Source organism: Psammomys obesus, unplaced genomic scaffold, assembly GCF_907164565.1.
Source record: "Psammomys obesus unplaced genomic scaffold, mPsaObe1.curated_primary_1811, whole genome shotgun sequence".
NCBI lineage: Eukaryota > Metazoa > Chordata > Mammalia > Rodentia > Muridae > Psammomys > Psammomys obesus.
In genome coordinates, this window is record NW_026596040.1 from 456,798 (window position 1) to 519,112 (window position 62,315).

At 46.9% G+C, this 62,315-nt stretch overlaps 2 protein-coding genes across 3 annotated transcripts; one reads left to right on the forward strand and one right to left on the reverse strand.

Annotated features, from left to right (window-relative positions):
* Positions 1-23,141: 23,141 nt before the first annotated feature.
* On the forward strand, positions 23,142-36,881 carry Dele1 (DAP3 binding cell death enhancer 1). Of its 2 annotated transcripts, none has more exons than XM_055622824.1 (13): positions 23,142-23,289; positions 23,943-24,057; positions 24,141-24,258; positions 26,589-26,736; positions 27,704-27,862; positions 28,112-28,200; positions 28,301-28,397; positions 30,566-30,708; positions 32,110-32,268; positions 32,352-32,444; positions 34,480-34,639; positions 35,337-35,564; positions 36,118-36,881. In XM_055622824.1, the coding sequence occupies exons 1-12, from the start codon at positions 23,241-23,243 to the stop codon at positions 35,561-35,563; spliced, it is 1,557 nt and encodes a 518-aa protein (XP_055478799.1). In that variant the 5' UTR covers positions 23,142-23,240; the 3' UTR covers position 35,564; positions 36,118-36,881. The 2 variants fall into 2 exon arrangements, with proteins under 2 accessions (XP_055478799.1, XP_055478800.1); XM_055622825.1 differs by having other exon boundaries at positions 23,142-23,271.
* Positions 36,882-42,084: 5,203 nt separating this feature from the next.
* On the reverse strand, positions 42,085-57,138 carry Pcdh12 (protocadherin 12). Its single transcript, XM_055622446.1, has 4 exons — positions 54,037-57,138; positions 50,571-50,668; positions 48,301-48,452; positions 42,085-44,150 (listed from the first exon to the last, which is right to left on the reverse strand). The coding sequence occupies exons 1-4, from the start codon at positions 56,893-56,895 to the stop codon at positions 43,741-43,743; spliced, it is 3,519 nt and encodes a 1,172-aa protein (XP_055478421.1). The 5' UTR covers positions 56,896-57,138; the 3' UTR covers positions 42,085-43,740.
* Positions 57,139-62,315: the final 5,177 nt, after the last annotated feature.

A 62,315-nucleotide genomic window follows, 5' to 3' on the forward strand; every position in this document is an offset into this window, starting at 1 on the left:
TGTGTGTGTGTGTGTGTGTGTGTGTGTGTGTGTGTGTGTGTGTGTGTCTATGAGTGAGTGTGTGTGCGTGAGAGTGTGTGTATGATGTGTGTATGTGAGTGTATATAATGAGTGCTGTGTATATGTATGTGAGTGTGTGTGTGTGTATGAGAGAGTGTGTGTGGTGTGTGTGTGGTGGGAGAGATCAGTTCAAATCATGCCTCTGCCATTTTATAACCGCTTGGGTGACCTTGGACAACTTATTTCTTTCAACTCTCAGTTGCCCCATCTGGAAAACAGAAATGATAACATCTCGCACTTTATAGACTTGTTGTGAGAAATTAAGTGAAATAACATTCTAAAGTACTTACCAATGTTTGGCATATGGTAAGTGTCAATAAATTACTATTATTGCTATTATGATTATCCTCAAGTGTCCTCGGTTCTTTATTACCCCCAGGCTTTGACACAGTTTGTTCCATCTGCCTGGATCACACCCTGCTTCCTGTATTCATTCACACTTGTCTTTCAAGTAACACCTGAGATGCATTTCTCTGAAAAACCTTTTCCGGCCTCCAGATCAGCAGCTCTCTAGCACATGTTTTTGAAAAGCACCATGTGAGGCCCTTTACGGTGGTGGCTCAGGGGATGACGCTCTGGCCACACAAGCCTAGCAACCTGAAGCCAATGTCTGGAAATGAAATTAACATGGAAGGAAAGAGCTGAGGTCACAAAGTTGTCCTCTAGCTCCCACACGCTCACTGCGACACATGTTTACTTCCATACCCAACCACACTTGCTGTTCGAATGAGAATGGCCCTCAAGTGTTCAAGTATTTGAGTACTTGGTCATTGAACTGATTGGAAAGGATTGGAAGGTGTCACCGGGTGACACACCTCCTTCAACGAGGAGGTGGGCTTTGGGATTTCAAAAGCTCAGGCCATTCCCACTCAACTGTCTCTGTCTAGCTCTCTGTCTCTGTCTCTGTCTCTCTGCCTCTTGCTTGTGAATCAGTTGTGAATCAGCTGCTGCTCCAAGACCATGTCTGGCTGCCATGCTTCCCATCATGACAGTCGTGGGCTCTAACCCTCTGAATCTGTGCGCTCCAAAGCAAATGCTTTCTTTTATGAGCTGCCTTGGTCATGATGTTTTCTCCTGGCAATAGAAAGGTAACTAACACACACACACACACACACACATCTGTATACAAATAAATACAATTATTATTATTTAGAAAAGAATTTTTCTGTATGCACACACACGTGCGTGCAAGCTCACACATGCATGAGTACACACTCGTGTGATAAAAATGCAGCTGCTCAGACTTGATAAAGTGCTGTAGTCAGGTGATAACATTTGGAGAAATGGAAATTGAATGAGACACTATTTACAACTTTTTTTGTAAGTCTAAAATTATTCCAAAATAAAAAAGGTTATTTTAAAATTAAGATTGTGTGCTAAACCACAGTGACATGTCATTTCATAGTACCAAAAAAGAAAAAAGGAAGGAAGGAGAAAAGGGAAAAAAAAGCAATCTTAAAAAATAACAAGTGAGGATGTGAAGAAATTGGAAACTGTGCATGTTAAATGGTGTGGTTTCTACCAGAACGCAGCATGGTAGTCCCTTAAAATTTTTCAAATGGGGTTCAGCCCCAGCTGCAAAACCTTAGACCCACAATTTGCCCCTCCTACAAGACGTGCAGGGGTAAAAGATGGAGCAGAATCTGAGGGAATGGCCAGCCAATGACTGGCCCCGCTTGAGACCCACGCCATGAGAGGAAACCCACTCTGGACACTGTTAGTGATTACATGCTGGACTTGCAGACAGGAGCCTAGCATAACTGTCATCAGAGAGGCTTCACCCAGCAGCTGATGGAAACTGATGCAGAGACCCACAGCCAAATATTAAGTGGAGTCTGGGGGATGTTGTGAAAGGGGGGGGGGGAAGGATTGAAGGAGCCAGAAGGGTCAAAGACACCACAAGAAAACCTACAGAATCAACTAACCTGGACTTTCCATTCTTTTTAGAAAATAAGTTCTTTTTTTTCCCTAAATAATAGTAGTTTTATTTATTTATTTGTGTGAATATGTGTGTGCATGTGTGTATGTTAATTATTACCAATTCTATTACCAAGACAAAACACCATGACCAAGGCAACTTATAAAAGAAAGACTTGCCAACCAGAGAGCATGAATGGAATGGACCCGGGCCCTCTGCACAAGCAAACAGTTGTGCAGCTGGGTCTTTGTGTGGGACACCTAAAGTGGGAGCAGGGCCGTCTCTGACTACATCACCTGCCTTTGGATCCCTTTCCCCTAACTGGGCTGCCTTGTCGAGCCTCAATAGAAGAAGATGCGCCTAGTCTTACTGCCACTTGACATGCTGCTGCAGCCTGTTGACATCCATCTGAGGCTTGGTGGATGAAAGGGGAGGGGTGGGGAGAGGGAGCGGGAGGAGAGGAGTGAGGGGAAGCTATGATCTGATGTAAAGTAAATAAATAACTTGAATACTTAATACATAGATATATAGAGATGGATGGATGGGTGGATGGATGGGTGGGTGGGTGGGTGGGTGGATGGATAGGTGAATGGATGGATAGGGTTAGCAAGTTGGTTCAGCTGGTAAAGCCACATAGAGAGCTGAGTTTGATCCCTGGAACCCTTGTAAAGGTGAATGGAGAGAACCAAATCCACAGAATTGTCCTGTGACCCCCATACATGCACTATGGCACATATGTGTCTGTCACACACACACCCACACACAATAAGTGAATAAGTTTCTTAAAGTTAAAACAGTCAACTTTAAGTTATAACTTAGGTGTTTGGTTTTTCAATCATTCCTTGGCTCTGTCTTCAGATCTTTCGATTCAGTGCAGAAATGAAAAAGTTGATCCCAAAATCCATGTGGTATTGCAGGTGCCTTGGAAAGCCAAACAGTTTTGAAAAAGAATGAAGTCGGAGGACTCACACTTAATGATTTCAAAGCTACAGTTACCAAAATAGTCTGATACTGGATTAAGGGTAAATATATCTATCAAGATAATCGAATTGGATCCATGTATGTTGGCTCAGGCCTTTAGCCCCAGCACTTGAGAAGCAGAGACAGGCAGATCTCTGTGAATTTGAGGGCATCCTGGTCTACATAGTAAGTTAAACAAACAAAACCCAAAAGATAGTGGACTTGAGGGCTCAGGAAAATACTCATACAACTGTGGTAAACAGGTTTTTAGCAAAAATTCTAAGACCAAGTTGACTCTCTTGGAAAAAGGACATTAGGATGGGACTGGGAACAGAGGAGGAAGGGGGTTGGGATCAGGCTGTAAAGTGATTAAATAAATAAATAAATAAATAAGATGGCTCTCTTATAGTTCTGGGACAACTGGGTATCTACACACTAAAATAAGTAGGAGGTTGAACCTAGTAGCAACGCCATGACCTTAGCACCTGGTAGGCTGAAGTAGGAAGGTCTCAATTGAAGGGCAGCCCAGGCTGTATGTCAGGACCTTACTTCAAAACAAACGAATGAACACATAACACCACCCCCAGAAATTGTTGCCCCTATTGTGATGGTTAATTTTGATAATCAGTTTGATTGTATATAGGGTCACCTAAAAGACACACTCCTGGTTGTGGGTGAGGGTGTCTTTGGAGGCTTAATGGAAAGACCCAGCCTGGATGTGGGCAGCGCCATTCCCCTGGCTAGAGTCTCAGGCTGCTGAAATGGAGGGAGAGTCGAGCCGCAGGATTCATCTCTCAGATTCCTAACTGCACCCAATATATGACCGGCCATCTCACAGTCCTGCCATAGTGCCCTGCCTGCTAAAACAGACCCCCGAGCCCAAATAAGCCCCGCCTTAAGGAGCTTTTGTCCAGTGTTTTGCCACAGTCTTTGTCTCAGGAAGTAACTAATGCATACCACCTTACATGGTAGACAAAACTTAATTCACTATAAAGCTTCCTGGTAGCTGGACACACTGGAGAGGGTGTGGATAGTTTCTCCACCTACATGCTGAGACCTATCTATCTCTTCCATACAGCTGTCTGTATGTATCCTTTAAAGTATTGAGTCATGGAGAGGTAAACATCACATGTCCAAATGGTATTCCTGGCCAAGTATTTGGTGTCTATCAGAGCCTGGAAATAGACTTGAGAGCACGTTTCTCAAAGTATGAACACATTTGTGTAAGAAGGCATATCTTAAACTGGGTATGGTGGGCCACCATATATCTTTTGAGAGAGAGAGGAATATCTTCCTATCAGGGATTCCCAGATGGTCCATAAATGTCCTTACTTGCACCAGACAGTTGGAGTATTGCTGAATTGGTAGGTGTCTTAGTTGGGGTTTCTATTGCTACAAAACACCATGACCAAAAAGCAAGTTGGGGAGAAAAGGGTTTATTCGGTTTACACTTCCACATTGCTGTTCAGATCTCCAAAGGAAGACAAGACAGGAACTCAGACAGGGCAAAAACCTTGAGACAGGAGCTGATACAGAGGCCATAGAGGAGTGCTGCCTACTAGCTTGCTCCCTATGGCTTGCTCAGCCTGCTTTCTTATAGAACCCGGGACCACTAGCCCAGGGATTTGTGGCACTACCCACAATGATCTGGGACCTGTAGGTATAAGGTTATTATGTAATTCAAATGCTGGTTTCTGTACTGAGAATCTCCTGTCTCAATGTTGTGTAAACACTGCTCCCAATTGTTCCCTGATTTGTCAATAAAGTGGCTTACAGCTAGTTGCTGAGCAGGGGAGAGAATAGTGCTAGACTTCCTGCTAGCTAGAGGAGGAGTTAGAAAGAGGAAGTAGAGGATTCCGCCACGGGAGAGTTCCAGGAGACACCAGGAAAGAAGGAGGTGGAACAGGGAAAGCTACAAAGTGCCAAGCATTTCTGGGATGTACACTGGGAGGAAAACAAATTAGCTTAGAAGGTTAAGAGTAGATTAGTAACTGCTCAGTTCTTGTGCTGTGAAGCTTATTAAAATAATATAAAAGAGTCTCAATTATTGGTGTGATAGCTTGGCTAAGAGAGAAACAAACACTGTTTTATAAAAATAACTGTAACAGGGACCTCCCCAACTGATTACTAATTGAGAAAATGCCTTACAACTAGATCTTATGAAGGGATTTTCTCAGTAGAGTCGCTTTCTTCTCTGATAACTCCTGATCAATGCCTGTGTTAGTTTCCTGTTGCTGTGTAAAAGCAAATCAACAAAAATGTTAAGTTGTTATGGATCTAAATATAAGAGCAAGAAGTATAAAGCCTTTTTGAGTAAAAAATGAGTGTAAACTTTCATGATCTTAAATTTAGCAAGGTCTTTCTTTTCCTTTTTTTTTTTTCTTCTTTCCTTCTTTCCTTTCCTTTGAGAAAGATTCTCACCCACCCAGGTTGGCCTCCTATCTATTTCCATAGACATTTGCATTGCCTAGCTGGCAGTGGTTTTTTAAAATATGATGTCAAAACTATAAGCAACAAGGCCAATGGGCCCAGAGAGAAAAGAGCTATCTGTCAAGTATGATGAGCTGAGTTAGATCTCCATGACCTATGTGGTGGAAGAAAAGAACTGACTCCCACAGATTGTCCTCTGAGCTTCACATTAGAGCTGTGGCAGAAAATGTCCCTCAACCAACCAAACCAAAACAAAAACCATAACTATAAGCAACAAGATGGGAGTGGCAGTGTACACCTGTGGTCTCAGTGCTTGGGATGCTAAGGCTGTTGGCCTTAGCTTATAGTGAGACTGCTTATAAATAAATAAATAAATAAATAAATAAATAGATAGATAGATAGATAGATAGATAGATAGATAGATAAATAGATAAATAGATAAATAGATAAATAGATAAATAGATAAATAGATAAATAAATAAGCAAGCACATATATAAGCAACAAAGGAAATAGACTACATCAAAATTAAAAACTTTTGTGTAAATAAACATCATCCAAAAAGTATTTCAAAAGTCTTTTACTTTAATTGCAAATCATATGTCATCCAATAAACTTCTAGTATTCAGAATATATTAAGAAACATTCTGGGCTGGAGAGATGGCTCAGCGGTTAGGAGCACTATCTGCTCTTCCAGATGGACCCGAGTTTAATTCCCAGCACCCACACGGCGGCTCACAACTGCCTGTAATGCCAGTTCCAGGGACCTGACATATCCTCACACAGGCAAAATGCCAATGCACATAAAAAAAAAAATTTAAAAGAAACATTCTATTGCAACAAGACAACTTATTTCTTAAAGCAAGCAAAGGATTTGACACCTTAAGTTACTGCTGGGAAGAGATCCCGTACCAAGGCAGCTTATAAATTGAAGCATTTGTTTGGGGGCCTGCTTACAACTGTGGAGCACGGGGCCATGATCAGCGTGGCTGGGAGCATGGCAGCAGGCAGAGTGCCGGAGAAGGAGCTGAGAGCGCGCAGCTTTTCCACACTCACGAGGCAGAAAGCCAGCAAGACTGGTGTGGCCTTTTGAAGAAAGCCTAGTCCCAGTGACACACCTCCCAACGCCTCCTAATTCTTTCTAAACAGTCCACCAACTGGGAACCAAAAGTTCACATATATGAGCCTACGGGGACCGTTCTTATTCAAGCCAGTACAGTATTTCTCCAAAAGAGACATACCAATGACCAGTAGGTACATGAAAAGATGCTCACCATCACTGGTCAGTATTGAGATGCATATCAAAGACACATGAAATACCGCCTCACTTCCATGATGATGGTGATGGTGTTGGCAATCACAAGTGTTGGCAAGAATTTAAATGCTGGTTATTTGTGCATCCCTATGGAAACCAAAGTAGAGCTGCCTCTATGGTTTGGTAGTTTTATTAAAAAGTTAACACAGTGTGGTAATGTACACTTGTAATCCTGATACTTGGGAAGTGGAGGCAGGACAGAGGAGTTCAAGAGTTCAAGGTCAGCCTGGGCTACTGGAGACCCTGTCTACAGACAAACAGCCCCAAAAGCTTTTTTAAAATTTTTTTTTCTTATTACTTATTACAATTTATTCACTTTGTATCCCAGCTTTAGCTTCCTCCCTCTTCTCCTCCCATGCCCCTCCCCCAAAAGTTAAATAAAGACTTACCATGTAACCCAGCAATTACATTGATAAAGCATTCTTCCGCTCAACGAAATGAGCCAGTTCCAGCCAAGATAAGAGCTTATAAATGCAGGTTTATTGTGTGCAGCTCTCGACGGGTTCATCGGTCCCAATGTCTACATTATATAGGGCTGCAAAGTTCAGGGTAGAGGGTGAGGTATGCCAGCCATGCCCTGTACATGAAAGGGCTGGGGGATGTTAGGAGAACCTGGAGGCCAGGTCTGCTTTAATTAAAAAGGCACCTCAGCTTCTTGTCCCAGGTCTGAATCCCAACAATTACTGGGTGTGGACCCAAGAAAACATCTAATCAAATAAATTGTTACAGAAGTTAATCTGCAAATAATACACCTAGTGAGATTCATGTAAGGGTGTTCATAGCAGTAATATTTTCACAGTAGCCAAGGGTGGGACCTATCCAAATGTCCATCAGTGGATGAGTGGCTAAAATAATTCAACAATCAAAAGAAGTGAACTATTAGTTAACCATACAGATAAGCCTAAAAAAAAAAAAAAAAAAAAAAAGCCAGACGTAAAGTTTCACATACTGTTTCATTTTATGTGCATGAAATGTTCAGGATCCAAAAATCCTTGGAAAGAGGCAACAGGTTAGAGGCTGCCAGGAGAGAGAACCAGAGTGTCTGGTTCCGGGGGATAGAACATCTTTGATGGCTGGTAAAAGTGTTTTAGAACTAGATAGAGGTGTGATCACACACCAGTGGAAAAACACTAAAGGGCGCTGGAGTGTGTGCACACTGGTTTGTTTGTTTTTTCTTTCCTTAGCTACATTTTATCTATTTTTTAAAAGCAGATTACTTGGATCCCACTTTCAACTTCATTTTATTTAAGTTATTGATACTGAGTGCAAGAATGTACAGGCCCCCAAGTGTCACCGCCCCTGTGCAGATGGATGTCGGCCCCAATCCCTGGGTTCTGGGATCCAAATCAGGTTGCCATGCTTGCTCAAGAAACAGCTTCACCTGCTTAGTCATGTTGAGCCCTGTTTTCAGAGATACCAGTTTTCACTTGATGCATATGACACAAGCTCCAGGCTCTGATTTTTTTTGACAAGGAGCTCAAGCACTTTTGAAAGGTGGCCCGGGGAGAAGCCTCATTAAACTACACGAAGCATCCTACATATATGGTGGGCATGAGGGCCCACACTGTAGCCCCAGCATTCAGGAGGAAGAACTGCAAGACTGAGCCTAGTCTGGGCTAAGTAGCAAAACCTTGCCACAAGCAAACAAACCACCAACCAACCTCCTACCTCCATGAATGCATGCTTGAGCTTCTCTTTTGCTAATGTCAGGACTGTAAACTGTCATGTAGTTCTTTCCCTTAGTACCGGCTGATTTTATGTCAGCCTATCACAGACTGAAGTCACTTGGGAAGAGGGAGCCTTGATTAGAAAATGCTCTCATCAGCTGGGCCAGGAAACAAGCCTACAGAGCATATTCTTAATTAGTAATTAAGATGGGAGGGTCCGGCCCATTGCGGGCAATGCCTCCAAGAAAGAAGGCTGAAGAAAGGCATGTCTTTAATCCGAGCATTTGGGAGGCAGAGACAGGGAGATGTCTATGAGTTTGAGGAGAGCCTGGTCTGCATAGTGGGTTCCAGGATAGCCAAATCTACATAGTGAGACCCTGCCTCAAAATAAATAAATAAATAGATAGATAGATAGATAGATAGATAGATAGATAAATAGATAAATAAATAAATAAATAAATAAATAAATAAATAAATAAATAAATAAATAAATAAATAAATAAATAAATAATCCTGGTTGACATACTTCAGTTAGCCAGAATACTTAGTTAGCCAGAGGCAAAACCACAGAAGCCAAAAAGCAAGGTTAGTACATTTAGGACTTTCCCAAAACTATGGACTTTGATGGATTAGGTCTTGCTTTTCACTTTGGCAGGTTGTGCTGTCTACATCCTGAGTTTCATGGCCTGAATGGTACTTCCATTATGGCATTAGTTGTGTTAAGGTCTGGGGGCCCACTGCAGAATTGAATGGCTGAACTAAGTTAAGAAGAATGAATCAGAGTAAAGTGAGAGATATCCTAAAGGGTCAAGAGCCCAAGTATCCACGGTGTTGGTGATGGGTTCAAGCTTTTATCATGTCTCTCATACTTTCACTGATGGGGGGGGGGGGGTTAACAGTGTGTTAACTATAGCAATGATGCTGTAGTCTCCTAAAAGTCAATTTGGAATTTGTCACTGTAACTATCTTAAGTGGAAGGCCTTCAAGAAATAATTAGGTCATGAGAGTTCTGACCGTGGGTTTATCACTTTTCCTCTTTCTGGTCCTGCCTTTCTGTTTGCTGTGCTTGCAAAATCCTTCTTCCATGCCATAGTGCAGCAGGAAGGCCCTTGTCCCATGTAGCTCCTTGATCTTATATTCTCTAGCCTCCAATACCAAGAGCAGAACACGCTTCTGTTGCCTGTGGCCCACTCTGTGGCATTGTGTTATAACAACATAAAGCAGACAGACGCTTGGGGAAAGAGGCCTTTCTCACTACCCCCAATGGAGGCTATACTTGGGGAGGCACATCCTGGAGCTTATGGCAAGCCTGGCCAGAGCAGTCTTGGCTCTGAGACCCTCAAAAGGCTTATACTCAGAGGTACACAGTTCTGTTGGCATCTCCTGGCTAAAAGACAATGGCAAGATTTTCCTGGCCTCCCTGGTTGATTTCAGTGCCTTTTGGCTGGGTGAGCCTCTTGCTCTTGGCCACTTCCACAGCACCTTTAGAGCACACGGTCAGCAGAATGGCTTCTCTCACCATCAATGAGCTGGGCCTGGGCCAACCCACTGTCGCCTGAGCTGGCTTCTGAAGTCTCAGCCACTCTGCAGGAAGCATGATGCAGCCAGACGGATTTAGGTGAGACATCCAGGGGTCTACTGGAACCCAGACCTGGTCTTCTTTTTTTGAGCCAACACAAATGGAATTTTCACCTAGACCCCCCCCCCCGGAGTTAACCAATTTTCCTGTTCCTCTGTTCCTCCCCTGTCTTCTTGGGGGGAAAGGGGGGGAGGGATCAGAGTAAGGTTTTCTAATTCTCTGAGTTTGTAACTGTCGCTTTCTCTAAATCAGCAAACACCTTCTACCCCCATACATACAAACACACAAAAATAGGCAATCAATGCTTCCAAGGAAAGGACCTTTTATTAATGTTTGTCAGTGACTAATTATGTGGCTTCAAATCATCGCTCAACATGAAAAGTCACTTCCATTGAGTGCCTACCTACACTAGACAGGATTGGTCAGAGCTGAAACTGCATTATCTCCCTCAGTGCACACACAACTTACCAGGTAAGTTATGTCTAAACAACTTTATTGTGAAGTGTAACAGATTCCGACAATGCCGAAAAGGTGCATAAGAGCAGCTATCCCCATACTATCCTATGGTTATCTGTTACACATGTCTGTTATGGTCATTCTCTCTTTATGTGTGATCTTGGGATCAAACTAGGGTCTTACTCATGCTAGGCAAGCACTCTACCACGGAGCTATAGATCCAGTATCCCTTGTTTTTCTATTTTTTGATTTGTATGTGATGTGTATGCTCTATTTCAACAATCTCAAGGACAAATTATGGATTGGATGAGTAGGCTTTAGTGTCCCAATGAAGTCATGTTTCAGCCTAGGTGGCTTTTGGGCAAAGTGAAGAGGAGCAGTCTTTCATATAATCTATTTTTTTCACTGTACACATTTTCAGTGTTCACTTCCTGTGCAGCTCTAAGCCCATGCCCGAGTATTGTGCTGTTTACCATTCAAAGCAGTTCCAGAAAACAGCATGCGTGGGTGAAGGTTGTGGATGTGTGCAAAGGCTCAACAAGCATAAATCAAATCAGTCTCAGATATGCACCTACATGAGCCCAGCCAGGAGAGGGTCCCCCCCAGAACACGTAGAAGGTTGGGTTGGGTGAGCTATTCATAGGGAAGGAATGTCAATACCCAGAAGAGGGTTCTGGCCTCCTGAAATGACACAGCTGCTGTACTCTCAGCAGCTACGAGAGCATGAGAGTCACAGTGGATTGGCTCCGTTAGCATCGATGACAGAGAGAGGAGGCTTCACTGGGCTCTGCCCCCTGCAGGGAGAGCACATAAGCAGGTACTGGTTGCTGGGGGAGAGGGACTTTTCTTTAGCAGGGTAGCTGCCTGTAAGCTGACAGTGTGCCTATGGGTAAAGCAACACCCTTGCTCCCAATTAAACTCACTGGTTCGCCAAACTAGACTTGGCTAAAATTGTTTCTTCAACCTGTGGTTTGTTTCCTATCTGGGATGAATAGACATTTGTTCATTCTTCTCAGAAAAAGGTCACACAACATGGGAAACTCCATTCTGCTCAGAACTGACCTTCACAGATATAGATAAGGACATTGATAAGTCTTAAGGACTGTGGTCTATGGAAACTGTGGTTCTTAACATTCAAATACGCCTATCCCATAATCTGCAGGGCTTTTTTTTTTGAGGGGGAGGGGTAGGGTGAGACAGGGTTTCACTATGTAGCCTTGGCTGTCCTGGAACTCTCTAGGTAGAGCAGGCTGGCTTCAAACTCAGAGATCTGCCTGCCTTTGCTTCTCAAGTGCTGGCCCTATAGGGGGCTCTTAATGTCTCAGAGTATCCTCTGATAGCCTGGGTGTCTGTAAGAGGTGTCTGTAAGTGCACCTGCCTGTCTGGGAGGCCAGTATGGATTCTATAAGGGATCCAATAAGATGACTTCAGGAGTTCTCCCAAGTCTGAGCCTATTTTCCAAGTTCAATGACAACTGTTCTCAATTTTCCATCATTTTGAACCATTAATTCCTAGTCTTTTCTTCTGCCTCTTGGGGGGAAAAGGTTCTGATCTTTGTCAGGCAAATAGTTTAAAATGGAATCCTGGAGGAGGAGATGGGATGGGGAACTGGTTGGTAGAGATGTAGGTTTGGATGGGGCCGAGTTGGACATGCCCTAATCTGTTTCTGCATCGGTTTCCTTTTCTGTAAAACATACTGGTATCGAGAAGGATGTAGTAATTATTCCTATTTTATATGTAGGAAACCCAAAGCTCTAAAAAGTTAATTTGTTCAAGAATTCCCTCTGGAAAGTCAAGATTCGGCCTGACTCCAGGGTTGGAGTTTGTAATTACTGATAAATCACTATCGGGGTGGAAGGGTACAGGATGGACCGGGAGATGTGGCGTCATATTAATACTGATGTCCACTGTCGGATGCTTCCTAGTACTCAAGGTGTCAAAAGGAAAGCGTATGTTAGCAGGAAAGGAACGGAATGTAGTGCTGAGGGTGAGCAGGGAAGCAGGAGCAGAATCAGCCAGTCTGCCCCGCCTCCTTCCTCCCTTCTTCACTCTACCTCTTTCCCTGCCTGTGGAAGGCTCGAAGCGGCAGAATCGCCGCGTTAACGCAGGCCTGCAGCGCCTGCCCCTCGCCGCCGAGTACGCCCAACACCCCCTCCGCAGGACGCCACCGCATCTCCCTGCCCCCAGCAGCAAGGCTTGCAACAGGGAGGAGGGCTGCAGCGGCTGCCACGGTTTATGCTTCTCCAGAGCTTCGAAGCAAGATTTCCCCAAAAAGCCATATTAAATAAATAAAAGGAAATTCAGCAGATGGGAACATGAATCAATGAAAACTCCCATATGAGTGAGAAGATTTATGTCAAAAAACAAAACATCAACATCTGGGAGCTGCCGCGCCTCATCTTGGTTGTTCGTTTGGAATGGATTCTTGGCGTCGTTTTCCCCCTCTTTCTGGCTGTGAGAGAAGGCAGGGGGAAAAAAATAAAAAAGAATGAAACCCATTTTAAAATAGTCGTTTTAAATCAGGAACGAAAGCCCGCTTTTCTCCCTCAAGGCAGGAGGGGATGTGATGCAGGCAGCGGAGCTGTGGGCTGGCTGCGGGAGCCTGGAACCGAGAGCCCCCTGCCGGGCGCCGCGGGGCGCCCCTGCCACCCGACACGGACAGCTCGCGGCTGTAGCCGGGACAGCCGCGGCGACCGCGCGTGCACACGCCCGAGCGCCCTCCGCACTGCGGCCTCGTCCCACGCGGGTGGGAGCCCAGGCCGGTGATCCGGTGGCAGCTTCTTCGGCGGTCAGCCCCGCCGAGCTCCCCGACCTGAGGGGAGCCAGGGCTGCCACAGAGAAGCGTGAAGTCGAGATGTTCGCCTGTCCGCATTTAGCTCTTTGGCTGCACCACACAGGGTTTTGGAGGGAAGGTGCTGGGTCCGGGATTCAAATCATAGCTGCTACAGCCCGCTGATCGCCTTTGAGCAGATTTACTTTCTGGAGGCAGCGTGGGAATAACAGTACTTATTCCCAGGCTCCCAGAGGATTGTGGGTGGTAAATGACAAAAGCACACAAGGTGCTTAGCACAGTGTACATATACACAAAATTGAATAAATGTGAGCTATTATCATTAGGACAGAGGCTCGCGTCTCTCACTGTGGCTCTGCAGAATGCATTCTCCCAGCTCTGCAGCCTTGTAGAAGCTTTGACACACCCTGTTACTCAACTCCAGTTGCACTAACCTTGTTTTTTGCCCAACAGTCGAGTTTCCTTCTGCCTGCGCCCTTCTGTGGAAGGTTCTTTCATCTTCCGCTTTGACACAATCAACCCTTCACATCATCCAGGACTCTACTGCTTTGCTTCCTCCCTCCCCAAAATGTGCTTTCTCTATTAGAGCCTTGGCTTCTGGTTCCTTGCAAGGTTCCTAGATGAAATGTATCCTTAGCTTGTTTTTGTGGCTAATGTCCATCAATTTTTCAGTTTGCTCCATAAGGTCAGTAGTGCGACCTAATGTGGTCCGTGAAGTTTTCGTGGCCCCCAGGCCAACCCCATGACAGAAACTTCTTCAAGTGCAGTAAATGACCGGAAGGTGAACCATCAAAACCAATGAAATTCTGAGGACAAGTCCCTCCCCATCTCCTGCCCAACACCCTCCTGTGGCCCTCCTCTGCCTCCTGCATTTTTCTACCTGAGACAGGGTCTCACTCTGTAAACCAGACTGGCCTTGAACTTAGATCTGTCTGTCTCTGCCTCCAGTGCTGGGATTAAAGGCACACATCACCACTCCCGGCTTTTTCTTGTATTGTTTTATGTACACACGAATTTTGCCTGCGTTTGTATATCATGTGGGAACCTAGTGCTGTGCAGGACAGAAATGTATGTCAGATACCCTGACGTTAGGAATCACTATGTGGGAGCCTGGAACCAACCCAGGTCCTCTTACTTGCTGCGCCATCTCTCCAGCCCCTGTATTCTTGTTCTTTTGAACTGTTTCATCAATTCCTTACAACAGTAGACTCATATCCCTATTATCAAATATGCCAGGTCCTGTGCTGGGCACCAAGAACACAGACACATACAGTTTTATCTTTGACCTGATGGAGTTCAGGCCAAAGGTGGAGACGGACATGTGAACAGAGGGAGGGAGCAGGCAGCAGAGTGAGGAGGACGGGAGGGGAGGGATGCTAACACGTACTGGGCCCTGTCTTCAGGAGGTGAAGGTGGACCCAGCTGAGTGCTTTCTCTGCGTTATCATAGTAAAGCTCAGGGCCAGCACCAACGCCTATCATTATCCCTGCTGCACAGACGAAGGAGAAAGGAGTTAACTTGCCCAGGGCCACAAAGATAGCGATGGCAGCAGACGGATTGAAATGGGCGGGTTCTGACTCAGAGCCAGAGCTGTGAACTACTTAGCCATGCTGCCTGGGAGCAAACAGCTGTGAGGCTGGCCTCCCTGCCCCACCCCCAGCTCTGTGCTGGTGGGCGTGGGAGCTGCCGTTCCAGCGGCAGGAGGGCCACCACCCAGGAGCAGGCAGGGAGAGAAGACCTGTTGGAACTGAGGAAGCCAAACTCCCTGCCCTACACACAGAGCCTGATGAGAAATGCTTGCAAGGGTGCAGAGGGACCTACAGGGGCTCAGCAGAATCAGGAGCACCTCCGGCTTCTAGCTGCCAGCACTTGAGGAAGGCCCCAGTCTGAGCCTGGCACGAAGCCCCAAGCATGCCGCTTTCACCTCTCTCACCTCCTGGAAGCACTGCAGAGCTTGCTACATCTCTTGCCCCAGCTTTTCTGAAGGCTGGATTCCCATGCTCTGCGTTGCTCTTCAATGGCAGCCACACCTAGATCCTCAGTTAGTAGTGACAGCTTTGGGAGCTGGGAGGGGAACCGTGCTTGAGGGTCTTCTTTTCTGAGGTCTGGCTGAGGCCAGATGAGATTACCTCCCCAGCCCTCGGAAACCTGCATCCTCCCCAGTATCTGAAATGTCATTATTTTTTAAACTATATTTACTGAGTGTACGTGCAGGAGATGCATGTACGTTTGCATGCCGTAACACACACATGAAGGTCAGAGGGTAGCTTGCAGGGGTAGTTTCTCTGTTTCTACCATGTGGGTCTCTGAGGTAGAGATTTTTGTCAGGTTTGTGACCAAGTGCTTTTATCTGCTGAGCCATCTCACTAGTCTCTTTGTTACTTACTTTAGATTAATTGATTGTATTTTCTGTAGATGAGTATCTTGCCCCTCTGTATGTCTATGCAGCAGTGTTAAAAATGGTTGTGAGCCACCATGTGGGTGCTGGGGATTGAACCTGGGTCCTCTGCAGGAAGATGTGGTCTTCACCGCTGAGCCATCCCTCCAGCCCTCCTCCCCTAGAGTCCCAAGTAGCCAGGCTAGCCTTGAACCTATTGTGTAGCCGAGGACCACCTGCATCCACCTCGAAAATTGCCGGCATCACAGGTGTGCCACACCTCACGCAGGTTTCTCAGCGCTGAGGAATGAACCCAGCGCTTTGTGCATGCTTCCAAGCATGCTACCAATTGAGGCGCCTCCCCAGCCTTATGCACCTGGAGAACTTCAGCAGGTGTATCTGAACTAGGACCTCAGATGGCCAAAATCTCAGGGGAAGCTGGACGAGACACACATCCAAGTGCCTGAGGCAAGAGTGTAATTTTTGAAGGACCTGGTGATCAGCTGGGTGTGGGAGTGTCTGACACCTTTCGGGTGTCTGTACAGATCACAAGAAATCCAAAAGGCAGGCTGGGGAGGAGCTCATTCTGTTGGCTCCGGAATCCACGTTTCTGGTCTTTCTTGGGCTCCAGCTATATTCTGCTTTTGGGATTCATCAGATATCCATGCCCACCCCTCCAGATTCTGACGCAACTTTTACAGATGCTAGCTTCCGTGACGCTTCAGTATTAACAATGACAGTGCAAACTAACACGCGGAAGACAAATGAAAGTAGAGCCAACCTGGAGTTCAAGGTCGCTTTCCTAGATGCTAGAAGAAACACGGACAGAAATAAGGAAGTGGCAGGGTGAGCCTTTGTAGGTAAAACTGAAGGAGTAATGTGCTCAACCCACTCAGACACTGTGGGTCCAAATGTACCCTGGTGGCCAATAAGGCAGGTCTTGATGACCCTGGTGTCCAGTGCAGTATAAAGACAGAGATGGAAGTGGCCAACAAGGCCAAAATCCAGGGATTCATACAGAAACAAGAGGCAACATTCGTGCTGAGAAATTTGGTAGTGGAGACAAAGAAACAGACTGATAATTGAAGAAGCAGGAGGATCAATTAATGACTTGGCTGAGATAGGAAAGGCTTGTGTATATTTCATAGGCGGAAAGCAAAAACTTAGTGAAGAAATGCATGCTTTGATATGAAGATCAGGGTAATTACAGTGACAAGGTTGTAGAAGAGACGGGGAATGAAAGAATGGGATTGGGAACAAATAATTTCTCTTAGAAAAAAAGCTCAAACTTCTTCAACTGAGCCTGGGTTCTTGTCCTTTCCCCTAAGTCACAACCACGCCCTAGAGCTATTTGTATGGTGTATGACTAAACCCAAGTATGTTCACAGTGGCTCTCAAGTTCCCTCCAACTCCTCCATCATCATATGTAGTCATCATTCATTGACTGTGTCTTCTGAGACGGGCACTATTTCATCAGTCCCATGATACAGATGAGAGAACTGAAGGAAACAATAATTAACCTGACCAAGACAACCAGGCGGTCAGTGGGAGCACGGTACTGAATGTCACACAACCCCTGCTCTTCTGCCCAGCTTCCTGACCCTTCAAAGAGTTGAAAACGGCCGCCTCCAGGAAGCCAGCCTGGAGGGTGGAGGGCATGCAGCAGAGGTCTACTGCTTTTTGATATAACCCTTTAGTACTATTTGACTTTTTACTATAGCGAAAACTCTTTTAACGACCTTCTCTGCCCTCTTCTACATTACCTTTTCGTTGGTAATGAAAAGATAATTTCAATTTCATATATCTTCTTGTCTGAGAGGTCAGTGCCATGCTCCCTGCTCCTTGCCAGCAGGTTCTTCCTCAGCACACTTCACACCCAAGTATAAATTGCTTGACCACCGACCAACCCCATGTCCAGATTCCTACCAGGCGGCAGGTTTCCTGCAAAATGTTCTTTTAAAATAAATGAAGCAAAACAAAATATTTTTAAAGAGTTTGCATTAAAAAAGAAAATCCTGTAAAAAAACAAAACTGATACCCATGTTGAAGGGAATGACTTAGCCTTCAGTGACAAATGTGAAGTTCCTGGCTGAGAAGGGACAGGGTGACAATGAGGACTTGACCTCTTTCCTAGATCCAATCTATCCCACACAGCAGTTACTTAAACACACACATACTCCCCACAGTCTTTACCATCTTTTTTATTTTTATTTTTTTTGAGATAGGGTCTCATGCATCCTAAGCTGACCTCCAATTTGCTACATTTCTGAGGATAAATGGCCTTGAATTTCTGATCCTAACTCCACTTGCCCCGTGCTGAGCTTACAGAAATGTGCCATTAGGCCGAGTTTATGAAGTCCTGGGGAACTGGGCACAATCCATGCATTCTCAGCCAGCACTTTCCCAATTGAGCTACATTCCTAGCCCCAGCTCTATCTCCCGCCCCACATTCATTTGAAAGAAGTCAATCTGTGGAGACTGGAGAAATAGTTTAGTAAGAGTTTGATGCCCAAGCATGAGGACCTGAGTTCAAATATCTAGCACCTATGTAAAAAGCTGTGCATGCCCAGGTGGTAGTGGCACACACCTTTAATCCCAGAGCTCTGGATGCAGAAGCAGGCAAATCTCTTAAGTTCAAGGCCCACCTGGTCTACAGAGGAAGTTCTAGGACAGTGAAGGCTACACAGAGAATCCCTATCTTGAAACAACAACAAAAAGCTATGCATAACTATGCACACCTATAACAACCCCAACATGAGGGAATGGTGACAGAGACAAGCAGATCCTAGGAGCTCGCTGGCTAGCCAGCCTACCCTAATGGGAAGCTTCTGGTTGAGTGAAAGACCCTGTCTTAAAGGAGTAAGGTAGAAAGTGATAAAGAAAGATAGTCAATGTCCTTCTATGGCATACACACAGAAGACAGAGGAGGAAGAAAAGGAAGAGGAGGAAGAGGAAGAGAAAGAAGAAGAAAAATAAAGAAGTTGTTACTGTCATCCTATATGGGGCTCCTGCACAGCCTCTCCTGTAGAATCTTTCCGTTTCTAAAGAACCACACCACATTCATGGTCTGGTGTCTTCCCTTCCACAGTAACTTGATTAAACTAACAGAGTGCAGAAGAGACAGTACAGGTTCCAGGCCTAGTTTTTGAGACACCTTACAAGTTCTACTTTTGTATACTCTGAACCATTATGTAAGAAGTTCACATGCACACCAGAAAAGGGCCCCAGATCTCATTATAGATGGTTGTGAGCCACCATGTGGTTTCTGGGAATTGAACTCAGGACCTTTGGAAGAACAGCTAGTGCTCTTAACCTCTGAGCCACCTCTCCAGGCCATTGTATGTATTTTAATTGCCCGCTGGCTTTGTCTGCACTACTACATTGCTTCCTCAGGGACCATATTCTTCTGTTTTTATAAATTTTCTTTATTCTTGGGAATTTCATACATGTATACAATGAAATATGACCATGTACATATACTCCCCACTTCCCTCTCCAACCTTTCCTGTATCTCCCCAACACATCTCCTTCTCAACTTCAAGTCTTCTTTTTCCTTTGTTAGCCTACAAAGTTAAATTAGCGCTGGCCATGTGTGTATGGATTCGGGACTATTCCCTGGAGCATGGAAAACTCACCAGTGGCCACATCCTCAAAAATAAAACAATTTTCCCTCTCGAAGAAGATATCAGCTGCTAACAGTTCCTCAAATAAGGAGGGGGGCCAGGAGAGCATGTCTCTCAACTATATCAGCATTTTAGCTGGATTTATCTCATGCAGGTGACCCCAGCTGTGGAGTTCCTGAATGTGACAGTCATGTCATGCCTGAAGAGAGCATTTCACATCCTCTGGCTCTTATATAGTCTACCTCCTCTTCTGACATCTTCCCTCATCCTTGTGGGTTGGAAGACCATCATTTAAAGCTGAGTATTCAGTCACTTCTCAACTTTGACCAGTTATGTATCTCTGTGTTTACTGCTGCCCATCTGCACAAACAAGCTGCTTTGACCTGTTTTGCTGTTAAGACAGGGTCTCCTAGGCTGCCCTCTAACTCATGACAATCCTCCTGCCTCAGACTCTTAGCCTCCTGAGTGCTGGGAGTATAAGCATGTGCCATCATAGCGGGCCACATCCATTTTTTTAAGTTGATAAATAACTCTAGGTATCCTCCAGCACTGAATAAACTCTCATAAACTTGATTAGTACAAATTAAAAATGTCTACAAAAATAAAGGCAACAACAAATGTCTACAGTACTCCCTGTTATAGGAACAGAGTGGCTTGTATACACATCACAAGAAGTGATTTACTAAGTACCTAGACAATAGGTTCTTAATGACAACAGCTGGTCTTTGTGGAAAGATCGAATCAACTTGACTTTGGGCCATAATCCAAAAAAGACACAGTGTGAGAGCAGCAGAAGAAAATGGCTGATGGCTTCAAGTCTTGACAATTTTAGTAAGAGCAAAAGTCAATGTCATTCCAACAGTGTTACTGTGGGTTGCACTGAACAAGTGAATGGATGTGAAGATTCCAGCTTCCTCCACAATACTCACTCAATTAGTCTCTTGATGTTCCCAAGATTCTGGGGGGAAATAATGGTCCTTCTTTCCCCCTGGAGCATGAGAAACCCACCAGAGGCCACATCCTCAAAAATGCAATTTTCCCTCTCACAGCAGATATCAACTGCCAACAGTTCCTCAAATAAAGGGTGGTTCCTGGAGAGCCCCTCTCTGAACTTTATCAGAATTTTAGCTGGCTTGATGAGGTGCAGACCACAGCTGCTGAGTTCATGAATGTGATAGCCATGTCATGTCCTGAAGCCACTTCTTTCCTCCTTCTGGACAGTGTCTTACTAGTTATCTGACTGGCCAGGAACTCACAATCCATCTACTTCAGTCAACCAAGACTTACAATTGCTGGCATACGCCAACACCCCTGGCTGTAAAGCCATTTTGTGTATGGAGGCAGACACCTTATTCTCTGTTCAAACCTCTTCAACTAACTTCAGACAGGCCAGTATGTGCTCAATCCAATAATTAGGGTCTGGTGTTTGTGGCTGTGTGCAGTTAACAGATATTGTATCAACATATTTTGTGGGCTGATGGTCTGGGTTAAGTCCCATGTCGGACATAAAATGGGAAGCTGCCACCCCTGCCCCAAGGGAGAGAACCAAAGAGACTACACTTGCATAGATGAGATAATTAAATAACAGGACAACATATAATTACTGCTAAACTGTGTAGTAAAAATTAAGGACTACAGGGATTGGGAAAAGCAGAGAGGTGGTGAGAGCTCAGGAGTCTTCACGGCAGACCTGAGATCAGGCTGAGCCTTGAGGAAGAAAGCCAACTAAAGGCAGCTGAGAGGAAGAAGAGCCCGGAAGACCCAGAAGGAGCAGAGCCAAGCCAGCACTTGTTTTATTTCAGGCAGCACATGGACTATGAAAGGTGGCTGTCCCAACTCCTCAGGCAAGAACATTTCTGAATAGCTCCCCATGTTCAGGCTCCTGGACTTTCATGTGGTTTCTCTTGCTTGCAATGCCCTTTCTCCTCCTAATAAACTTACTCAAGTTTAAAAGCCCCAACTCAAATGTAAACAACATGTCTGAATCCTTCCATGCTATATTCCCCACCCACTGCTCATGCTTTTATTAAAATACTATTTATAGTTCCCTGCTTAACCTCCTCCACCACCATAATTAATACTGACTTATTTCTCGGACACTGTGTTCATTCCTTCGTAAACAGTTATGTTGTTTTGACTCTCACAACTGCACAAGGTATCCTTTTCCCTAGTTTACAGATAACAGACTTAGTGTGCTTTCGAACCTGCAACAGTAACAAAGCCAGGAAATCAGAAAGCTAGTATTCAAAGTGGCATTTGTGGGACCGGGGCCCATTTGCTTTTTGTTGGTGCTGGAGACTGAACTTGGCCTTGTGCAGGATAAGCCTGGCCTCTGACTCTGAGACCCCTACAGACCTTGTTCTCTCTTTTTGAGACAGGATCTCACTTTATAGCTCAGAATGGCCTGGACTCATTATGTCTTGAATCTGTGATCCTCCTATCCCAGCCCCCAACTACTGGAATTAGTGTCAAGATTCTACTTTTTTGAGACAAGATCTCATGTAGCCCAGGCTGGCCTAGAACCATGTAGCTGAGGACGTCCCTGAACTACTGATCCTCCTGCTCCACTTCTAAAGGGTATGCCGCTATACCCCACTTCAGCCTACTCTTAATGTACTGGAGCCATGAATTTTTGGAGGCCACAAATGCTGTCTATCAATCTGTCTTCTCAGATCCTAGAATGGTGGCTGACATATGGCTTGAGGTTGTTTAACAGATAAACACAACTTTCACTCCACATGCCTGGGTCTAAGAGTAGGTACAACCAGTACTCTTTTACCCCAGACACTTCCACCCACCTAAAAGTCACATATTGTGGGGAAGGAGAGAGGAAGTCTGAACACCTCACTTTTTCTCCCCAAAGGACTCCAGAGTGATCAAAGTGGGACCAGTTTACAAAAACTAGCATTGGCTGCAACTGGACTGGAGCGGTCACACTGAAGAGGGCCGTGAATCTTTAGGTATTTTGAAAGGAACAACCAACCACTCGAAGGTCTCAGCCTGGGGGTACAGGAATGGGAATAAATAGTCAAGGTTGCTCTAGTTGATCCTATCCTTGCAGGGGCCCAGACAACAGAATGTCAGCAGTTGAGGGCACAGGGAAACAGCGCTACACTGTTAACTTTAGCAGCCCGCAGTCTCCTAACTTTTTTTTTTTTTTTCTTCCCCTGACTTCTAATTTTTTAGGAACTTTGATTCAGGCCAAACTAGGATTCCTGGCTTACAGGCCAAAAAGATTTCAGGACTAGCCAAGGTGATGAAGATCTGGAGATTTTATTAGAAATAACTTTAACATAGGCCTAAGCATGAGGCTCAGAAGGCAATACCAACGTGGAAATATGGACTCCTCAAGGGAGAGTAGCAATTGTCTTCGTATTAGCCATATACCTCTTTGGTGGTTAATCTTAAAATGTCCCTGAGAACCATTCCACTTCTCTCTCTCTCTTTTGTTAAATCAACTTTATGAGTGGTTCATTGAATGGAACTGTAATCTGATAAAGTAAAAACCAGGTGCCACTAGGTTTGCACAAGGTAAGTTTGTCCTCTATCTGTAAACTGGGTTTCTAGTGAAATTTCTAGAGAAACAATAGCTTATGGCTGAGAAGAGAGAAAACGGTCTTAAACAGCTGCTAACTGTGCTGGAATTCTTGCCCGGCCGCTGGCGAGGATTTTCTCTGCCTTTCATTCCTGCCTCGTGGAGAGTGTAAGTGTAAAGAGAAACAAAGCCAGCGCTATAACCTGGGGGCAAAAACCTGCCCTGGGTACTTTAGGCCACTAATCGGTCACCATCCGGGATCCCCGTACCGTCGTGTCTCCGCTTTGGCGACACCGGACAACACCTTGTCCCCGCATCCGCATTACGTCCTTGTAATTCTCACCTCGCCAGCGCCAGGCCCGCCCCACCCGCCACTTCCTCCCTAGAGCGCCATCCTTCCGGCAGGACTCATTGCTGATTGGCTGGCTGGGGACTCGGCCGCTGGGGACTGCGCCGCGGCCGCTGCGGCGCTTGTCCCGTCCTTTGGCCTGGACCTGGCGGCTGCGAGCTCTCTATGGTGCTGGCAACGACATGTGGCGCCTGACAGGGCTCCTGGGGCGAGGTAGGGGTCGTCAGCAAGGCAAGTTCCAGCAGGCGATTGACTCGGAAGTGCAGTGAGCCGTGATCTGTGGGACCATCGCCGTAGCGGCAGTGGGTGGTGTCAGACCCGTGGAAGGAGGGACATAGATAGGGGCGAGGCTCAGTTTGAGGCATCCGGCGCCTTTGGAATTTGAGATGAGGTTAGAACAAAGTGGGGGGAGCTCTGGAAGGGGAGGAGTCAATGAAAGAGCGCCAGTGGGAAGCGGGTAATGTAGAGGCACGTGCTTTGTACTGTGAGAATGTTTGCCTACAGATGTGACCTTCTAGAACAGGAGTTACCACTTGCGTCAGAACTCTGCGAGAAGTTTTTCCAAATAAACATGTTTCATCCTTAGAGGTCTTGCTTTATTAGTTCTGGGATGGTGTTACCCCGGGATGCCCTACGTGGCCAAAGATTTCTGTTTGTACCCTGATTTCAGAACCACTGCCAGGGCTTGGCGCCCAGGCTTAATGGTGGAAGGCTTGTCTAGAATGTTAGAGGTCCTGGGTTCCGTCTCCAGCAAACACTGCACAAACAGATGTCAGTGAATCCTGGGCTCCCGGGATAAGGCTCCCTCACAGACTGAAGACTATGGAGGCCATCTCTATGCAATCCAGCCCTTTTGGGATGACTGACCCTTTTTATTCCCACAGCTCTTCCCCGCCTGCTGGGACCTGGCTTCCGAGGGCTAACACCCAGGCCCACCACTTCAGATGGGCCTCAGACAACCACCACCCTGCTGCTGTTCCCTAGGCCTAACCTTGACAGGTGAGAGACTGAAGTTCTGTCACATGTGGCCTCCTGCTCCCATTTTGTACAGAAATGTAATAGATTCTAATTGTGTCATCTAGGTCAGGCTCCCAAAGTCCAAAGAGGAGCAGGGACCCAAAGTGCCATGGATGGAAAGATGTCTTTCACAGGATGTCTGCTCATGTCTCCCCAAACACTCTGCAGGATGCCATCTCCTGGGTAAGGCTCCAGTCCTGTACCTTCCTAGTCCAGAATGATCTTTCATGGGACAACACCCTAATGTAGAAACAAGAGCAAGAGTGTATCCACATGTGAGGCCTGTGACCTGAGCATGTTCACAGAAATATTGCCATCCCTCCAGCCTCTGCCGTGCATTTGTTCTTCTCCATTTGTTCTTCTCCATTCGATAGACATTTATTTAACACTTCTGAGTTAAGTACTAAGGACACAACAGAGAACAAGAAAGATGCAATTCTTGCCTACATGGAATTTAGCATAAACAATAATAAATTGCTGATAGATAGCATGACTTCCCAACGTGAACTGTATGCTCACATTATCTTGTTTAATTTTTACAAAAATCTTGCGAGGAGAATTTAACCCTCAGTTCATATACAAGGACACTTGGGTTAGTAATGTACCTGATCTCACATGGCCCTTAAGTAGAACCTGATTTTACTGGCCTGACATTCAAACTTTTCCACATGGTTGCTTCACCTAGTTATCTTGTAGAATAACCTAATGCATAATAGCTGCTCAGTAAATATTTGTTGAACTTGATCTCTAAGGTCAGGGGTACATCATAAACATTAGATCTCATGCCAGGTGATAGTGGTGCACACCTTTAATCCCAGGCAGAGGCAGGTGGATCTCTGAGATCGAGGTCACCCTGGTCTGCACAGTGAGTTCCATGACAAGCAGGGCTACACAGAGAAGCCCTGTCTCAAAAAACAAAACAGAACAAAGCAAACATTAGGTCTCATAGGGCAGAATCTGGATGCATAGGCAGTGTTCCGTGTAGAGATTCTAGCTCTAAGGTATTCTGAGGGAAACGGACGCGCATTATCACTCTCAGCTCTACTACATTCCATCCTCGTACTTCATGCTGTGTACTTTGGACAAGTGACTTGACCCCTCTGAGCCTCACTTTTTTTTTTTTAATTAATTTTATATGCATTGGTGTTTTGTCTGAATGTATATCTGTGTGAGGGTGTCAGATTCCCTGGAACTGGAGTTGCAAATAGTCGTGAGCTTCCATGTGGGTTCTGGGAATTGAACCTGGGTCCTCTGGAAGAGCTGTTCTTAACCACTGAGCTATCCAGACACACACACACACACCTTTTTGTAACCTGCAATTTGGTGTCATCAGCAGAGCCGAATGGAATATCTCTTTGATACAGACATGGCTATCTGGGTTTCTGTGGACCAGAGGCAGATTATACCATAGAGAAGGGAATATTTTTCCATTTTGTCAAAGATCTGAACCCTAGATCAATTCCACATCAATTTCTTTAGAGAACTGGCGTAGATCCCAGAGGTGCCATCTCTAGGTGTGTCACCACCACACACATGGAAAGTCCTGCACACAAACTGTCTCCAACACTGTGTGTACTTCACCTTGCTTCCTAATGATGGTATCTTCCTCCTGGTTGCAGCTCCCTCATCCGCTACATAGGGAAGCTTTTTAGTACTCTTCCCTCTCAAGCTCTGTGTAGCCTTCTGGTTTGGTTTCTTCTTGATGTTTAGCATAATTGTTAGGTTATTGTATTTGTTTCTCTGTATGTTTGGGTTTTGCCTTTTTCTTTCTTTTTTTTTGAGACAAGGTTTCTCTGTGTAGCTTTGGCTGTACTGAACTCAATTTGTAGACCAGACTGGCCTCGAACTCAGAGACATGCCTGCCTCTGCCTCTGGGAGTGCTGTGATTACAGGAGTGTGCCGCTGTGCCCGGCTTGGTTTTGTCTTTTTCAACCAAAGATAGAAATGTCATGAGGGCACAGGCACTGTCTGTCTTACTTGCTATGGTGCATAGTTCCTGTGGCAGCAAAGAAGTATTGGAGCGTCTCCAGCACAGCACAGGAAGATAGGGATGAGCAACTCAGCTGTTCTGAGTCAGCTTTTCAAACTTCCACTTGTACATGTGTGTTCGTGGCCTTATTGGGGACTCACCTTGTCCCTGTATTTTAGGCTAAGCTCCAACTTACCACAGTACCTCTAGGTCTGCCTAGACCCCTGTAGTCTGTCCCTTACTAGCACATGCATTCAGCATCCATTTTTCTTTAGGTACCTACTCTCACTTAACACTACCCTGGGCTCCAGGGATACCAGAATGTGCGTGGTCCATGGTCCCTGCCTCTGTTATTCTTACAGACTAAGCAGGAGTGACAAACCCTAAGTGAATAATTGAAAAGGACCACAGAACAACAAAGGCCAGGCTCAAGTGCTGTGAAGGTACACAGTGTGGAGCTGCCCAGGTCGTCAGGGAAGGCAACCAAGCAGATGATGATTGACTGGTGGGTGCTGTGTTCCTGATGTACCATTTTCTTTCCCAGGGCACTCTGGCCGTGCTGGCCCTGCACCTGGCGAGGCAGATCCACTTCCACGCATCCCCCGTAGCAGGACCTCAGCCAGCTGAACGCAGCTCTTGGCACAGTTCCCTGTACCGCTTCCTCTCCTCTTCCTGGTGGCACCCACACTCCTGTGAGTTCTGGACCCTCAAGGGGCAACTGGGGCAGGGTGGGAGTTTCTCTGGGCCAGGAAGTATCTCTGGCCACACCTCAGGAAAAGAGCCATCACAGCAGCTCTTTGCCTTTCCTTTCTGAAGTCAGAGGAAGAGGAGTGTGGGGAAGTGCCGTCCACAATGGGCGTGGGCCATGCCTGCCCCTCAGTGCTCATCAGTGTCCTTCTATCACCTCCCAGAGAGGAAGCCCTAAGGCCCAGGCTACTTTACACCATGGGTGTGGCTTCCTTCCCAATCCTCAACTAATTAGGTTCAGTCCTGCAGTCTGAACCTGTGAGGGAGGTGTCTCAGGAGTTTCACAATTTTTCCTCATCAGTAACTGAATCTGTTGAGTGTGCATTTTGCACGTAGCCTGCTCTAGAGTAAGAGTTCTGAGCCCACAACTACTGCTTACTAATTATTCTTGTGTCCCCGAAGAAATCAGTTTTAATATCCCCACACCTCAGTTTCTTCATCTGTAAAATGGAGTAATAATAAATGGTACAACAGGGGTTCCTTGGGAAGACCAAATAAGTTACTATGTGTCAAGGACTTATCACATAGTATGCACATAGTATTATTGGCTAGAGTATTGGTTCTTGCCCTCTGATAACAGATTGTCAGTGTTAGCATCAGGTAGGGAGCTGGCTGCTAGGCTACAACAGTGAATGAGGTAGGCATTTTCCGCCACTGCAAGAATTCAAGTGATTTGTGCTTAGGAGAAGTATGGATAAGATGGGTCAGCATAAGGATGGGTGGGTCTCTGTAGAGGAAGGCCAGCCATGTAGGAGTGGATAGGGAGGTCTCAGGAGTCACAATTTTTCCTCTGGCCTCCCAGATCTCAGAGAGGACTGACTGGGCCAACTGCCCTTGCCTCCCCTTCCCCCCCCCCCTCCCCCCCCCCCAAGAACTGATTCCTTCTCATCTGACCTTGCTGGCTCTCTCCAGCGCTTCGGAGGCATGTTCTTCCCAGGCCTGACTGCCCAGCTCCCAGGAACGCTGGCCTCAGGGAACCGAGGCTGGGCCAGGAAGCACCCCCAGCTCTGCCCCAGTGCTTTCCTGCAGACAGCTCCCTGAGAGCTGACCTTCTGAACCTATCTGAAAAAGGTGAGACCTCACTTAATACCTACAGAGCGGGGTGGGGCTGTGGGATGGATGAACCTAACACCCACAGAAGGGGGAAGGGCTGCCAGGTGGACCTCTGTTGCTCTGTGTGCCCAGGTAACCAGCTGTCATTCCTGTGAGGCCTCTTGCTTTCTGGGGTGACTGAGAGTTACAGGACACAAACAGGGCAGACGAGGAGAGAAAAGAAGGGAGAAATCGCACCCTTCTCTCCATGACTGCTTTTCCTTGCAGAGCCCAGCGACTTTGGCTTTCTGCATGACATTGGGCACTTCACATCCCAGGCAAAGGCAGATGAGGCCCACCCCACTGGAGAAAAAAATGTACGGTTCAGGTTTGGTACCTTGGATGTGCACCCCACTCGGGGGTGGGTAGAGATCCAAGTGAACCATACCCTGATGTTGCTTCCTGTTTCCTCTCCAGGAACAAGACAAGCCCAAGGCTCTTCCCCTAGAGGAGGCTGTGACTTACATCCAGCAACTCTTTCAGCTCAGTGTTGCCATCGCTTTCAACTTCCTGGGTACCTGGTTCCCTGCCTCAAGGCAGGAGAATGAGTAACATGGAAAGGACATGGGCTGGGTTGAATACAGTCAGAATGGAGAACAGTTTAAATGAGAGGTTTATCTTCTCTCTAGTTCGTAGACTAGATGTGGCATAGTGCTTCAGTGGGGAGCCATCCTTACTTAGATAGGTTCAGCCAATTCTTTACTTTATTTTATTTTTTGAGACAGGGTTTCTCTGTGTAACAGGCCTGGCTGTCCTCGAACTCAGAGATCTGCCTGCCTCTGCCTCCTGAGTGCTGGGATTAAAGGCATGTACTGCCACCACCACCTGACTCATTCAGCCAATCTTAAAACTAGCTCTCGTCTTGGGTTCTGAATTAGTTATTCCAGCTCCTGCCCTCTTGTATATACTCTTGGCAGCTGAGAGGAAGGAGATAGTAAGCTAGAGCACCACTCCTTTCCTCTAAGGGCATGACCTTGAAGTTTCCCTCCATGGAGGTACATAAGCCACAGGACTTATAGGCTATCTGTTATAGAGGAGCGTGAAAAATGTCTTCAGTCGAATGGCATGTGCTTCCTTAAAAATCCTGTCCTGTGAAGGCAGAAGAAAAGTGAGGGCAAAGGTCCTGAGGCAGCGCTGAGCTTTACTTGCTAAGGGACAAAGGAGAGATGAGCCTGCCTGCACCTTAGGGCTCACAGAAAGGAAGAGGGATGAAGTCGGAAGCAGGCAGGCTACAGGTCCAGTAAAGTTTTCTGAGCCCAAGAAGAGAGAAGGGATTTTGTGAGACAGGAAGCCACTGGAGCAGGAAGGATGGTCATGTGATCTGACATACTTTTCCAAAGCTCTGTGTGCCTATTTACAGGCCAGCATGGGCTGAGGGGGCCAAGAAGGGAGGCGGGAGACAGGGCAAGAAGACTTGCTTAGAACTAAGCACGAGGAGATGAGGGCTTAACCATTTATGCAGGAAGCAGAGACCAGAGGAATAGAGGAAACCAGGTTACTATTGAGCAGGTGGGGACTTCTGTTCCTTGTGTCTTCTTCCCAAGAATAGAGGACTCTGTGACTGAAGTCTGGACAGTGACTTCAGGAGGCAGGGAAGTGAGTTTAACTCTGCTTGCTGAGTGGAATGTGGCTTTTTCCTGGCTGGCTTTTTATGACTTTGAGGGACAGGTTCTTCTCAGAACCCTCTTACCCATTCCTCCATTCATATATTCATTTATTCAGCAATTGCTGAGCCCTGTGGCAGAGCACAAAGGCAGCACAAGCTATAATCATATTTTGCATTTATGTAGAATTTTCATCCCATACAAAATTACTTCTCTGTTCTTGTTCTGCCTGCCTCGAGGATTTTACAGTATAATTGAGGAGACAGGGCTTATTCTTTTGTAACAGCTGCGTCTATAGACAAAGGTTTGGTATATTAGGAAAGTGCTAAAAAGAGTTTAAACCCAAGTGTGATCTGAAGGTTCTAGAGCAGGAATGATGGGAGGCCTGGTGATTGGCACCGAACACAGGGTCTCAGGCAGGACACAATTTGAGCAAAGATGAAAACTGGCAAAGTTGAGTCCCGCCTCAGAGTTAACATGTCAGTCAAGTGTTGGGCCATCTTCTGCTAAGGCTTCTTATTGCCCCATAAGACTAGCTGAGCAGGATCACCTGTGGGATTCAAGCCTGCCATGGAAGTCCTCTCTGGCTACTATAAGCTCAAGAATCTCTGGGTCTCTTGACCTGCTGAGCCTAGGTGGGGGGCGAGCCCCCCCCCAGAATCAACAAAGCTTCAGAGATCCAGGGCCAGCGCTGCCAGTGTTTCAAGGTCGCTGCGGTCAGAATACTTAAGGGTTCTTTCCTCTCTGAGAATCTTCTCAATCTGATTAAGATTCACACTCCCGACAAAGACTCATTTATGGGTACACAGGCAATGTGATTGATAGCCCAGGGGAGGGGTTGTTCCCAAAGGGCAACTCAACTATTGGCCAGATAAGCAAGCAGAGCCATGACATGTCTGGCACCAAGCCCCTGATCCTACCCACATTTCTCTCTGGTTTGTGAGCCAGCTGGGGAAGTCAATGTTGCACACTTGAAGAAAAGGTAGATTCTGGGAGAAGATGAGCAGCCCTGAGGGTCTGGTTGAGGCTGTACAAGGTCACAGTAGGAACTGTGTTTGTGCTTCATGCTTTCCTACAGGGACAGAGAATATAAAGACAGGAGCCTACACAGCAGCCTTCTCCTACTTCCAGAAAGCTGCAGACCGTGGCTACAGCAAAGCACAGTACAATGTGGGCCTGTGTCTTGAGCATGGCAGAGGCACCCCCAGGGACCTCAGCAAGGTACTGTTCTATCCCCAGACCCAGTGAGCTCAAATAATGAGCAGTAAGCAAAAGAGGTTAATAGTTCCACCTCTCTCCCTGACTGTTGGAGCCTAGCTGTGATTCCAAAGTAAAATATAGTAACTTAAAGAAATGTACTCAGGAAGTGGGGCACGGTGCCACACGCCTATAATCCCAGCACTCAGGGAGGCAGAGACAGGAGCATCTCTGTGAGTTCAAGGCTAGCCTGGTCTACAAAGCAAGTCCAGGAAAGCCAAGGCTACACAGAGAAGCCTTGTCTCGAAAACCAAAAAACAACAACAAAAAGAAATGTTCTCAGAACTCAAGGAGGGCAGGCACTCTGCCTTTCTTTGCACTCTCAGAGCCTAGATTGTGCCTTGATAAATAAACTAATAGTGAAATAGAAAGATAGGTGTGCAAGGGTGTCATATGCAAAATATTTTGTTGAAAGCTGGGTGTGGTGGTGCATTCCTGTAATCCCAGCCTGGGGAGGCAGAGGCAGGTGGATCTCTGTCAGTTCAAGTCCAGCCTGGTCTACAGAGTGAGCTCCAGGACAGCCAAGGCTACACAGAGAAACCCTGACTCGAAAAACCAAAAAAAAAAAAAAACGGAGTTTTTGTTGTTGTTGTTGAGCTGTATGTGAAGGGAAAGGGGAAAATCAGTTTAATGTTCTTAAATGTCTGTGGGAACTTAATAATATATCAGATCTACATCAACAGGGAAAGATATTCTTAGTGTAGTTATGTCTCTTTCACTGTACTAGTGTATATTCATACATAAATGTATAGGGCTGGAGAGATGGCTCAACAGTTAAACAGACTAGCTGCTTTTTCGAAGACCCAGGTTCAATTTCCAGTACCCATATGATGGCTCACATGCATCTCTAACTGTAGTTCTGGGAAATCTGACGTCCTCTTTGGCCTCCACAGGCACTGCACAAACATGCACACACATACATGAAGGTAAAACACCCATGGGCACAAAATAAAATAAGGAGTGTATAGACATAGACACAAACATACATGTGTAAATTTATGCAAAGAATGATCTTAATTGAACATGGTAACACACACTTTTAATTCCATCACTCTGGAGGCCAAGGCAGGGGGATTTCCACACAGTCCAATCTGGGCTGAATAGGTGGTAACAGGCTGCAGGAACTCTAGATCTAGACCTGTTCTCAAAAAGACAATAGATCAGAATACCAACAAAAAATCCTAGTGCTTTTTAGGAGGCAGGCCAATTTCTATTTTGGGTTTCTGTTTTTAATTTTTGACTTAACAGCATTTTACCTGACTAACCTGATTAATGATTATGTACTTATTTGAATGAATTTTTAAAATTTCATTCAAAAAAATTGTCAGGTTGCCTGCAGACTGATTATTTCTCCTGTTGCCCCAGGCAATCCTCTTTTACCACCTGGCTGCCACCCAGGGCCACAGGCTGGCTCAGTACCGCTATGCCCGGTGCCTGTTACAAAGTTCAGGCTCTTTGTCCGACCCCGAGCGGCAGAGGGCGGTGTCTATGCTGAAGCAGGCTGCAGACTCTGGCTTAACAGAGGTGAGTGCCACTGGTGGGTCTGTCCTAAGTGAGGTACACAGAGCCTGAGTGACCAAGTCTTTCTTTTCCTTCCTCCCTGACAGGCCCAAGCCTTCCTTGGAGTGCTTTTTACCAAGGAGCCGTACCTGGATGAGCAGAGAGCTGTTAAATACCTTTGGCTGGCAGCCAGCAATGGGGTACGAATGAGATCTCTGGTCCGCGCATATTGGGGATCAAGTCTGATAAGAAAAGGGATTTGGGAACTCGTTCTAAGCTCTGGGCTCATGATATGTTTTCCAGGAGCCTTGAAATGATAATGCTATCAATAATGGTATTCAATAATGCCACAGTTTTCACCGCCCCACTGTATGACCTTGGACAGGGCCACTGGGGTGCTGAGCTTTAAAGACTGCTCAGGTGAAGATGGGAATCCTTTCTTGCAGATATTGTGAAGTTTGGCTTCACAGCAGGGCTCCTCTCTACCAGCCTCCCGGCCTGTTGCTACATATTCACCATATCACTTCTTGATTCCCTGTAAAATAAGCATAAAATGCCACCCCCCCTCCAAGACAGGGTTTCTCTGTAGAGCCTTGACTGTCCTGGACTCACTTTATAGACCAGGCTGGCCTCAAGCTGGTCTATACAGCTTGATATTGGTCTGCCCCTGCCTCCCCAAGTACTGGGATTACAGGCGTGTGCCACTGTGCCCAGCAAAATACCTACCTTAATATCTGCTACTTCACAGGGTTGGTGGGCGAATCAACCAAGATGGCAGGTATGAGAGCTCTCTGTAAGCGGTTCCCATGACTAGCCATCGTGGTGGGGATGTCAGAGACATACAGAGAAAGGAATACCTGGTTATCTGACCTGGTGTTGCCATTCAGGTGGCAGTTTGTTCAACAGGGAATGGTTTCCATGGGATGCTGAGGAGGAATGCCAGGGGAATGATTACTTGGATCTCAGGAGCGCTGAGTGTGAACAGTTGTTCTGGGTGTAGACAATCTCAGAGCTTTTTAATCACTGAAATGCCAAGGTGGTCTGTGGTTCCTCGGATTGCTCAGCTTATTGGATGAGTATGTGTGTTTACTTGTTCCTGGAAGGTCAGGAGTCCTGGATTGGAGCAGGCAGTGTGCCCTGCCTGCATAGGACACCACTGCTTCTCTCTGTTCTCTGACCGGCAGGCTGACAGCATTATTGAATCAGAATACTTAGCCTTAGCCACTCTGTGCTGCCCATAGTATTTGTTGTACCTGACAGAAGAGGACAGCTAGCCCAGCCAGTGACCACACTGTGACTGTTCTTCCTCCAGAGTGGGCCTGGTGTCCATATGCCAGGTACACCTTGAACCACCTGGCCTGCTAGGGTCAGACTAGCATGCCAAAAGGAGACAGGTACAAAGGGATATCTGTCGCTCCTTATGGAGCACTGTGTTGGGACACAGCCCTTCCACTCTTCAACCTTCCAGAAACTGGGTCACTAAGGGCTTATACTGAGTAGTGTTGTGGGGGTTAGGGCTTACATATTGCCTGTGGCCTTGTTCTGCCCTGGCCTACAGCTCCAAATCTACTGTATTTATTATAGACTTTGGCCTGCATGTCACAAATGTGGGATCAGAGCATGCAGCAGAAACCTGTGGAACACAGAGGAGAAATGGAACCATGGTTGGGAATCTGCAAAACTTTTTTTTTTTTTTTTTTTTTTTTAAAAAGGGGGGGATTAATTATGTTACGAGCTCTCTAGCGAGTGAGGAGAGCTCAGTGGTGTGAATAACCAGAGGGGAATATGATGCTAGTGGCACTGACCTTAGCACTTTGATACAGGGACAACCTCAGCAGGTGGTTTCCCTATTATCCTGTCCTGTAAGTGAGGAAGCTGAGGCACACAGGTTGGAAGCCAGAAAGGCTAGCTGTGTAAGTCAGGCTCCTAATGCCTACTTCTTTGATCTCAAAGAGGAGCACCATGTCTGAGGAGAGAGAGCCAGGGCCTCTTGCTTGTGCTCTGGTTTTTGTTTTGCTGTCCTTTCAGGTGAAGTCAGGGAAGCAGGCTGGCAGGGTGGAGTCTCCCTGGGCAGAGGAACCTAATGCCCTAGGCAAGACTGAGCCTCTGGCATTTCATGGTTGAGGAGCTTGGAATGTGGCAGGCTGCACAGATGAGGACCAGTGTGTCTGCCTGACTCCACCTCCCTCCTGGCCCAGCGTCCCAGCTCTTCAATTTGTCTGTCTTCTCTTTTAGGACTCTCAGAGCAGGTTCCACTTGGGAATTTGCTATGAGAAGGGTCTTGGTGTACAGAGGAATCTGGGAGAGGCTGTGAAGTGCTACCAGCAGTCAGCAGCTATGGGGAATGAACCTGCCCAGGAAAGGCTTCGGACCCTCTTTAATGTGGAGGCAGCAGGTAATGCAAGTCAAGGCCATGTTCATTCCAAGCTCAGTGCCCTGGGACAAACAAGGGCAGTAGCCCAGGTCTCCTTGTCCTGGCCCCAGTGGTAGTTAGAAGCCCAGCTTTCAGAGTGAAGTAAACTTGTGTTGTGACCTCTGCTGACACTAAACTGGGACTCCATGCTTTCCAGACGTTTCTTCTCTAACAGTCAGAGCAACAGTAGAACAGTAGAACTCCTTAGCTTATTTAAGCACTAAATTTCAGCAGTAAAGGTCTTAACATAACTAGTCATGGTGGTGCATGTCACAGCATTTGGGATGCCAAAGCATACATTCCCAGATGGCTTGGGTAACATAGCAAGACACTGCCTTAAAAATAAAAAATAAATAAAAAAAGCAAAGCAGAGTCTAGCACGTGGTAAGTATTCAATAGACCTACCTTTCTAGGGCTATGAGAGTCCCACTGACTGAGCTGGGCCCGTTAGCAGTGCCAGAGGAATCAGAACCTTTAAGAAGTCAATGCCCCACAGTCATGCTGGGGCACACCTTTAATCCCAGCACTCGAGGCTGAGGCAGGTGCATCTCTGAATTCAAGGCCAGTATAGTCTATATAGTAGGTTACAGGACAGACAGGACTGTGTAGAGAGAGCCTATCACAAAGCCCCTGCTCTGAGAACTGCTTGAGTAAGCATTGCTGTCACTTCTTTTTGTAGCCCCAGGGCCCAGCCACCTGGCCACAACAGGACTGAAGTCTTTCTCCAGCCCTTCCCTCTGTAGCCTGAACCCCCTGTTGGCAGGTGCCTCAGGCCTCCCTCATGCTTCAAGCACTGGGAGTCTTGGCCTCCTCTGCAGAAGTGGCCATCTTGGAGTCAACCATGGAGCCCCTGGCAGGCCTGTACCATCCTTGGAAAGGAGTCTCGTGAGACTGGGTTTCGGCTAAGGTGAGATAAAATTCAGCCCTGGCAGTGCCATGCGGGCTAGGAAGAGGGTAGGCTGGAGGTTGGTGGCAAAGATTGGGTATTGTAGCAGTTCTGGTTAGTGCTCAGGTGCATGACTTTGGCCTTTTCTTCACTTTAACCCTGGCAGAAATATTCCTTCAGAGACCCCCTTGTTTGTCACCTTCACCTTGTTTTTGAACAAATAACTAACCTTCTCTGTACCTGTGCCTCAGTTTCCTCACCATTAGACCATACCATAGTTTGCCAAAAACCTTTGACATGTGCATGCCTTCGGAACTTTACAGGGTTTTTCGTGGCATGAAATTGATGCTTTGCTTTAGTGATTTGTTTAATATATAATGCCAAATATAATAGCAGATCCAGAAGCGTGGCAAAAGTGCAGAGGTGTTCCCTGAGTGTCTGAAGCTCGGGGAATTCTGAGTTGCCCCAGCATTCTCACCTTGTTCATCTCCAATAGGCTCATGATCGTTTTCATATCTGATATGGGGGAGGGGTTGCCTGAATGCTTGCATATGTCTGCTCGGGTTTTTTTCAGTCCTCCATATTAATGATGGAGCCTGAGAGTTCTCGGAAATACCACAACTTGAGTCCCAAAGAAGAGGCCAGTTCACTATTCACCTTCCGGGAAGCCATCAGTACCTCTCCAGCACCATAAAGAAGAGGAGTGCGTGTAAAGACCCAGCTCTGGCTTTGCCACTGGTCTGCCTGTGCCACCTGGAAGCAGTGACGTGGTTTCCCAACATTGTTTCCTCAGTTGTAGACCAAGGGCTGTAGTGTGTGCCCCCTGCCTTAAAGGAATGAGGTGCAACCTTTCCACTGCAGAAAAGACTTTACCCTTGCTTGGGTTCCTGAAGGCAGAGTAGTGCCTGCAGTTCCATGGCCTTAAAGAGTCACCAGCCTGCTAGGCATGGTGGCACACCCCTTTAATCCCAGTACTCAGAAGGCAAAGGCAGGCAGATTTCTGTGAGTTCAAGGCCAGCCTGGTCTACAAAATGAGTTCCAGGGTTGCCAAGGCCATTACCCAGAGAAACCCTGTCTTGAACCCTAACCACCACTGCCAGAAATAAAGAATCACCAGGCCAGGATGGGGATCAAAGCTGACATCATGACTCCAGCCCAGACTTCTGGTCTACCAGTTCATACTGCAGTGTTATTTGAAAACATTATCATCACCCTGCAGATGTGGAGATATCAGTAGAGATTAGGCATGTGGAGAGTGGAGGCCATGAGTCCATTTTGGGAAAGGTCAGCTAGGAATACAGAAGTGCTTAATAAAACAGATGGTGGATTATCTCTCAATCTTGCCTTTGTAAGTGTGTTGGGGGAAGCCAGGGAGATGGGGGCGGGCTGGAAGCTGAGGCTCCATCCTCCTCTCTAAACTCTCCATTAACCAATTGAAAGGGTCTTAAAAGCTCTCCAAGAGAGAGACTTAGAAAAAAAAAATTACTTTCTGAGTCAACACTAATGACTCCAATTACTGAATTTGTGAATAGCTGTTCCCTGGCTTCTGGAAATTAGCCCAAGTTCAATAGCAGAAATGTGGTTGTGGGTAGGGGGTGGGAGGAACTGAGGATCAGCTCCACTTCTCCCACTCCCCCGCAACTATTTCCTTGCCTGGCCAGCATGGTCAGTTCAAAGATGGGAGGCTTTGGGAGGGAAGACAATTCACATTTTCTTCAGCCCACCCCTACTTCTCCCAACTTCTGTGAGGTCTTAGCTATAGTGTTCTAGTACCTTCCTTCCCCTGAAGACCCCGTGCCTCCCCCGTTCCCTGCTTTCTTCTCAGATTTGCCCTATACTCCATCCTCACCCCCACTGGACGCTTTACATGCCACCTTCCACAGACTATGTTCCTTAGACATGGGCATTTAGAGCAGTGTCCCATGCAAGGTGAAGCCCTGCAGGACACTAACCTCTATGGCAAAATTTAAATACATACATACATATATACATACATACATACATACATACATACATACATACATACATACATACGAAATGTTTCTGTAGTCAAATAAGTTTGGGAAGCATTGCCCTAGCTGGCCCCTTTTTATTGATTCACAATATACATCAGAATAGTCAGTTCTAAGAAGCCCAGAGAAGTGTCACCACCAGCGTTCCAAGGAGTCTCACTGAGGTCATTTGGGTCCCCAGAGCCATGCTTGCTTCCCCAACCATGTATGCCAGCAGTGGATCCCGGTGAACTGCAGTGATAGTGCAAGGAACCTCTCCAGCTCGGTCTGCTCTGGGTACCCAAGTTGGGGGCGGGTATTTCTCACCCCTCCGGTCTCAGAAGAGCCTCTGCCTGGGGAGAGGACAGTAGAAGTCGTAAGAGATGTTGTCAGGGGTTCCAAAGCCGTGGCTGTGCAGTCATTGTAGCCTCCATGCAATCACTGCAGTCTCCGTACAGCCCCAGGGGACAGGCAGCATGGGCAGGCCTGAACTGCTGTGCTGCCATTAAAATTCTATTAATGACTCATCAGTGCCCTGAGGGAGGGAAAATGTGAGACGAGGACAGGGAGGTGGCCCCACAGCAAGGCTAGCTAGGTTTGGGTACTGGGGGATGCAGGGTTCCAGGCCAGGCCATGGAACCAGTCCCTTAGCTGTGAGACCTTTGAGCAGAGCTGTACTGATGCTCCATTCAGGAAGCCGTGATACCATTCAGATCATTAGATCTGATTGTTAATACAGTGATTGCAGGACATGGAGATGCTTGGCAAATGCTTATTCAACAAATGGTGATTTTGTGCACCCTATGTACTCCGTGCCCAGCAACAAGCCCACACATAGTAGGTGTTTTAAAGAATTGTTTGGTGGATGGATGAATGATTCTCTATGCCTTTCTCCTCTATGCCTTTCTTCTCTCTGATCATTATGCTACTTCTGACACTTAGAAATTATTTAAGACCTAGCAGTTTAAGAACACTGAATGTTCTTTGAGAGGTCCCGGGTTCAGTTCCCAGCACCCACATGGCAGCTCACAAATGTAACTCCAAGATCTGGCACCCTCACAAAGACATACATACAGGCAAAACACCAGTACACATAAAAAAATTGTTTAAGAAATGCAAAATATTGCCAAGTGTGGTGGTTTATGTCAGTAATCTTAACACTCAAGAGGCTGAGGCAAGAGGATTATTTTGAGTTCAAGGCCTTCAATGAGAGACTCTGACTCAAGCAAGTTTATTTATTTTCTTAATTTTTTATTTTTATTATTAGTTACATTCTATTAACTCTGTGTCCCAGCTGTATCCTGCTCCCTCATTCCCTCCCAATCCCACTTTCCCTCCCTCATCTCCTCCCTGCCCCTTTCCAAGTCCACTGCTTGGGGAGGACCTCCTCCCCTTTCATCTGACCCTGTTTTATCAGGTATCTTCAGGACTGGCTGCAAAGTCCTCCTCTGTGGCCTAGTGGGCTGTTCCTCCCTTGGGGGGTGGGGAGGTCAAAGAGCCTGCCATTGAGTTCATGTCAGAAATAGTCCCTGTTCTCCTTACTAGGGAAAACCAATTAGTTACTAAGCTACCACAGGCTACATCCGAGCAGGGGTTCTAGGTTTATATCCATACATTGTCCTTGGTGGAGTATCAGTCTCAGAAAGGACCCCTGTACCCAGATATATTTGGTCCTTATGGAGCTCCTATCCTCTCCACGTCATACTAACTCCCCCTTCTTTCATATGATTCCCTGCACTCTGCCAAAGGTTTGGTTATGACTCTTAGTATCTGCTTTTATACACTGCTAGGTAGAGTCTTTTAGATGCCCTCTATGGTAGGCTCCTGTCCTGTTGTTTTCTCCTACGTCCAATGCCCATCCTATTTGTCTTTTTAAGTGAGGATTGATCATCTTACCCCAGGTCTTCTTTCTTGTTTATCTTCTTTAGGTGTATAGATTTCATTATGTTTATCATATCTTATAGGTCTATATAAGTGAGTGTATACCATGTGTGTCAAGCAAGCAAGTTTATTGAGTGATGTTTATATATGCTTTCATAGTATATATACACCATTCTTGGGAGGAACTAGACAACCCTGACCTACTTGGCAGGTAAATAAGATGTACCAAGTCGATCCTCTGCTAAGTCTCCCTCCTCCCCAATCCTATCACTTTTGGGAATTTGGTTCCCTCCAGAGTCCCGAGGGTAATGTTGCTGTCTCATTCTTGTTTCAGCCAGAGGAGAGGTAGGGTCAGTGCGCTGCCAAGCTGACAGTGGGTGACAGGCGAGAAGGCTGCCTGTCAATCTGAGCTGCCCCCAGGCTGAGTGAACACTGCATGACACTCTCGGTGCTGGAGAACGGTTGACTATTGATTTAAAAAAAAATAATGTCCCTCTGTGCTTTCCAAATTAAGACGACATTTAACTGAGTGCTGGCTGGCTCGCCTGCTCTCCCTGTCTCTCAGGGGACAGAACCCATCTTGGTGGAAACTGTTTCAAGTATGTCCAAAGCCTCAGCTTTGACATCTTGGCTGATGTCAAGAAATTTCTGTAACCTTCCTGTTCAGCACACCCAGTTCTGTCACCATATGTACTGCCTTGCTCTGAGCCTATTGCAGGGGAAAATGCTGGTGTCAGCGTACTAGGAAGGGACATGTGATGCAGGGTGCAGCACCAGCTCTCACATTACACCCCCACTCTGAGGAGACAGCATTGCCCAGAAGTTCACTGAGTTCTGTAGGGAAGGATGAGGACAGATTTAGAGGCCGCAGTGGTCCTTAATCTTAGTGGAGTGAGAGTCACTTTGAAAATCCAGTGAAAGCACTGTTCCAGCCCAAAGGAAAATGCGTCCCATCCCTGCTCAGCATGCAGTTTAGCCACTCAGATCTGGAGGCTCAAATGCCATAGGTTAAGAACCTGTGATGGAAGCCAGATATGGTGGTTCACATGTCTGATAACACCACTCACGATGCTGATGGAGGAGAATTGCCAGGTGTTCAAGTCCATGGCTACACAGTAAGTTCCAAGTTGGCTTAGGTTACACTATGAGACTATCTTAATAATAATAATAATAATAATAAAATAATAATAATAATAATAATGTCAAATGAGTAGCTCAGCAAGGTAAGATGCTTGGCCCTAAGCCTGAAAACCTGATTTGGATGCTTGGATTGGTTCTTGGATTGGTAGTAGGGGAGAATTGACCTCTACAAGTTGTCCTCTGACCGTCACATGCCCGTGGTGTGTGTTCTACCTACCCACACCCACTAGAAATAATAAAAATTAAAGATGTAAGTGGCCAGACATGGTGATCAATGTCCTTAATCCCTGCATTCAGGCAGCAGAGTAAGGCAGATTTGGTGAGATCAAGGCCACTCTGGTCTACCAGGCCAACCAGGGCTACACAGTAAGAACCTGTTTGATTTTTTGTTTTTGTTGTTGGTGGTGGTGGTGGTTTGGTTTGGTTTTTCTAAATAGGGTCTCTCTGTGTAGCCCTGGCTATACTGGAACTCACTCTACAGACCCGGCTGGCCTCAAACTCACAGAGATCTGTCTGCTTCTGCCTCTCAAGTGCTGGCTGGAATTAAAGGAGTACATGACTGCCGCTTGATGAGACCCTGTTTCAAAGAAAGAAAGGAAGGAAGGAAGGAAGGAAGGAAGGAAGGAAGGAAGGAAGGAAGGAAGGAAGGAAGGAAGGAAGAAAGGAAGGAAGAAAGGAAAACCCACTGTGATGTAGAATATCATGTTAGATTCCAAATCCCTGACCCCATATCCTAGCTCTGCAACAAACTTGCTGTGTGGCCTTGTGCAGGTCACCCATTGTTTCATCTTTCCATATCCTTGGCTATGGATAAAGTGAGAGCTGAGCTCTTTTACACCGGTAATCCCAGTACCTGGGAGGTGGACTCAGGTGGGTCAAGAACTCAAGGTTATACTGAACTCTCATGAAGAGATGAAACAGTGAAACGTTCAGGCTTCATGTCTACAATGGTTCAGTGTCTCGGAGCCATGCTGTATGAACTTTTACAGGTCACATGTTTCCTTGGGGATCTTGTATCTTCTGCTCAGATAAAAATGTTTAAGAACAAAGTTTTGTCTGGTATGGAGGGATTCAAAGCCTGGAGTTTTAGGACTAGAGTGATGCAATGGTTTAGTGTTTGGTTTTCTTTCTTTCTTTCTTTCTTTTTTCAGGACAGGGTTTCTCTGGTAGTCCTGGCTGTCTTGGAACTCACTCTGTAGACCAGGCTGGCCTCGAACTCAGAGATCTGCCTGCTCTATTTCCTGAGTGCTGGGATTAAGGGCATGCGCCACCACCCCGTAGCTTGATTTAGTGTTTCCATGAACTGAGTCTCATCTATGGTTCCAGCATTCCTAAGTCATCCGCCACTCCATCTCTCCTCAACCTGCAAATCCACTAATAACTTTTGGGATCGGCATGGTCTACTTTTGTGCTATAGTCTTCAAATTTTGACTTTAGACAGCAGAACTAGAACCCCCACCCATCACCACCACCACCACCACCAGTTTCTACCTGGAGCACCAACATAAGTGGAAGGAAACTCTGAAGCATTTGTTTACCCATTTATTCATTCATATATCTACTCAACAAGTATTTCAAGTGTCATCTGTGCCAGGCATCTGGCTGGACAAGCTGGAGCTCCTTCTTGCTTGGTTTTCATTGCCTCTCTTAGTGGCCTGGAACCCAACAGCTCTGTGAGCCAGACTGACAACCACAGGTCTTGTAAGATCACCCTGACCTGGAGTGAGATGATCAGAGACCCAGACCTTGCCTTTGAAATGCTTAACATCTTCAGGTCTCATATGTAAGATGGAATAACCACTACATTCTAAGTGTGACAGGCATCAGCCCTTGATGGGACTATGGCTGGCCCAGCTACCAGTGAGAGTCAAGACCACTGAGCTCCTGAAGGTGACAGGTGAAGCAGACGATATCGTCTGCCTTCAGTGTCCAGAACAACCTCCATACTACCCTAAACTAGCCATGATTGCTTGGAAATTTCCAGGAACAAAAAGCCTTGGGAAAATGTTAGCTTTTTCTTCACTCTTCCCACCCCTGGATGGATGGCTGCTGTCAGTCCTAGTTCACAAGTCATCCTCTGGGGCATCGATTCTTAGACTCCAGCCTGCCAATAGAGAAAGACTTCCCCAGCTGGGGCTTCAGGTAAGATGACTTCTGCATCGGAAGCCTGGAAGAGGACTGGATTGGCACTGGGCAGATGCAAGCTCCTTTTACCCTGTGCTTGTAAGCATGGGCTCGTATGGACCTGAGTGCCTTCTATCTGCAAGCCTTCATCTCAGGGACTTTTCCTTTTCTGTTCCTTGGTTGGCAATCTAGTGCCATGGTTGATGGCACAGGCTTTGGTGTTGGGCCAGGCTTAGCACCAATCCTGGGTCTCTATTTCCTGATCAGTCTTGGGGAATACACTCAACTTTTCCAAGCTTTGTTTCTATGAAATGGGTAAAATAATATCACCAACTTAGCATGGGGGAAAAAAATCAAATTAAAGCCTAGTGCCTGGCTCATATAAATACCCTATTTACAGTCTTGCTTTACTTAGTCCTGATTTTCCATCTGAGAAGCATACTGTCGGATAACATATAGTGGAGTGGGGTCAAGGACACACACGCCCATTGTTTGCGTACCTGTCACTGTGAACCAGGTGTGACCCACTCCTACCTTGACCCAACAGGAGTTTCAGGCCAGGAGCTAGATGACAAACAGCCCTCGCTCTGATACTCTGTCCTCCCTCCTGTCGATTGAAAACAGAATGAGCTGCAGTTTTCCTTTTATTAGTAGGTCAGAGAGCATTGCCCGGCTCCCCCAGGAACCAGCCCCTACCTTCAGTCTCCAGTGAGGCTCTCCCTCTGCTCATGATACTACGCCATCTGTTCCTCCCGAGGGCCACCTCTTTACACTCTGTGTTTTACCACAAACTCCTGGGAGAAAAACAAGCCGTCCCTGTCTTCCATAAAGCTCAGCTACCCAGTCCACTACTAAGTCTGCTCCAGTCAGTTGCTTGTTTAGTCCTGGGCTCCTGCCTCCTCTGTGGGAATAGCACAGCATCAGTCACCCTAAAGTTAGGGGCCAGTGAAATCTACAATTTTAGAAACCAGCTCATTCCCTGAGATCCTCAAGGCCTGAGTGCCCTAACATTTCCCAGGGGACCCAGTCCCTGGATCGAAAGGCATCCCAGCCAAGCGTGTTCATAGATTCCTGCCACAGCCAAATCTGTCCTCAGCTGCCTTCTTTCTACCCAACTGTGCTTCAGAGCCCGAGGCTGCACTGGCGGCCAGGTCTAGGCTGAGGGTCCTGCCGCACACCGAGAGCCGCCTCAAAGCAGCGGATGCAGCTTCCACTGGCACCGTGTGCTGCTCCAACAACATCTCCAGCAGCGAGCTCATCTCTGAGACAAACGTGCTGGCCAGGCGTGTGCCTGTTGGGCTTAGCTCCGGTCCAGGTCCCGCAGTCTTGCCGAATGTCTGGAATGTTCTCGGTTCCTCTGAAGCTGCAGCATCAGGGGAAGACAAGTTGTCTCGGTAATTGGTGGTGAGGGGCAAGGACAGTCTCGCCATCCAGGCTGGGTCAGGAGGACTCAGCTTGTCCAGGGCTAGACCTGCAGAGGAAGGAGGGACACGGTGAGGATCTGCAGGGAAGGGCAGGGAAGCAGGGTGGGGTGGGGCTGTAAGCAGACCAAGAGCAGTGGACAAAGAAGGAAAGGGAAACGGCAAGGGACACACTACGGTGAGAGGGGGACCGGACGGAAGAGGCCTGGGCAAGGGACAGGCAAGTTCCCTGGGCAGGAAAGCTGCTGACCAAAGCAGCTGGAAGAGCTAAGTTAGGAGGAGCATGAGGACAGACAGAATTAGCCTGGTAGGGAGGAACACATCAGCATCCTAGCACCTGGGAAACTGAGGCAAGAGAGTCACAGCAAATTTGAGGCCAGCCTCATCTATGCTTTAAGTTCCAGGACAGCCAGGGCTGCATAATGAGAAGCTATCTCAAAAACAAACAAACAAAAAAGGAAAGAAATAATAATGACCACTTAGTAACTGCTCACGTGCCAAGAAATTGCGTATCTATCTCATTTCACCTACTCAGGCATGTGAGGTCAAGGGTCTTAGCTCCTTTTTAAGGATGATGAAACTGACCCTCAAAGAAGTCTTGTCCATGAGGTAACCTAGACCTAGGTCTGGTGACTTTGAAGTCCCTGGTAGTTCCCAACACTACCTACTCTCTGACATGCTATTCTTGCTCCTGGAGGCTCCTGGCATCCGCCTCTGGGATTCCCAGGGCTGTCAGGGCCTGCACTGTCACTATGAGGCCCCTGTCACCTCCCCCCTCACACTGTAACTCTTGCAAAGGCAGGAAATCCTGGTCTAGTGTTCAGCTGAAAAGGGGCTGCTTGCCTGAGGATTGTCCTGAGAAAGGGACAGGGCGGTGGCAGCGTCAGCAACAGCCAGGTGTTTGAGGCTTTAAAAAAAATTGTTCCCTAGATTCTCATGCCACCTCAACATTTCTTTTCTCATTTCTCCAACAGAAAATTCTGTCTCAAAATAATAATTCTAAAGGTTGGATGTGCTGACAAATGCCTGCTTTCCCAGCACTCAGGAGGCTGAGACAGGAAGATTGCTGGGAGTTCCAGAATTAGAATAGACTACACACAGAGTACTAGGCCTGCTAGGACTACATAAGACTCTTTCTCAAATAAGAACAAACAAACATGAATTGTTCCCAAAGCAAAGGCCAAACAAGAGAGAGAGAGAGCCAAATCTCTGTTAAGAAATAGAGAGAGATGAGTTTACTGTGCAACCTCCATTATGAATTCCGGGAGTTCATGTCAAGTAGTAAAATATTCATCAGTGTGTGTGTGTGTGTGTGTGTGTGTGTGTGTGTGTGTGTGTGTGTATGTGTGTGTGGGCTACCATAGTCAACATTGGATGTCTCATTCCATTTTCTTTCTTTTTCCTTCTTTCTTTCTCTCTCTCTCTTTCTTTCTTTCCTTTTTTGAAGTGAGTTCTTGCTTTGTAGCCCAGGTTGGCCTGGAACTCTTTATGTAGACCAAGCAAGTCTCAGACTCACAGGCATCACCTGCCTCTACTTTCTGAGAACTGGAATTAAAGGCATGCGCCACTAAACCTGACTTACAACTTATTTTTTGAGACAGATTCTCTCACTAAACCTAAAGCTCACAGTTCAGCTGGGCTGGCTGGTCAACAAACTTCAGGGATCCTCCGGTCTCTGCCTCCCAGGCACTGAGATTACAGAAGCACACTGTCACACCTGGCTTTTACATGGGTTTCAGGGATCCAAACTTAGGTCCTCAAACTTATGGTAAGCATGTCACCCACTGAGTCATATCAGCCCCATTATGCTCACATCTTCACATAGTTTTTGTTTTGTTTTTAAATCTAATCACCAAGTCCCCAGTCCTAAGTATATCCATCCAGTTCTTGTATAGCAAAGTCTTTCCCAACCCCTTTTCCTTCTTCCAGAGTCACTTTGCCAAGTGCCTTCTGGGCTGTGGAGAGGCAGGACAGGTCAAGGATTGAGTGAGCCCATGGGTTCCAGCCACAGCTGGTCAGTGGTAGAATTCAGTGATAGCTGACCACCGTCTGCATGTGGGTGCTGAGCCCGTGAAGTGGAGCTGGTGTGACTAAGGACTCCATATTTCATTTTATTTAATTTCACTTCATTTAAACTTAAATAGCCATCAGTGGCCAGTGGCTATCATACTGAACAGCAGAGCTCTGAAATTTAGAGCCATATTGCCTATGTTAATAGCTATTAGCCGCATGACCCTGGGCAAATTATTAAACACTCCTGACCCTCAGCTTTTTTTTTTTTCCTTTATGAAATGGGGATTACGAATAGCCCCTTTCTCTTCATATTTTCTCCAGAGAAATTTACAATAGGTGACTTGCACTTAAAAAGCACTCTGTCAATGCTAGTTATGGTCTTTAGCCCCCATTCCAGGGTAAAACCTGGAATGCTTTGCATCCAGATGGAACATGAGAGAAGTAAATCAGCTGCAGAAAGAGGATGGATGCCCAGGGAGAGAGTGGGTCCCCTAAAGGAGGTAAACCAGATGCCACTCAGCGTGCTTGGCTGGCAGAATCTAGAATGAAAATTCATATTATGTGTTTTTTGTTTGTCTTTTGTTTTGTTTTTAAGGCAGGGTTTTTCTATGTAGCCCTAGCTATCCTGGAACTCACTCTGTAGGCCAGGCTTGCCTCAAACTAACAGATCCATCTGCCTCTCTGCCTCCCAAGCGCTGGGATTAAAGGTCTGCGCTAAAAGTATTTGTTAAAAGTAATTGCTTTGCTTTCCTCTTCTTCCTCGTCTTTCCCTCCTCCTTCCCTTTCTTCCTTCTCCTCCTCCTGTTCTGCTTTTTACAGGATTTTATGCAGTCCAGACTAGACCAGAATTCATGCTGTGACTGAGGAGGATCTGAGCTTCTGACCCTCCTGCCTCCACTCCCAAATTCCGGGATTACAGGAATGTATCAACAGGCCCATTTAATACGGTTCTCGGGAATGAACCCAGGAACACTCTACCAAACCAAAACTAATTGTTTTCTATATATAAAAAAAAATTCTTTAGCTTCAATTAACACACCAAGGAGTTTTCTCTTTTCTGGAGGGAAAGGTTATTTAAATACACCAAAGGCAACGGTGTAGTTATGTCGATGCTGCCGAGGTTTGGGCACCCCAGCCAGGAGGAAGAGACGCTGGCAGCCTGCTTACTTCCCGAGCGGTGTTCACCTGTATATCGCACCTGACATCACCTACTCCCGGAGGACTTCGTGCAGGCTTTCCCGGTGCCTGGCACACTGATCAACAACAAAGTGATCTCTTACTCAGTAATGACACTAAGTCAAGCCTAGTGCTATGTTAGTCCTTTTTTTAATTTTAAAAAGATTTATTTATTCTATATGTATATGTATATGTGTGTATATATATATATATATATATATATATATATGAGTGTTTTGACTGCATATCTGTCTGTGTACCATATGTGTACCTAGTACCTGTGAAGTTCAGAAGAAGGTGTCAGATCCCCTGGAACTAGAGTTCCAGGTGGTTGTGAGCTGCCATGTGGGTGCTAGGAAATGAACCCAGGTCCTCTGGAAGAAGAGCCAGGGTTCTTAGTCACTAAACTATCTCTCCAGTCTGTTTATTATTCTTATCAATGATTTTTTTTTTTTAAAGTTGAACCTGGAGGCTGGAGAGATGGCTCAGTGGTTAAGAGTACTGGCTGCTTTTCCAGAGGACCTGGGTTCAATTCCCAGCACCTACATGGCAGCTTATCACTTTCTGGAACTCCAGTTCCAAGAGATTCAACACCCTCACACAGACGAATGTGCAGACAGAACACCAATAGACATAAAATAAAATAAATACATATTAAAAAAATAAATCCTAGTAATTAAACAAAGGAAAGCTAGGCATAGTGGCTCTTGCCTACAATCCCAGCACTTGGGGAGTTGAGGCAGGAGAATTTTGAAGAAGAATTCAAGGTCAGCCTGGGCTACATATTGACATAGTGAAACCCGTAAATAACCAAACCATCTTAAATAGCTAACCTAAACATACCACCACATAACTAAATACACAAACAGAAATAACCACTTTCTTCAGGGGAACTGAAACACTGGCCACACCCGTCTTCGCAGTAGATGGCAGCAGAACTCTGGAGCCCGGGTGCACTGGAAGATGACGGACACAGAGACAGCACAGGGAGGACCCCGGGGCATCCCTTACCTGTATGGGGGTCCAACAAGCTACACAGCTCTTCTTCTAGAAGTCGCTTCACAGACAGGTCCTCCTCGGGGATCAAGGGCCCTTCTTCCAAGTCAGGTTCTGCTTGGCCACCAGGCCTGACGCCTAGGCCGTCTGTGTCTGGGATGGCAGCCCTGAGGGAAAAAAAACCCAACCAGGTTTCAAGTGAGGAATCCCCACATACCTGTCTTCACAGCAGCGTTGTCATCTCTACAGGGAACAGGTGCAGAGCTTGGCTTACTGTGTCAGGGTGAACTGTGTCTCACATTCTCAGCCTTCCTGTGACTCTTTCCTCTACTACGAGATGGGAGAGTATGTAGTGACTGTCACAGGGTTTTATAAAATGAGACTCCGGAGGTGAAAGATTTAGCACAGTGCCCGGCAACAGGGTAAATAGGAGGCATCCAGAAGAGATAGGAAGCCATTGGGAATGTTGCTCACTATTGGACCCTCACAACTTGGATGGGTGTGGTACCGGGTGGCTTGCAGTAAAGTTCTTCAGTCAACTTTGTGATCCACACAGCACCAGCCAGGCAGGGCTTTTTTGCCGTCCCTCCTCCTTGTTCTCCTGTTGTGTGCTCAGAACATGGGGTGGCACACACTGGGTGTTGGGTAAACACTATGGAATGAGTGACTGTGGCTTTCTTCCTTAAGCCACACCCCAGAGCAAAGGATGTGAGGACACAACTGGACAGGGCATCCTTAAACCGCTCGTACCTACACCCCAGCTTCCAGGCTTAACCTGGGGGCCGCATGTCTCACTGATGCCCAGGACCTCTCACAGTCATTCAGGATAGACCCTATTTCTACAGGGCAGAAGTCTTCCAGAGGGTCTCTAAGGCCCACGAGTCCTAACTGGTTTGTCCTCATTTTCTACTGTGACTGTTTCTGCTGCTATTAAGATCGGCAGAAGGCAGCAAGCCGCGAGTATCAGTGACAACTACCCTAAGCCAGGCCTTGCCCTGTGCAAGGCGCTCATTGGTACACAGGCGCTCACTCACTGGAACCTCTCAGGCCCACGTAGAGGAGTCATTCCCATTTCACCGATGAGAAGATTTCTGCAGCTTGTCTAAGGATCCCGTGGTCTAATCAATTAAGCAAGAATTCAAATCCAGACCCGTGACTCTGGAATGTGAGTACTGTCACGGCTCCGGTAAGCATGCCAAAGAGGGAGGGCCTTTAAAGCTGCCCCTCTGACCTCCTATCCCTGGGCTCCCACCCCCAGGCAAGTGGATAGCAATCTAGAACTTCTTTCCCAAAGTAGGTCATAGAAATTAGAACTTTCCTCCAAAGCCAACCAGAAAGCCTAAAAACACGACCTGAACCTCCCCCTCACTTTTTGCGTAAGAGTCGGCAATAAAAAAACTCTCTGACTTGGCTAGCTTGATCACAGGTTCTAAGTCCCTCATTCCAAAAAGCACCTAGCCCATACTTGGAAGCAAGGAATGCTTGGTGAAACAGTCAAAAAGCTATGCAGGTAGGCCTTGATGGGAGCCCCCCCATCTAAATTTCAATTTGCTCATATCCTTTTTATCCACTTATATTTTCACAGGTATTCCTGCAACACTGAACCCAACCTTAAAAATGGGTCTTTGAATCTTCAACTAAAGGCTTTTATGTTGTATAAAACTATGATTTAAAAAAATATATATATTATTTAGATGAGATAAATGCCTCAATGGCTAAGGGTACTAGCCACCAAACCCAATGACTAGAGTTCAATCCTTAGGACCTATAAGATGGAAAGAGAAAGCAGACACCCACGTGTTTTCCTCTGTCCTCCACATGTAAACGCCCACCCACTCATATGCAAAATAAACAAATGTAAAATAATTTTTAAAAAATGTTTTGGCTTTCCACCTCTTCATTGGCCTATTGCCATTTTATTTCCACAGACCCAAATGTTGAGCCTGCAGAAAGAAAATGTTTTTCCATGTACCGTGAAGAACAGGATTTGATATCCCCTTCAGGTTTCTCCAGGACTGTCCTGAGGGCCACACCCTCACATCTACCTCCTTATGTAAGTGTGTTTGTAGGCCAAGAGAAAGAAAGGTAAAAGTTACAGGTTTCAAACCATTCAAGTAACTAGGGGACAGACAGTCAGAGGCAAGAGATGAGGTAATTTCCTTAGCGACACGGAAACCTGTAAATATCATAAATATAGTGGCCCCAGGATGGAGCTTCCAGAGTGGGGGATGGGTGGCCTAGGGGCCCGTAGGTGACTGTGCCGTGGGGTGCTGCGCATTGCTTACCTGCTGCTGCCGGGCTTGGCCAAGTATTTATTTCCTCGGTGGTTTGGTTTGGGCTGGAATTGGCCCTGATGCAGCAAGGACAGCAGCTGGGAGATTTGCTACAAGACAGGAAAAATCTGTTGACTCCACACAATTCCGACCGTGCACGCTTCCTCGCCGGATGTTTCCCTCAATGCTGCTGCTTTCTTTTTATAGTTTTTCCTCTGGCTTCAGATGCTTCTGTGATCAGATAGGGGGCGGGGGAATGGACCTGTGTGACTGAGTAAGGGACCTGGGGGAGGGCGCTTCCTGGCTTTGTCATGTCACTGCAGGCCCTGGGCAGCTGAAGGAGATAGCATGGAGACCCTTGGAGTGATCCCCACAAACTAGAGTGGCTGGTGGACTTTGAGGGTTGGAGTGAAAGAGGCATTTCCTGATCTTACAGTTGTTATTTTGATAAGGATTGTCTTCTAGTTATTTTCCCCTGTGAGCAGTATTCAAGCCTTCTGGCCAGTTTGTGTGGGCAATGTGTTAAGACTGCATTGTACAGGGAAGAAATGTATTTAACCAATTCACTTACTCACCCTGTCAATCAATGGCCATGTATTTAAAAGCATTTCTTTGTGCCAGGCATAGATGGGGATCGCCTGTTGTCTTTGGAAGCTCATGGTTTACAAGGAAGGCTAGGAAAGGGGTGACAGAGACTATCTGAGTTTTGGGAAGGAAGGGGCGAGGTCTATAGGAGCAGAGGTCTCAAATCTATTTTGGAGTAGGCAGGAAGTAGGGAGGTACTGCTATGAAAGTTGTCCATTTGCTTCCTTGTCCTTTGAGACAGGATCTTACTATGCTGTGCAGGCTATCCTTGAACTCTTGCCTTAGCCTAGTCCTGAGGGCTGGAACTACAGGCATGCGTCACAAAACCTGGCTTTCAGACAATTTAGCAAACACTTTTTTTTTTAATTCTGGCTGTGTGCCAGGAACTCTTGCTGAGACCTAGGGTTCCACAGGAATTCCGCCAGAGTCTGGGGGCGTCTAGACATCAGGAGAAGACAGCTTCTGTTGAGGGTTCTTGAAGGCCAGAAAAATTACAGGGTTTCAGCAGGTGGGAGAAGTGTGGATTGTCTAGCTATCAGCCCTGCACCCTAAGGTACTGTAGAGGAAGCTGACCTAGTCTCGACAGACTGAGCTCTCCTTCGGGGTCAATGGCTTGGGAATGTTCAGACAGATCATCTGAAGTGTATCTGCACTCTCTATAGCGTTGTCAGTGTTAATTAGATATGTTAATACTAAAAATGTTCTGCAGACTCATCAGGGATGTAACCTCTAAAAATGCTGCTTCCGGATGGCCAGGACTGTTTCATTGTGACTTGGGAGAATCAGGATCCCATAGCCTTTCTCAGGTAGATCCTGCCTCCCTACCAGGTCAAACGCCTTTACAAGGCAGACACCTGCTACCTTTTACCCAAGTGACAGTCAGTAAATGCAACCTAAAGGCCACGCCCAGGGCTGCATCCTGGCATTGAATCGCTTCACAGTTGAAACCCAAACTCTGGAGTTGAACTCACATTCTAAATCTGTTCCTGCCTTACCTCCCACCTCCATGACCCTAGAGAAGTCACTTTTGGATTCTGAGCCTCAGTTTCCTCAGCAGTAGGGGAATAATAATGAGATGGAGGTCACGTGGTGCTTGTGATATTTAAATGAGCTGAGGTGTGTGAATCACTTGTTGATAGAGCCTGTGGTAGCGCTTAGTAATTACCTGGTGACAGCTATCTCATCTGTACAACCCAACAGTGGCAGGAAGACGACATCATCCCATGCATTTTGTAGGGATGGAACCTGAGCTTTGCAGTTCTCACAGCAACAAGGCCTGGAACTTGAACTCATATCTGACTTTATTGTGGGGCTAAACTGTCAAAAAGACCTGGGCCTTGGGCATCTCGCTCTCACCCTCCAACTGATTCCAAATAGGTACCTTTCTGTCCATCACTTCAGTGTGTTATGCAGACTGTCTACTCTCTACTGTCATGTCCAGTGGCATGGCATAAGAATTCATTCAAAAGGCAAATGGCTGGGCTGGAGAGATGGCTCAGTGGTTAAGAGCACTGGCTGATCTTCCAGAGGTCCTGAGTTCAATTCCCAGTGCCCATGTGGTGACTCACAAACAACTATAAGAGGATCTGATGCCCTCTTCTGTCTTAGGCATGCATGCGAATGAAACACTCATATATATATAAATAAATTAAAAAATAAAGGCAGCTGGGTGAATGAATGATGTGGTTGGCTGTAAGTCCCTCTGGGTTTGCAGGGGACCCCAGGGTAGGATCCCTAAGAGAATAGCTAAGCCACCTCCAGGGGTTTCCTGGGAAGCGGGGTTTCAAAGGAAGCTGTGTCCTTGCTCCATGAGAAACCTGAGCTGACTGACATAGAAATATGTCTCTGATGCACAGGCTAGCACAGGATGGCTCTCTGGATGTCAGAGACACAGTTAAGGATATGTTAAGCACTATCCCTGAGGAGAACTCCTGTTTGTGTTAATACAGAGACCTGAAACATACTGTCCCTCATCATTCCATTACTCCTCCCTTCGGGACAATAGAGACCAAGCAAGTTTAGCTTTCTGAGTCCCATTCTGTAGATGAAGAAAACGAGACTCCAGAGTCACAGGTTAGTCTCTGTAGACTACAGTTATAAGTTGCTCTGTTTGAACTTGGATTTGCCTAACTAGCAGGGTTGTTTCTACTGTTCCGTTCTGTGGACCCAGCTGGTAAGCTTTGGGGGTCTCAGGCAAGTCAAATGCAGCCCCTGGAGCCTGGGACAGTGGTACCCAGGCCTGACTACTTCACAGAAAGGTTGCCTCGCCAAGATGAAGCAGCTTTGTAGAAGGGATGGAGAAGTGCTTTGTGGAGGTGACAGCACTCATTTGCTGAGGCTGTACTGCAGGCCACACAGACACAGCTGTCCAGGAGTTGCTACCACTATTAATTCGTTTTGTTTTTATGTAGACTTGGGAGGAAGATGTTGGTAAAGTGGAGACCTTCAAGACCTTCAACAGTTGAGCTGTAACTTCTCTAGGAGCCACAGGTGGGAAGAGGTAGAGCCAGGATTTGAACCCAGGCAACCTTACTCCACAGGTTTTATTCCTAGTCACTACACTTTGCTGTGTGTCTGCACGTGCCAAACATGTATAAGCACTTCACAGGAACTAGCTGGCTGCACCTCAGGACAACTCCACAAGGCACATACTTCTCACTGCCATACCTACTTCACCAATAAGGAAATGGAGACTCAGGAACAAAAAATTAGTCCAGGACCAGACAGTTAAGATCTGTTCACCCCGGCCACTGTGCCCATAACTTCTGCAACACAATGTGCTGGGTGAGTCTAAGGATGAATGAAAAATGAGGGTGTCTAATGTCCTGGGAGGGGGGGGGTTCCTAACACTTCTGCGATCACCAGAAAAAGAGCTTGCCCATGCCAGAGGTACCTGGACAGGAGGAGAATCCCCAGCGAGCTCCTCCACAGGGTTCCGTTCGGCAAAAGCAGCCACAGATAGCCGGACCAGGCTCCTCAGAATCTGATGCGGACCAGACTCTCCCTCAGGAGACACTTTGAGATTCCGCTGTCTTCTCAGAGTAGCCGAGGAGGTTGGCGGGCTCTGTGGGCCTTTATCACTGCCTTGGTCTCCAGCCAGCCTGGCAATGGGGCTGCCAGGCACCTTTGGAGGCCTCGAGTGTGGCTGCCCTAGGGCAAGTGAGGCCTCAGGAAGGCTTAGGTTCTCTCGGGAGGCGTTCCTCTGTCTGGGATGGTTGAAAAGGAAGTTGAATGTGTCCTGTAGTACCTCCTGGCTCTCGGCCGGTGCTCCCTGGTTGCCTTGGTTACGCAGGGTCCTGTATAAGGTTGGTGTGAGGTGGAAGGGTGCCTGCAGGCAGGAGTCCCAGCCTGCCTCCATCAGTGCCTCCTTACTGGTATCCTTGTGAGATGGCCTAAGTTCATCAGTCTCATCCTCCTGGGCCCTGAGCACAGGCACCAGGTGGATATCTGCCTTCTGAATGTGTTTCTGAGGCCTCTTGGGCTGGTGGCGGTAGGTGGACTCAGCTTCACGACAGTTGTAGGCCCTATTATCCTTTTTCTCTGTCCGGCAGATGGACACGAACAGAGCCAAGATCAGCCCAAAGATGGCCAGCAGTACAGCCAGGCAGATCATGGCCAGCGCTGGCGTGCTCAGGACCCCAGGCTTACGAGCAGAGTCCCTGAGGTGGTCCACACTGGTGACAAACATGACCCTCAACAGAATTTGGGTCTGCAAGGAGGGGCTGCCCCGGTCCTCTACTGCTATCCCCAGGTCCCACTGACTCCCAATTAGGCTGCTGGCATTGGTGACATTAATGAAGAGCTGCCCTAAGGTGGGGCTGAGGACAAAGAGGTGAGCATCATTCCCACTTCGAATGCTGTAGAGGAGCTCCCCGTTGGCCTCTGAGTCAGCATCTCTCGCCACAATTGTTACCAAAAGGAAGGACCAGGGGCTGTGGGTAACCATTGGTGGTGTACCAGTACCCAAGCCACTGGGATTGTCGATGGGCAACAGAAGGTGGCCCGTGGAGGCGTTCACAAGCACTGACAGAGTGGCTTTGCCTTCACTTAGCACAGGCTGAATCACTTCTGGGGCATTATCATTGGCATCCAAGAGGCTAACCCACACCGAGATGCTGGATGCCAGCTGGGGTTGCCCTCCGTCCTCTGCTATCACCTGGAACTCGAAGCCTACCATCTGTTCATAGTCCAGTGACTTCTGAGCAGTGACTTCTCCTGTTTCAGAGTCAATAATTACTAAGTGAGAAACGGGGGAGTTCTTGATACGGTATGACACTTTTCCATTACTGCCCAAGTCAGCATCGTGAGCTTTGAGAGTGATGAGATGAAGAGAGGGTGGGTTGTTTTCCCAGGTGGAGACCTCGTACCGGCTCTTCTCAAACACAGGGGCATTGTCATTGACATCACTGACCTGAATTCGGAGCTCCTGCTCAGCTGATAAAGGCTGGGGTCCTTGGTCTTGGGCGAACACGGTGAGAGTGTATATGGGCCACTGCTCTCTGTCCAGTGTGGCATTGGTAAGCAGCATGTACGTGTTGCCATTGGTCCTTTTCAGCCTGAAGTGGCCCAGCTCTTGTTTCAGCCAACAGTGGACCAGACCATTGTTTCCTGAGTCCAAGTCATTTGCAGTGATGAGAGCAATGAAACTGTCCCTGGGAAGATCTTCTGACACCAGCGGCATGTGGAAGGCCCATGTGATGTGGATGCTTGGAGCATTGTCATTGACATCCAGAACCTTGATGAGAACTTTGCAATGGCCGGGGATGGAATTGGGACCCAGGTCCCTTGCCTGGATATTCACCTCATAGGCAGGATTCTTTTCATAGTCTAGGGGTTGGCTCAGAATGATCTGGCCTGTCTTGGCATCTACACCAAAGGTGTTCATCACCTCTGGGGACACGTGCTTGCCAAAGAAGAACTCTACCTCCCCATTGGGTCCTTGGTCTGGGTCCGTAGCCGTCAGGTTTATGAGAAGAGTGCCAGGGGCAGTGTCTTCTGGGATTTCTAGTGCTAGTGAACTCTCAGCAAACACCGGACTATTGTCATTGGAATCCAGAACATTGACTTTGATCACACTGGTGCCTGACTTAGGGGGATTGCCATTGTCATGGGCAGTCAGCACCAGCTCAAAAAATGAGTGGACTTCCCGGTCCAACTCCTTCACCACCACAAGTTCTGCATGTTTTGTTTCATCCGGCCCCACAATAACCTCCAAGGCAAAATGTTCACTGGGAGACAGGAAGTAGGAATGCAAGCTGTTAGGACCAGTGTCTTGGTCAAGGGCTCTGTCCAAGGGGATTCGTGTTTGCAGAGAGGCACTCTCAGAGATTTCCAGCTCCTGTTCACCTTTGGGAAACTCTGGCTGGTGGTCGTTGATGTCCAGCACCTGAATCTCCACATGGATCAGGGCCCCTGTGGCCAGCACGTCAAAGGACACCAGGCAGGGCTCCTGCTGCCGGCATAGCCTCTCCCGATCCAGCCGGCTGGAAGTGCTGAGCAGGCCATCCTCAGAGTTCATCTGAATAGGCAGTGCCTGAGGCAGCTGTAGGATCTGGAAGGCATCTCCCGCCTTCCCACGCCTCTCCTCCACTCCCAGTTCTTGGGACAGTTTCCCTATCACCGTGCCAGGCTCCACTTCCTCTGTCACTTGGAATTTCACTGTGAAAGTCGCCACCTCCTGACAACCCCCTGAAAGGAACAAGTAGCTTCCTGGCCCCAGGAGCCCTAGCAGGAATAGCAGAAGTAGCATCATGCTTACCCCAGGGAGGGCTGGACTTGACCACTGGAGCTCTTCAAAGGCAGGACGTGGCCCCCAGTGGTTCCTGAATGGCTCGGTCAGCCTGGATCTTCCACTTCAGACCTGCTGGTAGAACTTTTTCCGATAATTAGAATAATCCATAATAATCCTGCTGAAAGAAGCAGGATTCCCAAGCAAGGCCATCTTCGTGACAAGTGATCGGAGAGGTCACCAAACAGATGAATTACTTGAAGAGATCCCTGCTCCACAGCAGCACCAGCTGGTCCACTTAGCAGTGATGGGCAAGTACCGGTCTGAGAGAGACTTGACCTAGTAAAGCAGGATGTAGGGAGCCGACTTCCAAACAGTTACTAGGCTGGGGAAGCAGAGAAGCAGCTTTTTCCTATGGAAACCCCACCTACAGGAAAAGGGAGGGCTGTGAGTTTCAATGGCAATTAGAGAAAGAGCATTTCCTGTGAGGCAGAGAGGGGCCTGTTGCTGAAGAGGATGAGGCCAGGGCTCCCGGGACAGGCTGGGTGAGAAGGTGCTGTCCATGCATCAAGGCAGCCAATGAGGGACAGGGAGTCACTGTGTAGCAAGTGAGCAAAGAACTTGACCTATACTGCTATCCCTCTAGGGCATGTCAGGCTCCGCATCTCTCTTTCTCATTTCCTTTTTTGCTTTCCACCCCGCAATCTTCTACCTTCTGCCTCAGTCTTTTTCCTACACTTGTTTGACTCTCAGCCTCAACTTGGCCCCAGTGTTTGTCCCTCTGAAAAGCAGCTATGATTAGTAGAACAGCCACAGGAGCTAAATGGCGTGGTTTCAAATGCTGACTTTGCAAGGCATCAGCTGGGTCTTCTGGAACAACTGACTTGACCTCTCTGAGCTTCTCTTCCTTCATCTTCAGAAGGGGGTGGGGAACAGAATAGTTGTCTTCACTGAAGGAAATGGTAAGGATTGGATGAAACAAGATATAAAATCCCTTGGCCTGGTCCCAGTCCCAAATCACAAACAATAATGTTGCTTGGGTAAGGGTATTGTAGTCAGCACAGCTTCTCTTACCTGTGGCTGGGGTTTTGGCCATGGCGTAATTTTTGTACACATTGACCCCAGAGGGTGCCCATGGCTCTACCAGAAGCTGTAAGGACCCGGCTGGTTTGACAACAAGGCTCCCTCCCCCATTCCCTTCCTGAGATCCTTGAGATCCATTGTTCTCTGCATCTGGTCCAACCTGAGTCCCAGTCTGGGGAACCCCCATCCTCCCTTCCTCTGTCTCAAACTCTTCACATTTCCTTCTCCCACACCTTCCTCTCCCTTTCATCTGTCTTTTCCTCCCTTCCTCCAATTCTTCTCAACCCACTTTTGTTTATGTGAGTCCTACAAACGGCAGCTGCCTGTTCTATGCCTCCACTCCCACCCAGAGACTTAAGGTGAGATCTCCCTCACATTCACCTTCTCACTGGGGCAAGGTGCAGGAAGGCAGAGGGGGAAGGTGGCCTGCATGGCCTTCTGTTTTCCTTAGTACGCTGCCTCCAATATTCTTCCAGCCTTATGCCCTAGCCTTATGTAGGTTTATTCTGGAGGTCTGTAAATGTTTGAGATGGTGGAAATTAAGGTCAGCTTCCCAGAGATGGGTGTCTGCTGCTGAGTCCTTGGGGCCAGAGATGTCCCATTTGGACACAGTGACACCACTCAGGCTTTGTTGGCATGGAGACCATGGCAGGCAGGCCTGGGGTGGCTGAGAGTTAGCCAGGTGCACTCCCTCCCCTTCCCCCTGCCCTTTCTTTCCTTCCATCCTGCATTTCACTCATGGAGCCTGTTCAACTATCTCACTGAGTCCACTAAGGGGGCCATTTCCTATGGCACAGCTTTGCTGACCTCTGGACCCTCACAGACAGAGCACAGGTGGCTTGAGTCTCTAGAGTTTCCTTCTCTGACAGTGTGTTGTCATCTATCTTATAATGTATAGTTAGGGATGAAGAAAGTGATACACACAAAGGCCTGGACGTGGGGCCAGGCAGAATATACTCAGCAGGCAGAGACCACCATTTTCTCTTTCATCTTGCAGGTTTAATGGCTCATATGCAAATATGAAATATTTTATGCATTTACCTCTCTGCTTTTTTCCTTTTTTTTTTTTCTTTTCCTTTTTCCCTAGTCTGGTCTCTCTTAGCTCTGGGTGGGCAAGATAAAGCTTATACTATAATGGGAGCCATGTGGTCCCTTCAGAGCACAGGAACACAGTAGGTGTTCATTGCTCTCTGACAGCTTCATTGCCTGACCCTTACTCATCACTACTAGTGTACCAGGCAGTGAAGAGACCATGAACCCCAAGGACTTACGGTCAATGCAGAAGAAGGGGAAATGAAAAAGTGAGGCCAGTGCAGGCCAGGCGCTGTGGCCTGTGGCCCGAGAGTCAGCAGCAGGGCCTCGGGCAGGTGCTCAGTGATCCCTTGGTGGACAGTAGTAGTTCACTAGGGCAAGGGACGAGCAGAGAAAGACCAGGCAAACCAAAGAGGCAGACTGGGTAGAGATTGCAAAGTAGACAAACTGCTTCCTTCCTTATACTGAATCTGGAGGGTATATGTGGTACAGAAGAAGGAAGATGGGACCGGGATCACTTGATAATGAAAGCTCTCCTAGGAAGGACCTAAAACTTGTTCTGGAGGCTGGAGGAGCTTTGAGAAAGCCCTGAACAGGATGATGAGATCAGCAATGACTTGGCATCCTCTCTCCTGAGTGATTTACCTACGTCCTCTTGTTTCAGCCCCACAGCCAAATCATCAGGCTAAAGAGATGAACACAGGGAGGAAACTTGTCCGAGGTCTTACAGATTTGTCTTCCAGAAAGCATCTTCTGCTGCAGCCGGGAAGGCCAGAGAGAGGGGAGACCAGCTGAGAGTCTGCAGGAGAGAGCCTAGATGCAGAAAATGCTTCCAGAATGGGAATGTTTCCAGAATGCCATCTGGTGGCCAAAGGCAGAGAACAAAACAGGCACAGGGGACAGTCACCAACCTGGGAGGGTTCGTAGAGCTATGCTGCACAGAAGAACACAACCAGAAAAGATACCACAAATAACAACCCGTCTCTTAACAGACGACCCAACCTGGGTGTGGAGGCACTTGGGAGGTAGAGGCAAAATGATGAGGAGTTCAATGCCATTCTCCACTATGTAGCAAGTTGGAGGCCAGCCTGAGTTACATGTGATGACCCTGTCTCAAAATAGCAACAAGAGCAAAAGATAACCCGTGCCCAGAAGAATGGAGTTGATGAGTTTATGTGTGTTATTTATATTTTTTAAAGAAATGGCTGTGCATATATAGCATTGCCATACATAATTATATACATATTAATCAATACAGGTGCTCATGCATGCCTATGTGTGTTATAAGCGTGAGTACACAATACGAACCCACATCATGAGTCTTTGAATTTATATTGCACATGTGTTTTGCTCTTCTTGTTTGTTTTGGTTTCAGGGTTTCATACAGCTGAGGCAGAGGACGGCCTTGAATTCCTGGTCCTCCTGCCTCTGCCTCTTGAGCATTGAGATTACAGGTGTATGCTACCTGTAACATATGACAGCTTGTTATATGTGATTTTGTTGTTGCTTTTGTTTTTATAGACAGGGTTTCTCTGCGGAGACCTGGCTATCCGAAACTCACTCTGTAGACCAGGCTGGCCTCAAACTCAGAGATCTGCCTGCCCCTGCCTCCCGAGTGCTGAGATGAAAGGTATGTTAATGCGGGTTTTTGGTTTGTTTGTTTTTTGTTTGTCTTTTGTTTTGTTTGTTTGCTGTGTGTTTGTTTTATTGGCATTGGTGACTTGGAGCTAAGCCACCCCTCGGAAGTGCTGAAGGTTTATGAAACAAGATGTCAGACTGTCCACAGGTGCCTGCCGCTGGGAGCAAGGCCTCCATTTTGCTCTTCTCCCTCCTTCCTTCTTCCAGACCTTTAGCAGCAGCCTGGCAAAGGGTGAGTGGAGCTGTTACTGTAGTTTGTTTAGAAAGATTTCATTTCCTTGAATTTTGAAAAAAGTTTGGAAGGGGCAGAGGTAGTATTTGAGATGGGTTTGGAACAGCTGAGCACAGCCTCCCTCAGGTCCTAGAGATTGTAAGATGAGGAGAGATAGATAGCATGGCATTGCTCACTACCCCCACCCCACCCCCAAGCCTTGAGGCGACTCCTTGGCTATAGTGAGGAACTGAGAGGTGAGATGAGAAGGGTGCAAACCAAAGATCTTTTCAGAACACTTGGAACCTCAAGGGCTCATGCTAATAAGACACAGAATTGTCTCTTGGGACACTGACAGGACAGCTAGATAAAGGCTAAGCCCACCCACTCAGCATAGACATTTCTGATCTGGCCTTCTAGATTGGCTTTTCCTGAGACTGGTCTCTAAGACAGCTCCAGTGAGGCCTGGAAGCATTGACCTCAGGATTATTCCACTCATGAAGGTGGCTGGACCATTCAAGGTCACCTTCCCTTTAGAGACAGATCTTGTTGAAGTGAGAGCCAGGAGTCTTTGTTTGTTTTTGTTTTTCAAGACAGGGTTTCTCAGTGTGGAGCCTTGGCTGTCATGGACTCACTTTGTAAACCAAGCTGGCCTCGAACTCACAGTGCTGGGATTAAAGATGTGTGCCACCACCACCACCAGGCTCTGAGAGACAGCCAGGAGTCTTGACTAGAGGACTCAACTTTGTTATTCTGGGTCACCTGCTCCTGGCATGGCACTTTGGGACTTTACTGGAATAGGTGACAAATGTCAAATCTCACACCATGGCATCTCCTTTTAGACAAGTACAGAAAGAAAAATGGACTTTGCAAGGAGAAACTTGCCAAGATATAGGACTTTTCAAGAAATGAAAAGGTGCTCTGTCTTAGAAAAGAGTGGTAGTCCTCAAAGGGTCCACACAGGGAATGACTTGGAAAGCTCTGCGAAATGCCAGAGTCAGGGTAAGAAAATTCACATTACTCCTTTTCCAGTCTCCCAAAGAAGATTATTTCTATCTCAATTATCACTCTTTCTAGAAGGCCTCTGCTTTCAGATCATTGGGACAGGGCTTGGTGGGGGGGGGGGGGTGAATGGATTCCTTTTCTCGAGAGATTTATGTTGTCTACATAATAAGATGGAAAAAATAACAATGAAAATTAAAGATGGTATGGTGAGAACACTCCTGGAGAAAACAGGCTGTAAAGGAAGTAGAAGATGAGTAGGACTTTTGAAGAAGTTGTGACATTTCAGGAAAGTTTTGCATTTCAGGAAAAATGCAAAAAATAGATTTGATGGTATTTTCAATCTCTCATTCCAATATTCAGAGGGGAAGGTACTAATTTACTTCTTCCTTTCTTTCCCTTCCTTCCTTCCTTCCTTCCTTCCTTCCTTCCTTCCTTCCTTCCTTCCTTCCTTCCTTCCTTCCTTCCTTCCTTCCTT

Bases quoted from the DNA above. Each gene is read 5' to 3' on its own strand.
- Dele1 (XM_055622824.1), top strand. From the start codon at position 23,241: ATGTGGCGCCTGACAGGGCTCCTGGGGCGAGGTAGGGGTCGTCAGCAA. The intron at 26,737-27,703 runs GTGAGTTCTGGA...GGCTCTCTCCAG, and splicing joins CTGGTGGCACCCACACTCCT to CGCTTCGGAGGCATGTTCTT. The intron at 28,398-30,565 runs GTACCTGGTTCC...GCTTTCCTACAG, and splicing joins CATCGCTTTCAACTTCCTGG to GGACAGAGAATATAAAGACA.
- Pcdh12 (XM_055622446.1), bottom strand. From the start codon at position 56,895: ATGATGCTACTTCTGCTATTCCTGCTAGGGCTCCTGGGGCCAGGAAGC. The intron at 48,453-50,570 runs GTAAGCAATGCG...TTTTTCCCTCAG, and splicing joins GCCAAGCCCGGCAGCAGCAG to GGCTGCCATCCCAGACACAG. The intron at 44,151-48,300 runs GTAAGGGATGCC...CTTCCTCTGCAG, and splicing joins CTTGTTGGACCCCCATACAG to GTCTAGCCCTGGACAAGCTG.